The 69,395-nt window shown below is 37.2% G+C and overlaps 3 protein-coding genes across 4 annotated transcripts; all 3 read right to left on the bottom strand.

Annotated features, from left to right (window-relative positions):
• Nucleotides 1–35,856: 35,856 nt before the first annotated feature.
• Nucleotides 35,857–39,115, bottom strand: LOC107587467 (vesicle-associated membrane protein 5-like). Its single transcript, XM_016275256.1, has 3 exons — nt 38,923–39,115; nt 36,675–36,818; nt 35,857–36,185 (listed from the first exon to the last, which is right to left on the bottom strand). The coding sequence occupies exons 1-3, from the start codon at nt 38,923–38,925 to the stop codon at nt 35,994–35,996; spliced, it is 339 nt and encodes a 112-aa protein (XP_016130742.1). The 5' UTR covers nt 38,926–39,115; the 3' UTR covers nt 35,857–35,993.
• A 1,376-nt stretch (nt 39,116–40,491) lies between these two features.
• Nucleotides 40,492–43,805, bottom strand: LOC107587315 (vesicle-associated membrane protein 8-like). The gene is made up of 3 exons (XM_016275033.1): nt 43,642–43,805; nt 42,682–42,846; nt 40,492–42,174 (listed from the first exon to the last, which is right to left on the bottom strand). The coding sequence occupies exons 1-3, from the start codon at nt 43,666–43,668 to the stop codon at nt 41,992–41,994; spliced, it is 375 nt and encodes a 124-aa protein (XP_016130519.1). The 5' UTR covers nt 43,669–43,805; the 3' UTR covers nt 40,492–41,991.
• Nucleotides 43,806–44,510: 705 nt separating this feature from the next.
• Nucleotides 44,511–50,630, bottom strand: LOC107587314 (condensin complex subunit 2-like). Of its 2 annotated transcripts, none has more exons than XM_016275031.1 (18): nt 50,539–50,630; nt 49,892–50,113; nt 49,718–49,808; nt 49,529–49,618; nt 49,325–49,442; nt 49,006–49,151; nt 47,917–48,106; nt 47,659–47,738; nt 47,186–47,391; nt 46,737–46,882; nt 46,515–46,621; nt 46,212–46,331; nt 45,933–46,040; nt 45,719–45,853; nt 45,486–45,596; nt 45,245–45,321; nt 45,026–45,101; nt 44,511–44,790 (listed from the first exon to the last, which is right to left on the bottom strand). In XM_016275031.1, the coding sequence occupies exons 2-18, from the start codon at nt 50,104–50,106 to the stop codon at nt 44,731–44,733; spliced, it is 2,076 nt and encodes a 691-aa protein (XP_016130517.1). In that variant the 5' UTR covers nt 50,107–50,113; nt 50,539–50,630; the 3' UTR covers nt 44,511–44,730. The 2 variants fall into 2 exon arrangements, with proteins under 2 accessions (XP_016130517.1, XP_016130518.1); XM_016275032.1 differs by having other exon boundaries at nt 45,245–45,318.
• Between the last annotated feature and the right edge of the window lie 18,765 nt (nt 50,631–69,395).

The following is a 69,395-nucleotide window of genomic DNA, read 5'->3' as shown; positions in this document are numbered from 1 at the left end:
ATTATTTTCCACATACTGTACATTATTGTTTCTCTATGCCCCGCCTTTCTGAAACGCGTCGATTTTTACAAAGCTCATCGAACTGAAAAGCGAGGTGTGCTCTCATTGGCCAGCTATCCAGTGCGTTGTGATTGGCCGAATACCTCAAGCGTGTGACGGAAATGTTACCTCCTTTACCATACTATGATGCCGTGTCCCGGCGCGACGAGACAAAACCAATAAAACCCGTTATAAACAAGGCATTTGTTGCATCCAATGGGGACATAATTATTGATTATAATGACTTACTGTATACTGTCTTTTTACGTGTTGCATTGCATCGCGCCTCGTAAACATAAAACCATGTCTGCATTTGTGATCAGAGAAACGACAAACAACAAGCGCTACTCTACACTGCTCAAAACTCGTGTTTGACTCGTCAGTGGCAAATCCTTTAAATATGATTGAATATGAAAATATTAAATATTACAGGCTGTGAGTCAGCATTATTTGTCAGCATCATAGACTGTATGCACGCACGCCGAAGGGGAAAAAGGGGAGCTGAATTCACCGGAACACCGGCATTGTAGGCTACTCTCCCAGGAAACAGTCCTCGTCCTCCATAAAATGCGTTGCACACATCTGAATATTTGGTTTGAACTGTTCTGGAACAGTGTTGTAAATACAACTTAACCACTGATTTCTAGTTGTGTAGACCTTTTGGAAGACCAAACAAAGTAGTTTCGCTTTCACACACAGCGTCTCCACAACATGGCGGTGGCGGCAACAATACTACAGCAAGAATCAAAGTTACGCCTTCTTTCTTTGCGTGCACATTTGGGCGGCATTATGCTAATATTTCCACATAGTGACGTAGATATGTGGGGGCGTGTTAGAACGAGCCGTTTTAGGTAGGCGTGGCTGACTCATAACTTTTATAAAGAATATCTCTTTGGGTTTGAGACTTTAGTCTTTGCAACTTTACAGATCTTCTTTATGCACCAAGAGCTTGTAACACTCCAAAGAGAAAGGAAAATTTGAAATCGCATTATATGACCCCTTTAAAGGAATAGTTCACCCAAAAATGAAAATTACCCCATGATTCACTCACCTTCAAGCCATCCTAGGTGTGTATGACATTCTTCTTTCAGACGAATACAGTCGGAGTTATATTAAAGGGGTCATATGATGCGATTTCAAGTTTTCCTTTCTCTTTGGAGTGTTACAAGCTTTGTTACTAGTTTAAGTATTTGTAATTGACTGTTCAAATGCGGAGTTTTGCGCAGCACAGAGTAACGCGTTGTGTGTGTGTGTGTGAGGGGAACAGGGTCACATCACAGGAGAGTGAACTGCCTGTCAAAAATCATAGCACGTCAGCTGTCTTAACCGCGGCTTGTGTACTACATCATCACTGTGTCTGTCAAGCGACTCTGTTGTCCTTTCGGGCTTGAACTGATGGTAAAACTAACGACATTATTAACTGTCTTGATATTTACTTTGAAAGCTTGAAGCTCGCGATTTTCCGATATTTCCGACGCGTGCTTGTGGTTTTCGGCCAATCACAATGCACTGATTCAGCTGGCCAATCAGAGCAGACTGCGCTTGTCAAAGGAGGGGGCTTTGTTGAAAACGACGTGTTTGAGAGAGGCGGGGCATAGAGGACCTACAATAACGTACAGTATTTGAAAAATAATGTGTTTTTTGAACATTAAAGCATGTCAACATATTCTGTTACACCAAATACACAAAATAATGAACTTTAAAATAGCATCATATGACCCCTTTAACTCTGGAGCACGTGCACCTGAACGTGTGACACGTGCAGCAAACAGCCAATCACAGGGAACGTGTGGAGAGCATCAGCAAAGCGTCATTTGGATTCATTTCATGCGAGAGTCAGCATAATTCACTTTTCTGCTGAAGATTAAGAGACGTCGTTATTAAAAATTTTATAAATTTAAATGCATTCACAAGGCAGGAATAAACACTTCTGCTGCAGCAAAAGTTTGGCAGCAGAAAGAAAATATATGTCTATGCATTTTAAAAGTTGGATATATTAAAGCTTATATATATATTAAAGTTAATTGCCACTTCATATAATAATTATATGAATATATTATATGAATTATAAACAATTACAATTAATATAATATAAATATAATAAATAAGTTTATGCAAAAGTCGGGCAATTTTGTCTCTAAAATTCTTTGACTGTAAACTGCATTAATTTGGAGTGAGAAATACGGGGGAGTGGCTTCATTGCATCAGATATATGTCACTTTGCTCACAGCTGATTGGTCCAGTTTGGGTTTGTGATCTCTAACCCAGAATAAAACCTGCTCCGGAGCAGGGTAGCCATGTAGCGTCAGTTACCATGATGATGAAACCCGCTGAAAACCAACCCACCATATTGAGCCCGAAAACTCTGAGTTTGCTCAAACTAAACGTGAACTTACCTGGGTAAAAACTCAAACCGGCTTCGTGCTACAGGCCACTGGAATCATTGGGAATGCAAAATCAGGAACGTTCATCACCTTCCTTATCCTTGTCTTCATCTTCATTGCCATTTTTAGACTTCATAAAAATGCATTGCATATGTATTTAAATTTAGATCGGTGACGATGATGCAAACACTTCACTTCGCTGTAACTTGCAGCCCATACTGCTCTTGCTAAACAGCCTTCAGTGAGGCAAGCGGGCATGTTTTGATTAGACCTGTGGTTTGTAGGGACAGAGAAATTAGTTTCTGTTTTAGAATTGAGACAATTTCAAATTGAGGCCTTTGTTTCAGCACATATTATATATTCAATGCAGCAGATTGCAACAAAACACATGCACACACAGAACGACAGAGAAAACGCTGTAAACAAGCTCTCCTGTGAGAGATGAGGTGTGGTGAGATTTCTCTGCAATAATGCTAATTTATTTATCTCTGTGTCAGAGATGTCTTTGGTTTACTGTTTGCTGAACTGATATGGGTAGAATCCAAAGATAACTTAGTTAAAATGAGAGACCTAAATCGGATTATGGCGCATACTTGTCTAATTTCATCAACAGAATGGAGTATGACTTTTACCATGACCTTCAAGAGCAGAGCATATACACTGCAGGAGACTTTCAGATGCAATATATCTTGGCATGTCAACTTAAAGACTTTCTTATTGAGCAAACACAATTGATTGATATGCATGTCAATAACCATTTCAAGGGTGATCCGTTTGTTTGTATGATCGTAATGATTATGTCCACGTGATTGGCTGGCGAGAAGTGCAAGGCGGGGCAAGCAGAGGAGTGGATCAAGACACCTGAGGAAAAGAGGACAGACAAGAAGTAGACAGATGGACATGGAAAGAGGTGAAGGGAGGAAAAGAGACACTGATGAGACAGGTGGAGGATAAATGAAGAGAGAATGAGGGAAATAATGAGTAGCCTATTAATTGGATTGGAGATACGGTTAATTAAATCACCCTTCTGTCCTGTTCCGGAGATACTGACAGATCAATGACAGCATACATGTACAGTATCTGTCAAAAGTTTGGATACCCCTGAATGAATGTTGCTCATGCCCTTTAGGTCCTTTTGTACTAAAGGCTTATGCTTTACACATATAAATTGTTCTTTTTTTTTTTTTACATTGATCAAAGTGTGAAAAAAATAACCCACACAGGAAACTCATTTAATCCATTTTGCCCATATATGCAGAATGGTCACTGTTTTTTTGGAAAGCAAAAAAACATGGTTAAATTCAGTTTAATACTGGAAACAGTTACAATAGCGAATTGAGGAAATATAAATTGCTCAAAAGATAAACAGCCATATCAAGTAGAGAATGCTTGAGGAATAGGCATCATCACAGCCTCAGTATCCAACCAAATCAAATCATCTTGAATATTTTTTCAAACAACAGTAAACAAGAACCTCATTTTATCTCCCCCAAGATCTTGGTAAAAATATCCTCACTCTAATTTTCACACTCTTTTAGTTGGGACACGACACACTTGATCCCATCAGTTTCCTTTGAGTCATCAAACTGAAATCCCTTGGTATAGCTGGGTGACCTAATATCTCCAGGAGACTGGCAGCATAACAGGTGAGGGAGGAAAAAAAGCCATATGAATGAGATTAAAGCTAGCTAGCAGGGTCTTAGACCTTACGGCCTTCTTGGCTGTTTCAATTGGCCTGTGGATCAGGTGATTATGACAAGGAGGCAGAAATGAAACTGAGATATCATGTGCTCTCAACACGTTTTTGTTTAGAAGTTTTGCTGGTGGAGATCTACAATACCTAAGCTATTCATTTGCAGTCCCATTGATATTGATTGATATGAAAAGAGTTGTTGATGTATTTTTGTAGGTGAACCTGGAGGTTAGCATCATCCTGGTTCCCTCGACAAAAACCAAGTAGAATTTTTCCATTATTGTAGGAAATAAGCTCTGTGACCAATAAAAGTTTATGATTCTTACAAATTTGGTTCATGGTGATAATCTTCACAAATGAACACAACTTTTATTGAATTCTGAAGCTTAAATACATTCGCCAGAAGCAAATAAACTACAATACGGTCGCATGACTTCCATGTCACCACCATTAAGCTTCAAACAACTCTTTTAGGGACAGATTTACTAAACAGGGCAAATTAGTGTGAAACCACAGTCCTATAAAAGAACTGATAGGAGTGTAAAGTTCTGTGGGTGATCTACAGACAGTCTCCATTCATTCATTCATTCAGCTTTTGTATAACTTGAAAAAAAGTCAAACCAGTTTAAATGAGGTTGAGTAAATGATGACAGAATTTTCAGTTTGGGCTTCCAATTCTTTTAGAGGACAAGCAGGCCATCTGCATGTGGTGAAAACTGTGAGAGGAGAACACGAAGATTCTCGAACTTCACATCCCCCACATATTTATCACAGTTCACACACAGACCTGTTGTTACAGGATCACGCTTCTCAGAGATGCTGATGAGAAACAGGACACTGAGAGGTGTTTTAACACCTCCCACTTATCTCAGGGTCGTCGCCCTTGCAGAAGTGGGCCGTGTCTAAACTTGTGAGGCAGTTCTAGTCATGTGATTTTTTTTAATTCCCAACTCGGAAGATGCACAGTTATGACGCAGGTGACGGCAGTTTTAAATACATCCTCATTGTCTGTGATGATTATTCGTTGGAGGACCCTGAATAGAGTCTTTAAACCGTATCTGTCGTCATGTTCAAAATAGTAAGAGCAAGCTGCTCTCTTTGAAACGTATCAGTGGTGAATCCAATTTTGTATTCTAGTTCTTTTGAAACAGTCGCCCTCAGGTTATACCTCCAGCTCTGACTCAGCCACTGAGAGGAAGCTGCTGTTTTATCATTGATAACAGCACTATTAGCTCAGGTCTAGGCATCACAGGATGACTTTAAGGCTGGTGTCGTGAGGATTTTCACATTTCCTGGGCTGTTTTTAGCGGTCTAGGTAATTGGTGACGCACATCAGGAGATTCAACCCCGTCTACCCACCTTCGCACAAAAACATCAGTGCGTATAAATAGCAAGCGTGTCTAGGTGCTATTATTACCTGCGACCTCTTCCCAGAGCTGGAAATGCGGGTTGATCCAGCTATCTCCCCTGAGAAGCAATGGGAGGGCTGCAAGAGGTCAGGCCACTCTTTTTAATTGCATACTGCTCATGTTAGATAGGATACTGATGTAAATGATCAGTTTAAACTGAATAGATCTAATTTGTTGGCATAGACATGATACATTTCTGCATTATTTTAAATGTATTTGCATAAAGAAACTGCATTTAGAATAGAAAAATGCACAACTTAATATAATTATTACGACTATGTAGCGTCTGGACCACTCCAACACACAATATATATTTTGTTAGCTAGATTTCACAAATACTTTGTAACACCCCAGGACGCCGAACAAGACCCTGGTTTCATGGTAACCCGATACATTTACAACCTTGTGGAATGCGAGCCGGTTACATTCCATTGCATAATTTGTATATAGCACATCTGTACAATATACTGTCTTCTGTCTATTGTGTATTGTTTTTACATATTTATTTTTACTCACTTTGTTTTGTTTGTTTGTTTGTTTGTTTCTTGTGACTTGTCAACCTGTCTGTGCACTGGAAGCTTCTGTCACCAAGACAAATTGTAAGCACACTTGGCAATAAAACTCTTTTTGATTCTGGACTCAAATTAAACATACATTATTGTTCAGAATCTTACATTTTTAAAAAAAAATGTTTTTGAAAGAAGTCTCTTAGGCTAAGCAGGACTGCATTTATTTGATCTAAAAACAGTAAAAATGGAAATGTCACAAAATATTGTAACAATTTAAAGAAAATCAATTTTAATCTATTTTAAAGTGTAATTTATTCCTGTGATAGTGAAGCTGAATTTTCAGCAGCCTTCACATGATCCTTTGAATATCATTTTAATATGCTGATTTGGTGCTCAAGAAACATTTCTCAATTTCAGTGTCATGCAATATTTATTTATTTATTTTTCTGGAAAGACCAGAAAAGCAACTCTCAAGAACAAACAAGAACAGCATGTATTTGAAATAGAAATATTTTGTGACTTTACATTTGATCCATTTAAGTAAGATATAGAAGATATAGAAATTAAACAAATTAACAAAACTTTCAACCAGCATTCATTCAAATATGAAAATGGTAGAACAACAATTATAAAGGATTATTTATCTTTATATATATATACTCCAATAAATGTTGATTTCTGAATCTTTCTAAACAAGTAGTCATGATGCCCTACAGTATCATATCTGAAAAATATTACTCACTATTTAAATTATTGATCCATGACACACTATGATTCACTCTCTGCTTCCTTTGAGGCTTCACCCACAATAATCTTGGTTGGCATTTTTTCCCACACCAAAATCATATTTCATACCAAAAACAAATATAGTTGCTGTGTTACTGTGTCTCCTTCAATTTCAAAGTCAGATATTCTCTAGAAGATCTGTGCTGAATTCACCAAACGTAGGATCATGTGACACTAGTTATTTTAAAGGGGTCATATGATGTTGCTAAAAAGAACATTATTATATTAGTGTTTATGTGGTTTAAGGTTAAAAAAACACATTGTTTTCCACATACTGTTCATTATTGTTTCTCCTCTATGCCCCGCCTTTCTGAAATGCGTCAATTTTTACAAAGCTCATCGGTCTGAAAAGCGAGGTGTGCTCTGATTGGCCAGCTATCCAGTGCGTTGTGATTGGCCGAATACCTCAAGCGTGTGATGGAAATGTTATACCCCTTACCATATTGTGATGCCGTGTCCGGGCGGAGCGACGAGACAAACATTAAAACCCATTATAAACGAGGCATTTGTTGCATCCAGTGGGGACATAATTAAGGATTATAATGATTTATACTGTCTTTTTACGAGTTGCGTTGCATCGCACCACTTAAAACCATGTCTGCATTTGTGATCGGAGAAATGACAAACAACAAGTGCTACTCTACACTGCTCAAAACTCACATTTGAATCATCAGTGGCAAATCCTTTAAATATGAAAATGTACTTACAGACTGTGAGTCAGGACAGCCGGCATTGTAGTCTACTCTCCCATTTCACAATGAAACACACAGCGTTACACACGGCGGGCTAGAGTGAGCGGCAGTGGGCGGATTCGACGAAGGAGCGGCCAGCGGGCTTGCAGCAACCACATGTGACGACCCCGGGCTTGACTCCGCTTTGTCTACGGTGAAAGCCGATCCGGCGATCCACAGCGTGAAGTTGATATATTTCCTCAGCGAACAGCACGGATCAGCTCTAGGCATGACGATGCGGATATTGTCCTCTTTTGGAAGGCCAAACAAAGTAGTTTCGCTTTCACAACGAAACACACAGCGTCTCCACGACATGGCGGCAGCGGCAACAGTGAGAATAAAAGTTACGCCTTCTTTCTTTGCGTGAACATTTGGGTGGCGTTATGCAAATATTCCCACATCGTGACGTAGACACATGGGGGTGTGTTAGAACGAGACGTTTTAGGTAGGCATGGTTGACTCTTAACTTTTATAAAGAATATCTCTTTGGATTTGAGACTTTAGTCTCTGCAACTTTACAGATCTTCTTTATGCACCAAGAGCTTGTAACACTCCAAAGAGAAAGGAAAAATTGAAATCACATCATATGACCCCTTTAAATTGTAATAATATTTCACTATTACAGCTTTTATTGTATTTTTATTAAATAAATGCAGCCTTGGTGAGCATAAGAGACTTATACCATTCGACAGTTTTAATGTTTTGATAGAAGCTATGTGGCATTAAATAAAAGATTCAAAGTATTAAGTATAAATAACCAGAGCATAAGTCAGAGCATAATGCAAAAACACGAAGTGCAAATTAGCCTTGAAGGTCCAAGCACAAAAATATTTACCTTAGGTTTCATCTATATAATCTGTAATCTATATAATGGCCTATAAGGATTAATCAAAGCTTCATAGTAAAAACAACTATTATACAATCCTGCCTTAAATTACTTCTTGTAAATGTAATTTAGCAACATGTCATTGCTCTGTAGATTCTGATATGATGATTTATGTAACTCATACACAACCAATCAGGTCAGGACTGTTTGGCTTGGTTTCACAGCTCAGTTGGAGGACCAGCTCCAGTTCCTTGGAGGAAAAGGAGGAGGATGGGGAAAGATTCATAAGGAAAACTCAATTTAGCTGCTCATTTTCACTTTTATCCGCCCTCTGTGCCACCTGTACGTCAGAACGGGGCCCAGTGGTGGGTAAACGCGTCAGACCCAGCTTTCATTTACCCAAGCCTGTCTGCTGTGATCCCTCCATGGGCCACTTTAATTACTCGTCACCTCCTCCTCTGTCCCTGTGCTGCCTTTTCCTCCAACCGGTCTAGTGAGATGGGTCACACAGCAGGTGCTGGTAATTACTCATCCAGAATCCTTCAGTGTGTCCAACAGCATGAAAAAAACCTGGGCCTGTCAGGACCCAGACGACCTGCTTGTTCAACATGGCTGAAATATTTTTGACATTATAAAACTAGAAGCTTTTATTAGCTTTATGTAAATTCTGATGCACAAACAACCACAATTTTGAGGCATTTACATTCAATTTTGAATAAATATAACTTCCATAAATGGCTTGAGACTCTCAACTAGGAGCTTTACGGGAAAACGGGAAGGCCAATAAGAGATACATCATTTTTGGAGGATAAACTGAATTTACATTACAGAGTAGAATTGCTTTTGGCAAGTGTAAAAAAAAACATTTCGTCAGATTGAATAACGAGCTTCAGTTTCTAAAAACTGTTTGCCACCCACAATGTAAATTAAATTGATCCTGATGTAAATTAAGAATAACATAACTTCTCTATGTGTTCTCTATAGTAAAATAGGTCACACACCTTGGTGATAGTTAACAATGTCCCGCAGCTGTTTCTACAATATAACTTATTGATATAGCTCTGAATGTGATTATAATGGTGCTGCGATAAAGATGTTTGGAAAGTGGACCCTCAGGAAGCTGCAAAGGTGTTCTAGGTGTATGGAAAAGAAAATTTAGCATTATTATTGTTCATGATTATTATTATTATTATTATTTTACAGAGTAATATAATTATTCTAATAACCGGGGGGTTCCAATTCTAATAATAATATTCCAATAATAATTCTAATCACAATTATTTTATCGCTATTGACAGCCGTAGTTTTATTTCTATATATCTAACAGTACGCTAATGGTGAGGAATATACAGTATATAGCTATATAGCTGCCTTTATAGAAAGGGGTTCTTTGCAAGGGGGTCATCATATTTGGGGGTCCTAAGCTTCAAAAAGTCTCTATTCTGAACAAATTTGGTGGAAAAAATAGGCAGCCTACTAACACAGACTAATTGTTCATAGGTTTTTTTTTTCTAAATGCATATTCAAGGCAACTGAAGAACCTTGAAATCGTAATCTTACAAATTATTACACTGTGTGATTTCTGCTACTAAATAACATTTACTGCTCATGGTAGTAAAATAGAAAAATGTTGCACAATAAAGCTAATTTATGGACTCAAAAAAAGCAAGAACACTCTTATATATGGATAAAAATGTAATGCATAACATAATTAAAAAGAAAAACACAATAAAAATAAAATAGAGTCACGGTACTGATTAAATAACATGTCATTATGTTTTATTTTAACAACTTTTATTATATCTTACAATCCCAGTACGTGAGCCATATTATAGAATTTACCCTTTTCAGTACGGACATGATAAAAATCAATGAAATTTCAGTTCTGTCTTTTTCTGAACCATTTATTCTATTGATCCTGCATGGGCAATGTGTGCCGTCTTCAGGTGGGGAACTCAAGAGAATAATTGACCCTTGTGCAAGTGTATGGCATTGAGCCGAGACTGGAGATGATCCAACTTTATCTGGGCATTGGCCCAATTACCTGCTCATGCTTTTATTACTTGAAAAAAAGTACAGGCTGGGGAAGGAATAGCTTATATGACCTATTAGATACTGAAGAGGCACCATGAAATGCCCTTGGCTGTGTGCACATAACCCCACTGGAGTCCCAACTCAGTTTATCTTTGACTTTGTGTGTCCCATTTATTCTTTTTATAAAAGTGCAGTTCACACTGTACTGGTCTGATAGCCAATATGTCATGCCCCCTTTTTCCACATTCCCCAGTGCTTAAGCATTTCCTCCTCATTTGGTTCAATCCTCACATCTCTGGTTGATCTGGTCTGTCACGCTTGTGGAATGTATTGATCTGTATCACTCGTGACCTGCTTTTCTCTAAGTGCCTACTTAATCAAGGGTGAACTGCACTACCTCGAAAGATTTCAGTCATGACACACTCGATTCACAGCCAGAGACAGCGACTAGACCCTCTTTTGCTGGCACTGCCAAACTGACGCCCCTGCACAATTATATTTACCCGGCTTAAATTTAGCAAACTTGAAAATATAGAAGCTATCAACAAAATCTGTGCAACTGTTTTTTCCTCACTAATTTGAAAAGAACCCGTTTCTTTGGTGTTCTTTCTCTAATAATTTTTATGTCAGTGTCTCATTTTTGGATTGGTAGACATCAAGTAGCTCCATGCCAAAATGCATCTCGGTAGAGAAAGCAGTTTCTCCTAACTACAGAACTGAAAGTTGTCTTTGGATAAGAAGTAGAAAGAGTTGGAGAGATGTAGAGACATGTAGAATTACAAGTCTTACATCCCAATGGTGAAATTATATCTAAAGAGATAAATGAAATCTCAAGAGAGAAAATTTGCCCTAAAATATATTCTAAGTTCATGATAACATTTAGAACCAACTTAAACCACTTCCATACAAAAATCATTTACTGCCAGTGGCGTTTTTGATTAATTGGTATATAGTCTATTATTAGAAATGCAATAAATAATTGATTCTAGTCTAAATTATAAATTTTTTAACACTAAATAAAACAAAAATGATATGTCAAAATGCAGCCTGCATGGTTATATGCACAGGTGTCAAAAAAGTTTTAAAACTGGCGCCCTCACATTAGGCTGTAATACAATATATGATTGTTTAAATCTGAAGAGATTTTAAAACTTCTAGGCTGTCCCAATTTGAAAGCTTCTTCAAATGTAGTTCACATAGGATGCATTAAGCCTCGAGTTCAAAAACGGACAGACATTGCGCTACAGAATAGAACTGAACTCTATGTATCTTTCAACATGTTTTTTTTTTTTTTTAAAGTTCACATTTCTTTTACCTTAACATGTTGTGTTAAAACTGTTGTGATCAGTGTGAGAGGCTGAGAAGAGAACAATGGGTTCCATTGTATTTTTATTTATGGGATTTTGTGTTCTCTCCAGCTCTTCAAAAATAGTACTTGGTTTGAGGATGTGAGCCACAAATCTCTTCTACCAACAATTATGATGTGTGCAACAGATTTATTTGCCTTTCAAATCTCTACACTTTTGTTGCCAGACAGCTCGATTCTCCAGCCTCTCGTCTCATTGGCTGCAGTTTGCCTGTTCCTGAGCCAACTCCAACTCTTCTTTCTAAAGCTTCAACCTTCCAGTCCACACACAGACTTCTGAGACCTTATCCAGCTTTAGTTTAATCATCCTGCAAGGTTTAAAAGCCATTTTAAAAGGGCTATAAACCATCACCCTGAACTACACCAAATGATGTCTTTAGAGGCATTATTTAAACTGTCCCATTATACCAACTAGGCCCATAACTTCTCTCCTCACTTCAGCATAACTGCTGAACTGTCATTCTCTCAGTTAAAAGGCTTTTGTGAGCTAGCCAGGGTCTTGTATCTGATTAGATTATGACTTTAAGTGGAGCTCTGGGCTGTGACTTTGAATATGTTGCCAGAAGGTAGTTCATCTTGAAGATAGCTGGAGGTGAAAGGGACAAATGAATAAGAGGCGCCTCAATACTAAGCTGAAAAGTCCATCAAAACTGAAGACTCAGCCATGGGGTAAATTTCAAAGTGATGTGAGGCAGATTTTAGAGGATGTGACCTCGGGCCAATAAAGAACCAGTCACTCATGGCAAATAGAAACATTAAAGAACTCAGAAACATAAAAGAATCACAATGGGGATTCATTCAACCATAACATTTTCTCTACTTTGTTGTTACTGTATATTCACTTATAACACTTTTCATGTCTTCCAGACAAACTTCCAGACACATTGTCTTTAGTAAGTCAGTGAATCATTCAGTCAACCAATTCGTTCAAAACACTGAACAAACAAGTTATTAGTAATTTTCTGAATCATTCAAATATTGATTCATTAAGAAAAGAACCATCACCACTTTGTGTTGCTTGGAAACTATTATGGAACTATTATGTTTGCAAAGCAAAAATGGACAGTGGCAGTTGATTAGCAATTATACTTGTCCATAATATTACTTAAAGATTCAATTTAAGTAGACATACTAAGAGAAAGAGAGAGAGAGAGAGAAAGAGAGAGAGAGAGAGAGTCTGTAAATTGGTGCACATTTTCTGCTTGGTGTCTTGTCCAAGGTCCTGAAAATCAACTCATGGAATTTTTGTGGTGTTGAATTTTGAGTAAAGAAAACTAAAGCCTCACAATTATGTTTATACTTTTTTTTATCTGTTCATATCGCTCTTCATAATTATCAGGCAGATAATTATGAAGAGCATATTCACAATTATAAAAATCATAACCCCCCCAGTCCTTTTAATTGGCCACATTGAATAATTTTTATTCACATGCTATTGTGGATATGATAGCTCTAGCTAGCATATTTAATTTACAAGAAACATGTTTCCATTATGCTTTACTGCATTGTACAAATAAAGTTTGAAGTGCATTTCATTCCACATCTGAAAGGAGAGGCTGATTGAGCTAGAGCAAATGATCTTAATGGTATTATGCAATAATCTCTTGTATAAGCACTTAGATTCTTGTACTGTAATTCTATGCACAATTCAACAAGTAAGAGGAACAAGAACAACGATTTTAAAAAAGCAGTGCATCTATAATTTTCATAAAGTGTTCCTCATTTAAAAGATTATACATGGCCAAGAAGTCAAAATGGTTTATCTATTATTTTGACCTTTTAGAGTTGGATTCCATACTGTTTTAATAGGTATAAGACTGGTCATTTGTTTGTATGACTATCTGTCAAGCAGAGCATTTCATACAAGGTTGTGTTTAATAATAAATAATCATTCATATAAATTAGCTGCACTGTAAAAAGTGAAATTGTGCAACCTATTAACTAATATTAATTACTTTAATAATTGTATTAATGTATCTATGTTAACTTGAATAAACCATACAATTTTTGCACATAAAGCACATTTTTAAGTTACCAAATAAAATAATTTTTAAAGTGTGAGTAAAATATCAGCTGTTTCCTAGATTATCTAAACTCCTGAGTACCTCAAGATTCTCCTTTAGAACAGGTATTTCAAAATTTGTCCTTGTAGTAAGAAAAAAAAAGTTTTCTTGGCATTAAGTTTGAATTACTCAATTTTTGCTGATGTAATTGTACATGTAGTCAGCTTCATATTTTTGCATGTGCATGAATAACAGCACCATCAGCATACATTTGACAGACATCAGAGATTTTATTAGCATATATGCTGAACAGCAATATAGAGACCCGTAATTGATCCTGTGTGGGGCTTCATAATCTAAATATCACGTAAAGTTACACTTTTCAAACTGTTCATTGCTGCTTAATTGCAATTTCATGGTGTGCTCAAAGTTAGTGTGCCAGCTTAAGTACAATTCTGTCAATACAGAAATATATTAGCAACAGTGTTTCACATTCTCCAAAGAGAAGCAGCCGGCAGTTATATGCTTCCCCCACCCCACCGTGCCGGTGCCGTGTCTGACAAGGAGGAAAACTACATAAACCACCTCACACTCGTTCTCCAGGTGAAAAGGTGAATGAAGAGCAGGAATAAATGCAGTATGTGAATATGGGTGTATGCGAAATATGATTCTCATTCCTCACCTTCCATGACAGCCTGCTTCACTAGCTCCAATTCTGGACATTATTTTGAAGCATTGGGACAGGTCACCACCTGTGAGAAAGATAATAAGATAATTAGGTCTTTGCCATGGGCTCTGAAGAAGGGTAAGAAGTTGTATGTCACTAAAATTGATTGTACCTCACATAAGAACTTTTGGAGGATTGGTACAAAACTTCAAGCCATTATGCAAAGTCTGTACTGACGAATCTTTCGTTTCTAGAATGCGAGATAAGTCTGTATTGATAGGACATGATAAAAGAATGTGAAATTGCTAAATATTGGCAACACACTTCCATGAGTTGTCCTTGCGGGCTGTACGGGGAAAAAAACAAGTATAGAAAGTTACCAGTGTAGTCACAAGCAAATGAGTGATACATCTCATTTTAGTGTAAAAATGGGAGCAGCCATTTGTAACTTGAATGAACAAGGCTTCCAGTTATTTCAGCTGTATGCTACTTGATATTACAAACTAGTATTTCTTATATTATTTTAATGTATTGTCATAATTGTAAACACAATGGTTTGTAGCACAATTAGTTTTACCATTTACAGCACTTTGTTATTCTTCTAGTTATTTATCAATAGCAGCTAATGAATCAGAAGTCTCGCATATTGACAGGAAATATCTTATGTCCACATTGCAAAATAAGGTGGATAATCCAGTTCTTTTTAATGAATGAAAAACGTAGGCCTATTGCCGAAAGAAATCACACTTATGAGTCACTTCATTCCATGAACAGTTCACAAAGACGCGTTACTGGTCTGAAATAGTCTGAAACACTTCCTTGTATAATTAACACCATTAGTAGAAATAATTTTGTTCATTTGTGAGAAAAATTTACATGCTACCTGAAATATATAAATGAAGCAATTCAAATCAGAATCAATTTGGGGCTACTAATAAAGACAAAAACCTAAACTTTTTTTTTGAGACATGAACTCTCATGGTTCTCGTGATTTTGTGGGATTCATCATGATGTTGGTTTTACACTTCATTGCGGTAGCACACATCAAACAAAGTCTTTCCGTGCAGGTAGACAGCTTCCTAGTCAGCACAGAAAGGCCATTTATACGGCTGAAAGCCAAGAAAACAAGAAGTAATGATGAGATGAAAGGACACTCACAGCAATCTAATCAAATTTGCCAAACACCAGTGGGCCATTTTTTTTACACACAGTAATGGCTGTCTTTTAAGATGCATTAATCATACCAATCTCAATCTTCAGACCTAGTGGACGGTAAGTAAAAAAAAAAGCACATATCCACCTGTCTCATTTATAATTCCATGCAAAACCTTAATCATCTTATGGCCTCAGGGGAGCATGTCAGAGTGGTGATTATGCAGAAACAAAAATGATATGCTTACAGGCAGGATTTATACCACTTGATTTATAAAGCTTGTTTTGAAGCCAAGCAATCTCGGATTTTAATGATCAGTGTACATAATATATTTTTTCTATATACACCGCCATCCATAAAATCGACATGTATAAATGTCACAGGTCAGTGTGAACTGAACACCTCACAGCCTGAAAGTAAGACTTGGCCTTGCATAACCCTGCATTATTAATTCCATATTCAGCTATCAGTATTTCTCTAACCTTCACTCTTTCTGCCAGTGTTTCCATAGCAGCCACCACCCAGACAAAGAGTCTCCATAGTGGGTAAGATCTGTGTCATTCTGGCTTCTCAGAGTCAACATAATCACCACTGAGCCACCCATCGAGTGAACCACAGCTGAAAGCTGAATTTGAGGGAGGAATTATATTCCAGACTCTGCATCATTAAGAAATTATGAAAAAGTTTGGAGTCAGTAATATTTTATTTTACGAAATTAAAGGGGTCATATGATGCGATTAAAATTTTTACTTTCTCTTTGGAGTGTTACAAGCTCTTGGTGCACAAAGAAGATCTGTAAAGTTGCAAAGACTAAAGTCTCAAATCCAAAGAGATATTCTTTATAAAAGTTAAGAGTTAACCATGCCTACCTGTAATGTTTGGAACTCTTAATGAAAGAAATTAAAAGGAGAGAGAATGACTAGTTCACAACATTATCAACACTTCTTTATTCTTCCTTCTCTTCGCTCCTTCTCAACACAGAACATTAACTCTTGCAGCCTCTAGTGGACTGGCACAGTATTGCAATCTATGAACATTAACACAGCACATAACATTCCCCTCTTTCTTTAGGAAAGAAACTCTTAAAAGGGGATTATTCAGCCTAATTTCAATCCATTTTTGAATTCTGCCTTTAAACCATGAATGTACTTCTGGTGTTTTATAACATCAAATTAATAAACATATGAACACATTCAACAAATGTTTTCAGTTACTTTCTCTATTCTTACACTAATGTTTCCTTTATTCTCTCTTCTTTTCTTTTCCCTTACTCTGCTACATAGTCTTTTAACCACACAGGAGGCTGCCTAGCCCGTGTACTCCTAACTGACTCAAGCACAACATTCTCAGTTCCAGGGTTAACCTGAGCATTCTCTAATGCAGTTTGAGTGTTTTCTGGAACCAGAGACAAGTGAGCTGCATTCCATTTCTTTCCATCGCTCAAGACATAAGTGCTTGGTCCTAGTTTCTTATCCACTGACAAAGGAACAGTGAACTTCCTTCCAGCCTTTGGTACATGCATTGGTTTTCTTACACGTACACAATCTCCACACTTGGTTTAGCGCCACGTTTCTGATCTGTATACTGTTTCATCTTTTGTTGAATTCGCTGCACACAGTCACGCATGCCCATTGGCACTTCCTCTCCCTGAGCTGTTGTGGCTGACAGAGTGTTTAACTTTGTGTACATCTTCCTCCCTCTTAACAGTTCAAATGGTGATACCCCTGTGGTTGTGTGCGGGGTAGCTCTGTAAGTCTGTGACTGCTTGTTTCCATGGAAGTTGTTGCATTTCAGCTACTTGGATACAGTTCTTTAAAACACGATTCCATCTTTCCACAGCACCGTTTGCTTGGGACCAGTAAACACTGCAACGAATGTGTTTTATTCCTCTTTCAGCCAGGAAATCAGCGAATGCAGTAGAAGTCATCTGAGGACCATTATCACTGACTAAGGTGAGTGGGTTACCTTCTCTCGCAAACACAGATGCTAGAAACTTTGTAACTGTGTCGGTTGTAACATTTGAGGTAAATGCAACCTCCGGCCACTTGCTATAATAATCCACCATCGTAATAGCAAAACGACAGTCATGTGTGGCTCTCTCAAACGGTCCTACAATGTCTATTGCAACTTTCTGAAATGGGCCGTCTGGCAGGTTCACTGGCTGTAATGGGGCTGGGCATGTCCGGGCAGTTTTGTCACATGACTGACAGGCGGAACAAGAAGCAATAATTGAATGCACATCATAGTCTATATGAGGCCACCAGTACAATTCTCTTAGCCGTTGCTTAGTTCGTACCACGCCCTGGTGTCCTTCGTGTGCTAAGTGAATGAATTTAGAGCGCAAAGCAACTGGCACAACCGATTTCTGTCCTCTCATGATATACTTATCATCCCTAGCTAGTTCATGCCTGACCTGAAAGTACGCCATGATTGTTGTATCCATTTATTTCTGTGTTTTAGGCCAGCCTTTTGTGATTTGGGCATGCAGCTTGGACAACTCTGGACAAGATTTGCACGCCTCAAGGAGTTCCTTCATAGAAATGGCTCTTGAAAGGTCTTTTGAAAGGTCCTTTGAAATCTCCGCGATAAGGCCTAGTTCCTCACCCTGGTCAGCATCTGAATCAGGTAGTGGTAATCTTGATAAACAATCAGCAACAAAATTTGATTTACCTGGTCTGTACTCAGTGTAAACTTCCTGCCCCAAAGGTAAGTCCTCCAACGTTCTACTGTCCAGACACACGCTAATGCTTCTTTCTCAACTGGCGTCAACGGACGAGAAGCAAATGCTATTGGACACTCTGTCTGATCCGGGTGCAGTTGAGTGATGACACCTCCAATGCCATAATCTGAAGCATCGGTGGACACGAATGTTGGTAAGGAGGGGTCGAATAAAGCCAAGGCTGGGCTGTGGACTAACAGCTGCTTTAGCCCACGAAAACTCACATCCGCTGCCTCCGTCCATGTAAATCCATTCTGAGATGATCTGAGTATCTCACGCAGGGGGTCTACTACCATTGCATAGTTCGGGATGAACTTGCTAAACCAAGATGTAAGACCCAAAAAAGACCGTAATGAGAGTAGGTCTGTTGGTACTGGGGCATTTGCAATGGCATCAACTGAGTCGGGGTTAGGATGTAGTCCATCTTTTGAAATGTCATGGCCTAGATATCGAATTCTGCTCTGGCCGAATTTGCTCTTCTCCCTGTTAAGTGTCAGACCAATATTCGTGAGTTTAGTCAGCACTGCTTGTAGATTGGCGTCGTGGGTAGCTTTGTCTTGGCCGTACACGATGAGATCATCTAAGTAGTTCTGTACTCCTGGTAGACCCTCAAGAACTGTTTTCATAATTTTTTGAAAGGCGGAGGGCGCCGAAGCCAACCCGAAAGGAACCTTTGTGAATTTGAAGAATCCATCGTGTGTGATGAATGCAGTCAAGTTTTGACTCTCCTCATGCAAAGGTAGTTGGTGGTATGCACTTTGCAAATCAATTTGGGAGAACACAGTAGCGCCTCTGAGCTCGGTGAAAAGATCCTCCATATGAGGTAGTGGGTAGCAGTCAGTAATTACAGCCCGATTAGGCTCTCCCAAATTTCTCCAGACTTCTTTCTGGTTATGACGATTGATGACACCCATGGCGAAGCATCGATCTTTTCAATTATTCCATCCCTCAGTAAGCGATGAATTTCCTTGGAAACCTCCTCCCGTACACTCAGCGGTAATCTACGTAGTTTGTGCTGCACTGGTTTAACAGACTGATCAATCTGTACTTTGTGCACAAAGCCTTTGACACATCCAAGTGAGCTGGCTGCTGCATTACATATTTCTAACACAGGTGAAGCAGCAGGAGCTGATGAAGTAACAATTTTATCTCCCACAATGTTTAAGGCTTTAATCAAGTCCATGCCCAAAAGTGGTGATCCCGTTTTGACCACATAGAAATTGGCAGTGGTTGCAACACCATCACGAGACACAGAAACAGTGAAACAGCCTAAGGTTGGCAAGTGTTCACGTGAGTAAGTGACTAGCCTCACTTGAGGTTCCTTCAGTTCACAATTTGCGAAGTGTTTCAAGAACAGTGTCTCGGGCAGGATGGACACACTTGATCCTGTATCAACAATCAATTCAACTGGTATTTTATTTCCTTGTGGTGCTTCCAATTTTACTTGGCATCAAATTTTTTCAGGAGACTGATTTACGAGCAGCACAGTCAGTTCAGGCACCATAACTTCTTTCACTTCTTTGACAACTGCCGATTTACATTCCTTTGCAAAATGACCTTTCTTTCCACAGTGATGACATGTGGCTGACGCAGCAGGACAAGTTGGTGCATTGGCCAAGTGAGAATTTGCCACTGACGATTCAAACGCGAGTTTTGAGCAGTGTAGAGTAGCACTTGTTGTTTGTCATTTCTCCGATCACAAATGCAGACATGGTTTTATGGTTTTCCAGGACAAGGCATCACACAGTATGGTGAGGGGCGTAACATTTCCATCACACGCTTGAGGTATTCGGCCAATCACAACGCACTGGATAGCTGGTCAATCAGAGCACACCTTGCTTTTCAGACCGATGAGCTTTGTAAAAATCAACGTGTTTCAGAGAGGCGGGGCATAGAGGAGAAACAATAATGTACAGTATGTGGAAAATAATGTTTTTTGAACCTTAAACTGCATAAACACATTTCATTACACCAAATACACAAAATAATGTTCTTTTTAGCAGCATCATATGACCCCCTTTAAATTATAGTAAGCCTTAAAGTTCTGCATAATTAAGGGCGTGGCCACTTGAGTGACAGGTGGATTGCCGCTGCTGACCATAGACTGAATAAAACTGCTGACACTGCCGTCGAGCCAGGTGCGCGTGGCTTCAGAAAACAGCTCCCGCTTTTTTAGCCCATATTTTTATTTATGCCCATATATCCAGGCAAATATCCTCTACTGACAAGCAAGGATTTATCAGGAATAATTTACACAGTGATATTTTACTGGGACACATGCCCCAGTAAAAATGGCCCAAAGAAGCCCCTGGCCTGAACGTTAGCCAAAGTACTGAGAACGTTTCCTGTTGGGGTATGTAATTTGTGCACATGTGGCAAAATGAGCAGTATTACAGAGCTTTTGGTGTGAAGTACTGTATCTCATAATGCAATGCACTTGACCTGCCATATCTAGTGTAAATGATGAATCATAGTGAAATCAGCCAAGAGGTTTCACATCTCTTTCTTGACTCATCATTTGACCGGACTCCCAAACTTTAAGACATTCAAATAATCTTTTTTATTTCATTTTATGTTCCTCAGTTGGTCTTCTGAGATGTCATCATGTTTACTAACTAATAACACAAACAAAAGAGGGCAAGAGAGCCTATTCATTTCCCCCCAAAAGACTCACTTGAATTGTTGCCATTAAAGTTTAATGCTTGTGGTGCAAGCTATCACAATTTGATGGAATACAGCAAGCCGCTTTGCTGAACGTCTCATCAAAATCTGCTGAATAAAATTAGTATAGTTCTGCTTATTTAATTGTTAGTCACATCACCAAGACTGTTCACCTCCCCAAAAGTGAACTCCTGCTCCTTAAACTTAACATGATGATGCAGTCCTCCTGTCTGATGCAGTGCTGTGTCCAGGTAGTATGAGAAGCCTGAGGATATATCTGATTAATGCACTGAAAAAAAATGTCACCGGTCTAAAGCTTCCACATCTGATGCTGTCATTAGATAGAACAGTGTGTGGCTAGATAAGGCAGCTTAGAGAGTTTATGCTCCCAGTATCCTGTGTGTGTGTATATATATATATGGATTAAGACTAATAAGGTTTGCCTGGTCAGTATGACCTAAATAGGCCCTGCTGTTTGTTGCTGTAACTACGCAATCTTCCTCCACTAAACAAGTGGTTTGAGTTTTTTAAATGCGAGGACACTTTTGTTAATAAGAATAAAACCTAAATGATTGTCAGTGTTTCTCATCTAATATTGATTTGGTTATGTGAGTCTGAGAGGTACATACGAGACATGGAGTCTGAAGACAGATTCTACTTTATAACTTTTTTTTTAACTCTAAAACGTAAACACTTTTACTTAAGTAAAACATCTGATGCATCTTAAATTGACTATTTAATTTATATAGTTTTACCTGGAGCTATAACGGTAAGCGAGTGTTTGTTGGTACTCACTTTAATGAGGAATATATGGCCAGAGTGGCCCCCAGTGGAAGCATTCTGCAAGTACAAGAAACATGAAGAAATAATTATTTCTAAAGCATTAAAATGATTTAACTCATTTAAACATTCATCCATAAGTTAAAGGAGGATGGGCCAATCTCTATTGAAATACCTACACAAAACATTCTGCATTAGTGAGCATTTCCATTAAGTTCAGAGCAGTGTTTTTTTAGCAATATTTATTCATTCATATTTTGAATTGTTTATTTTTGTATTATAATATTTTTTTAAGTTTGAATAATTTAGTTAATTGCTTTGTCCTTTTTAAATATTTCTATTTAGCTTTATATTTATTTTAATTTTAGTATTTTTAGTGCTTCAACTTGAAAGAAAATTTGAAAACTCGACTTTATTCAAATCCAAAAATTCTTACAAAAAGTTGATTAATTTATATTTTATTTTATTTAAATCTCATTTCATTTCACAATAATTTTAGTTTTAGTTAACAACACTGGTTCAAATTACCTACATGAAGAGAGTTAGTCGTGAAAAACAGATTGGGCTGTCAATAATTTTTGGCAGGTTTGAAATAAATATATATTTTTTTTACCAAATTAAGCTAACATTTTGAGATTTTTATACTCATTAACAAATCATAGGAAGTTTCATTAAGTAAAAAAAGTTATCCCTATTTAACATTTGACGTGAAATCAAGCAGAAAACTCAGATCCTTTCTCAAAAACTGAACACAACAGGTCCTAGCAGCAATAATTGGAGTGCTGCCACCTAGTGATGAAACAAAACACCTCAACAACATTACAGGTCTTCTGAAATTGTAATAAACATGTCACAATGTCACAAACAAAACAATCTATTATTGTATTACTTTATTAATCATTTTAAAGTTATTAAAGTTTAAAAACCTCTCATAAATAGTTTATACTATTTATTACACAGTTATACTATCAGTCAGCATTGAGGCATAGATATACTCCCTGCAGCACCTAGTGAGAAATGTGCTTGGTGGTGTTGAGATCAGCCTCAAACACCAGTAGCATTCCTCCTCATAGAGGTGGTGTAGACTGGAGTCCTTAGGGTGTTCTACAAAGTAAATCAAAGATACACATTACAAGTATTTCCAGATGGATATTCCAAGATGTCATGAGCTGAACACCTGATTAAAAAAATAGGGGAAAAAAAAGGAAGCATCTTGCCTGGAGTTTGAAGAGGCGTGCTTCAATGGGAATGATTTTGAGAATGGGTGGATGAGACACTAGAACTCTGGGTTTGCTGCGCACCAGACAGCCCTTTTCAATGTCCCAGTCTGCCCCCTCCAGATACAGGCCTGATACGAAACATCCTAACAGAGAAAAGAAAGAACATGTGTTTTTATCCTGTGCTTGAGTCTCAAAGTCCTCAAGTTCATTTTTGATGTGCTCTCACCCTGTCCAGGTCTCTCTTCGACCTCGTCCTCACTCCTGTAGTGAGTGACCTGTAGTAAAAAAAGTTATCCCTATTTAACATTTGACGTGAAATCAAGCAGAAAACTCAGATCCTTTCTCAAAAACTGAACACAACAGGTCCTAGCAGCAATAATTGGAGTGCTGCCACCTAGTGATGAAACAAAACACCTCAACAACATTACAGGTCTTCTGAAATTGTAATAAACATGTCACAATGTCACAAACAAAACAATCTATTATTGTATTACTTTATTAATCATTTTAAAGTTATTAAAGTTTAAAAACCTCTCATAAATAGTTTATACTATTTATTACACAGTTATACTATCAGTCAGCATTGAGGCATAGATATACTCCCTGCAGCACCTAGTGAGAAATGTGCTTGGTGGTGTTGAGATCAGCCTCAAACACCAGTAGCATTCCTCCTCATAGAGGTGGTGTAGACTGGAGTCCTTAGGGTGTTCTACAAAGTAAATCAAAGATACACATTACAAGTATTTCCAGATGGATATTCCAAGATGTCATGAGCTGAACACCTGATTAAAAAAATAGGGGAAAAAAAAGGAAGCATCTTGCCTGGAGTTTGAAGCGGCGTGCTTCAATGGGAATGATTTTGAGAATGGGTGGATGAGACACTAGAACTCTGGGTTTGCTGCGCACCAGACAGCCCTTTTAAATGTCCCAGTCTGCCCCCTCCAGATACGAAACATCCTAACAGAGAAAAGAAAGAACATGTGTTTTTATCCTGTGCTTGAGTCTCAAAGTCCTCAAGTTCATTTTTGATGTGCTCTCACCCTGTCCAGGTCTCTCTTCGACCTCGTCCTCACTCCTGTAGTGAGTGACCGGTGTGTAGAGAGTAGAGTGATCAAGAGGCCAGCCGTTCTTTCTGCAGGTGGCCTGGACCAGTGCTGTCAGGTATGATTCTGCGATATGCAAGCCTGACAGCCACATCGCACAGGGCTCTCCCTCATCCACCTACATAAATGAAAAACAATATGAGATAAACATCTATTTATTTAGTAGCCCATTTGATACATTTGATTAGCATTTCATTTACAGGAACTGACATAAAATGACCATACAGTGGGGTTCAAAATCCACACTAAAGATTTTGAATGGCAAATTTAATACAACCTGGATACATGATGTTTAAATAAGCATGTAACATAGTTCATAAGTTAATATTTACAAAAAATAACAGAAACTGACAAGGTTTTAAGTAAATCAGACAATAGGGGGCAATAACACCTCTGTTGTTCATCCAAGTGCACAGATGTTCAAAAGTACTGTTCAAATGTGTGGGGTCAGTAAGATTTGATTTAATTTCATTTTTTAAATAAATTAATAGTTTTATTAATTGAAAGTGACTTTTAAATTGTTACCAACATTTCTATTTCAAATAAATGCGTTTTTTTTAAATCCTTATTTATCAAAGAAACCTGAAAACAATTGTATCACAGTTTCCACAAAAATATTACACTGCACAACTGATAATATTAAGAAATATTTCTTGAGCACCAAATTAGCATATTAGAATGATTTCTGAAGGATCATGTGACACTGAAGACTGGAGTAATGGCTGCCGAAAATTCCGCATTTGCAAATAAATTACATTTTAACAAAGAGACATTTTAAATTGCAATAATATTTCACAATATTACGGTTTTAACTGTATTTTTGATCACACAACAACATTGGTGAGAATAAGAATCTTATAAGAAAAGAAAAAAACATTTAAAAAGTCTTACCAACCCCAAACAAAATGGTAGTGTATCAGCCATTGCAGATATTCAGGCAATTATTGGTCTGTCACTACTATAGACAGCTCTATCCTATCCTTGCTGGTACATATTATTTTGTTAAAAAGACAATAAGTAACAAAAAGCTAAGAGGGTGTCTTTCAAGAAAATAATGTTTTATATATGGTGTGATATTTGATTCTCACCCATGAACTGTATTGTTCATGTCGTCTCTTGAAGTGGATCATCCAGTTCCCCAGAGATTTTAGAGTATCTGGTGCCAGTTTCCTCCAGATAACAGGAATCTGCCCGTTAAACAGAGCTCACTGCTCATTCTAACCTCACCAGCCAGGACCTTCAGACAGAAAACACACTAGCATGGTCTCTACTGTGAAACCATACCAATTTTTTTATTTCATATTTAATGAACAATAATGCATCACAAACAGTTGTATTAATTGTAAGCTGGAAGAGTTTTAGATTTTTTTCTATCTCTTTGTCTTCATGTCACTTGCTGTGTGTAGTTAGCCAGAGAACGACTCATCCTGAGGGTGAGTTTGTTAAAACGTTCCAGCTCTCGTAACAGTACCACAGATGTTGGAGAAATCTCCAGCCGCCACTTCTTGCGAATCACGTCCAGGTCGAACACTTCGGGTAGTTTGCTCTGAATGTCCCGTGTCACCTGGCTGATGTACTCATCTCTACTAATGCCACCGCTAGAGTCACCTTTAGATTTTACATGGCAGTAAATATATTTAAAGCATTTAGAAAACAACTGCTATGGACTGATGTGTCAAATATATTAATTGTATATACATTTTAATTTGTATATGGTTAATACTGTATGTAGACACAATGATCATAGTGATCATGTTTGAGTAATATAAAGTAATATAAACTAGGTACCTGTCTGTGGTTGTAGCTCAATAAGATGAGTCCATATGTCTCGGGCAGCCTGTGTGTAGTATCCCATCTCAGCATTAGGGTGCAAACCAAACACCTCTGCTGTGTTAGCAAGAGGCAGTGACTATCTCATCTGCAAAACGTGGAGAGTTTGAGTGTCTGTCACATTCAAACCACAGTCTTTCTTATGCTAGACTGTGGGAAGCAACATACCAACATAAATCTGCTTGGGTCCATCTGGTGGGATCTTGTAGTCCACATCTTTACTGTGAGAAGTGGAAGGGCTGGAAGGTGTCGAAGATGAAGTCACCCAGATACTCATCCATGTAAACTGTGAGGATTCTACGATCAAAGCTATCAATAGCCCTGCCACCATCCATCACCTGAGACAAATGAAACAAATGTTCCTATGTTAATATATTTAAAAATTTTATTTATTCCTATAATGGGAAAAACCATTATTCCAGTCTTCAGTGTCACATGATCCTTCAGAAATCATTCTAATATGCTGATTTAGTGCTCAAGACACATTTCTTATTATCAGTTGAAAACTTTTTTTTTTTTTGTGAAAACCATAATCATTTTTTAGGATTCTTTGATCAATAGAAAGTTGAAAAGAACAATAAAAATATCTTGTAGCATTATAAAGCTTTTTTCTTTATCATTATTAATTTTTCTGCCTATAAAATGACATGATTAACTTAAATGTGATTTTTACCTCGCCAATTAGGTATTTGAGACTTCCCCATGGTATCATGGCATCTCCATGAGTGTGAGCTTTGGTCAGGTAGGTGTCCAAACTTTCCATACACACCTGAGAGACAATGAAACAACATAATTGAAAAGCAGTGAAAAGTGTCTTAAACTAACCTTAAACTACCTGAACATTTCAAAGAGTTTTGGTTTAGAACAGACTTACCAGATAGTCAGACTCCTTGAAATCATAAGGCACATTCCAGCCGATCTTGCCATACTTGTATTTTTCCTGAACCACAGCATGGAAGAAGGCCAGCACATAAACCAGACTGCGAAGGGCTGGGTCAGGACAGGTTTAGCTTCAGCCCATTCGGAGGTTCTGATACAACCTGAAGGTGACATGAGGACAAAATGAGTTAACACGGAAATGAATATTCACACATTAAATGTGTGCTGACCTTGAGGGATTTCTGCAGGATGCCGATGGGAAAGTCTTTAATGGGGTCTGTGGTGAGCCAAAGGCGGAAGGCTGGGTGGGGTTTAGTGATTCTTTCCAGTGCTTTCTCTAGATCTTTCAGCCATTTCACTAACAGGTGACAGTTTTGCAGCATCAGCCACTGGCCTTGTCCAACTGCAGTTTCCAACAGTTGCAATGCAACCTGAAATAGAAATGTCATATTTATACCTTTTAACAGATTTTCTTGTAGAATTCAAGCGTAGTTTTCCTAAATATGTCTGTTATCATATTAGCGGTGCAGTGCACTGTGCTGGTTACACGGATACATTGTTTTTGTTCAAATCAAAGCGTAAACAACTTAGAAAACGTATCCGCGTGGTGCAGCTGACACAGAATAGCATTCAGTGTTTGCGTTTAGTGGATACTCTCCAAATTCGGCACCAGGAGACGAATTGTTGAATAAAGTAGTTATTTTTCTTTTCTTTGCATACAAAAAGTATTCTCTTAGCTTCGTAAAATTACAGTTGAACCCCTGATGTCACATGGATTTTACCGATGTCCTTGCCTTTCTGGACCTTGAGCATGGTAATTACATTACTGTCTATGGGAGGGTCAGAGAGCTCTCAGAATTCATTAAAAATATCTTAATTTGTGTTCCGAAGATGAACGGAGGTCTTACGGGTTTAGAACGGCATGAGGGTGAGTAATTAATGACAGAATTTTCACTTTTGGGTGAATTAACCCTTTAATAAGATGGCATGATCGCAGTTAATTATATAAAAAGAAAGTTTATTAAATGGATTGGACTGGAATCCATTAAACTTCAAGAGATTAACAGGCTCTCCAGTACAGCCATAGTTATAGACATTCTGTGTAAGTGTATCCATGACGTTCTTCAGTCTAGTGGGCAGGATTGCATTGGGCAGAGACTTCAAACACCTCTAAAAAGGAAGCAAGTGAATACTGATACATGCTGTTGACCAGAGCCATCTCAGCCAGCACAAAGAACAAGACAGCTCCTCGCTTGGCAGCCGGACGGTAGCCATCTCTCAGTGTCTCAATATCACTGGCCATCTTTTCTGCCAGCTTCAGTTTTTCGAACAACATTTGGAGTCAAACAATGATTGTTAGATTGTAAACTGCTCATTTCCTGTTTAGTTTAATTAATTGGTATATACACTACTATTCACAAGTTTGTAGACAGTAAGTTTTTTTTAATAAGTTAATACTTTTAAAGTGAGGATGCATTCAACTTAAAAGTCACAGTAAATACTTTTTACATTGCAGGTAAACCAGCAGTTCCGTTCCAGGCTGAGAAACAAATAAGAAAGAAACAGACTAATATTAGTGTATGCCATTCTTCTAACAATGTAGCAAGTACATTGGGTGTTATGGGAAGTGTTCATGGTTCCAGTTGTCTTATTTAATGCAGCCTAAAAATCATTTAACGGATTTGAATATTAGAAATGAGTTAGTGTGTTAGGTGTAAGCCAGGTTAAAGAGATGGGTCTTTAATCTAGATTTAAACTGACAGAATGTGTCTGCCTCCCGAACAATGTTAGGTAGGTTATTCCAGAGTTTGGGCGCTAAATAGGAAAATTATGTTGATTTTGATATTCTAGGCATTATGAAATTTCCAGAGTTTTGAGAACGCAGCAGATGTGGAGGACTATGATGCAATAAGAGCTTGTTCAAATACTGAGGTGCTAAACCACTCAAGGCTTTATAAGTAATGAGCAAGATTTAAAAATCTATACAATGTTTAATAGGGAGCCAGTGCGGTAATGACAGAACCGGGCTAATATGGTCATACTTCCTGGTTCTAGTAAGAACTCTAGCTGCTGCATTTTGGACCAGCTGGAGTTTGTTTATTAAAGGGATAGTTCACCAAAAAAATGAAAATTCTACTCACCCTCATGTCATTCCGACCCTTTCATCTTCGGAACCCAAATTAAGATATTTTTGATGCATTCTGACAGCTCTCTGACCCTCCCATAGACAGCAAGGGTCCTTACATGATCAACGTCCAGAAAAGTAGCAAGGAGATCGGTAAAATAATCCATGTGACATCAGGGTTTCAACTGTAATTTTACAAAGCTACGAGAATACTTTTTGAGCGCAAAAGGAAAAAAAATAATGACTTTATTCAAAAATATCTGTATGTGAGGCAATTTGATGCATTTCTTTATTACAGTAGCATAGTGCAACAGTGTATGCACTCTAAAGTTACTGTACAGAGAAGTCTTACTGCAGGTACACCTACCTGTTTTCCTCCCTGAAGGTTCTGATGATGGAGGCGACGGTGAAGCGACTCAAATTTGGCTGTACTCGTTGCCCAGCCTCCCTCATAGTCATACCATGGACAAGGACATGGTCAACTAAAGTGGCTCAAATTTCACCTGAGACTGCTTGTCTCCTTGCCCTTCTTCTCCCTCCTCCTCCTCCTTCACCACGTCCTCCTCCTCTCCCTCCTCCTTCACCACATCCTCTTCCTCCTCCTTCATCACGTCCACGTCCACGTCCACGTCCACGTCCACGTCCATGTCCATGTCCATGTCCATGTCCATGTCCTCCTCCTCCTCCTCCTCCTCCTTTAAGTGATGTATCGGTACTTTTACTCCGCTATTTTCCTCCGTTTGTGGTCGTTACATGTTTATTTTAATGTTATTTTTATCCATCAACGTGATTGGATAGAGAGTAATAGGTCTCGTGACTTTAGTCAAATCAAATTGTGCATAGAAAACTTTAACCGCCAACTGTTTATCATGGCTGCTGGAAGCGCATTCTTCAAGCATCAATTCTGTCGCATCTTCCTCTAACTTAATATGTTAAGGTAAATTTCGGATTTCTGCTTACTAAATGATTTGTATATATATGCTTGCCTATCTACACGGCCTGAAATTTGGTGTGAGGTTGCGGGTATTGCATACAAAATGTATAAATTGCGGTGTACAGCGTTTATTATGAGGGGGTAGAATCCACAGCTCAGTACTCACTACTCAATACTCATGAGTAGTTTTAAATAGGCTACTCTTTTACTCTTACTCAAGTAGCTTTTTTGGACAAGTACTTTTACTCTACTCACACTACATTTTTTGGAAGGTAATGGTACTATTTTTTCAGTACTCTTTCCACCACTGGTTACAAAATATTATTACTTGCCTATAAGGCCCTTAATGGGTTAGCGCCTGCGTACCTTACTAGTCTTCTACCACGCTACAATCCATCACGCTCCCTAAGGTCGCAAAACTTTTTCGCATTTGGCTCCCAAACTCTGGAATAGCCTTCCTGATAACGTTCTGGGTTCAGACACGCTCTCTGTTTAAATCTAAATCTCTTTGGCCAAGCATTCAAATAATTCATCTCATAATCTTGGACTGCAGTTATATCTGATCAAATGCACATTATTATTCTTTAGCTTGGAATAAAAACAAATCAATATTGCTTGGTTGGAACAGCAGCTACGCTAATTATGTCTCTATTTGTTTCTCTGTTTCTGCGTAACTAGGATTTACACAAGCTTCACTCTGAGTCCAGAACACCTGAGAAGAGATGATGCCAACTCCTCAGAGGACCTCAGATGAAGCCAACCCTGAAACAACATATAGAACTACCAAATTTTGCTATAAATTTGATTGCATAATATAATAATTGCTGTTAATAGTGTTCATCGTCTGATTACGTCTTTAAATGATTTTTCCGTACATTTCTGCCATATCTACATTAACTGACAGTCACCACTGATAAGCTACTACTAAATATTGTAGAAACTTAATTTGCAGTAAAGTTGCTTTGCAACGATTTGTATTGTGAAAAGCACTATACAAATAACTTAAATTGAATTTAATTGAATTAACTAGTTCTTTGGATCAAGTTGTGTTTTTTTTATGAGAGGCTTAATAACAGCCAGTTTGAAGGTTTTGGGGACATATCCTAATGACAATGACAAATTAATAATAGTCAGAAGAGGATCTATGACTTCTGGAAGCACCTCTTTTAGGAGCTTAGAAGGAATAGGGTCTAACATACATGTTGTTGGTTTAGATGATTTAACAAGTTTATACAATTCTTCCTGTCCTAAGGCAGAGAATGAGTGGAATTGTTCCTCAGGGGATCTGATGTGATACATTTTCTGATAAGAAGTGTGCGCTGCAAACGTGAGCATTTTTGACGATCCTTTCTGTCCAGTCTGCTCGTTTGATCGTGTTTAACCACAGCTGTAGTCGGTTTTTTTGTCTGGCAGTGGCAGCAGATATGCGATCAAATTTCTAATTTGAGGCTGTATTACGTCGATTCTGGAACCCAACATCACAACAAGATGATATTTTAAGCTCATGTAGCCGAATCTGCGCTGGTTTGAATGGGCCGCCTCCAGTTGCCCCTTTGTTTTGCTGCCTCCAGCTAGCGCTGTGATAAAAGCGTTCTGCAACATGCATTTACCTGCTGAAGCTGCTGCTTTGTGGCAAACCCAAGGCTGCGTGTGGCAAACCCGTGAGTCCCTCAGAAAACAACAGGCCAATCAGAAGAGAGGCTCATGAATATTAATTAGACAGGCCAAACTCGACCTCTTCTCAGCAGAGCTCCTGAGAGAGGAGCTGTAAAAATATATTGAGATGGTTTTGGTACTTATACCGCAAATATATATTCTTAAGGACATCAAAACCTAAAATAAAACTCCAGAAAGGTGTACAATATGGGACCTTTAAGCATAAAGGTGCAATCTAAAATGCTAGAAAAGAGAGAGTCCATAGTTTCTGTTACATCATCAAGTTGTTCTGAGCTATTGGATATGCTAAGGAATTTAGATAAATCAGGAATATTACTTACAAAGCAGTCTTTTGTGGTAGAAGTGATGGTTTAGACAAGACTAGATAATGATCTGAGATATCATCGCTTGGCTGCATAATTTCAACACCATCAACATCAATTCCATATGACAGTATTAAATCTAATCTAGAGTATGATTTCGACAATGAGAAATCTAGACCTGTTGTCTAATAGACCTGTTGTCTAACCCAAATAGAGTTCAAAATGTCTATGAATGCTGACATCGTGTTTTCTTTATGATGATGTAGGCCTATCTTTTTCATTATCAACATGGATATTAAAATCACCAACAATTAAAACTTTATCTGAATCAGGAATATTACTTACAAAGCAGTCTTTTGTGGTAGAAGTGATGGTTTAGACAAGACTAGATAATGATCTGAGATATCATCGCTTGGCTGCATAATTTCAACACCATCAACATCAATTCCATGTGACAGTATTAAATCTAATCTAGAGTATGATTTCGACAATGAGAAATCTAGACCTGTTGTCTAATAGACCTGTTGTCTAACCCAAATAGAGTTCAAAATGTCTATGAATGCTGACATCGTGTTTTCTTTATGATGATGTATCTTTTTCATTATCAACATGGATATTAAAATCACCAACAATTAAAACTTTATCTGCAGCCAGCACTAACGCGGATAGAAAATCAGCAAATTCTTTAATAAAGTCTGTATGGTGCCCTGGTGGCCTGTATACAGTAGCCAGTACAATATATGAAGCACCATTACTTCAAACGAGTTATACTTGAAACCAGACCTCTGAGAAATACTGAAAATATTGTTATAAATTGTAGTAACACCTCCCCTTTACCTTTTGGACGTGGATCATGTTTATAACAGTAATCTTGATGGGTAGACTCATTTAAAATAATGTAATCATCACGTTTTATTCAGGTTTCTGTCAAACAGAGCACATCTAGGTTATGATCAGTGATCATATCATTTACAAAACTTGCTTTAGAAAGGGACCTGATATTCAATAAGCCAAGCTTTATCATTTGTTTATCTGTATTACATCCGTTTTTTTATTTGTTGAACATCAATTAAATTGTTACTCTTAAATTGGTTTGGACGTTTTTTGTATTTTCTAGTTCGGGGAACAGACACAGCGATATCTGAAAGGGTCTCTATGCAGTAGGCTATGCGCTGAGAATGAACTGATTTCTGTAACGTGAGGCAGCTAGCATATGGAGGATGAAACCTGCAAAAACAATAAATAAATAAATGCACAAATAAATAAATGTGTGCATAAATACACGTATTCTTGTTTAAATACATAAATAAATAATTATACATGTGATGAAAGTAGGCAAATAAATAATATAAATTGGTGGGCAAATGGAAAATGTTTAAGGAAATGCTAAACTCATTTCTGAATGTAGTTCCACTTTTTTCCCCCTCTGCGCAACATGCTAATGAGAGGGTGTCAATTATGCAAGAGTAGGCGGATCATGTGTGATGCGCTTGAGCGTTTGCCTGCGCATGCGTATTAACTTCATCAGTCAAGGTGACTGATTATTATCTTACACTTTTTCATAGGGTTAGTTTTGTAGTTATAATCATGAGAGAGCTAAATCATAAAAGATTTTAAGTGGCCAATGTAAAATAGTAATGCTTACATAGCTCTTAATTGCAATACTGAACCGTTATTTGCTTAATAAACATACTTTTGTCACCTGTATTTTCTGTTCTGATAACTAATGGTAAAAAACTGTCTGTTCCTCGATTAAACCACTTCATACATCTCACGGTGACCATGGGATACTGATATTATTTGTCTATAGCTGGAGACTCAATCGGGTTACAAAAATGACGTCAGGAAACGACACTGGCCATTTCTTTAGGTTGTTTGTAAAGTCACAGATACTGTACGGACAATACAGCTCAGTTTTTTATGTATCTTGCTCTGTTAAACAGAAAAAGTGACTTTACATAGGTCATACTGGATTAACACCATGCATTTCCCGTAAGAGGGAAAGCCACGCCCCCAGCTATGGCATGGCCCCGACCAAGTCCATGGTTGACACCCTCTCATTAGCATGTTGTGCAGAGGAAAAATAAATGTGGAACTACATTCAGAAATAAATGAGTGATCAAAGGAAAATAACTTTAATTAATGGTCACGTGACAAATCTGTTCAAATATAAAATTAATGAAATGTGCACTGTTTTTATTTTATTTTATTTACATGATTCCCAATTATTTATATTCACGATTTCTAATATTTGTACAGTCTTTACATTTTTATTTCAATGTAGTAATTAGCAATTCATTTAATTTGATAAAGTTTCTTAAGGGCCAAGATCATGTTATCTGCATCTCCTGCGCTCCACCAAGCCACTCCCATAATATCTGTCATCACTCAAATGAATGCACGACTCTACATTATCTGTATAGCATGTGTGTAAGACTCGAATACAACTATGAATTAATAATTTTATGACAAATAAATCTTTCAGTGAGTAAAGCTGGCTGTGTCTGTAGTATTAAAGACTATACAACATTATTATATTATCTTTAAATTAATTTTTAAATGATTATTATTTTTAAATTATTGTCCCTGGATTATTAGTAGGGTACTCTTGTAATAAAGTAGCGGTGGTAGAGGACAGATTTTAAGTATCAATTCTGCTTAAAAAGATGCCATCTAATCCTGTTTACATGAAATAAACCTGCTCCCCAGCATGTTTAAATTGACGGACCTGTTGCTATGACAGCAACTCCAGGATGAGCTTCGAAGAACCAAATAACCCAAGATCATGCCAAATCGTCAACAATCAAATCCAGCTAACTGAGTTAGGGACGTACGAAGAACGGGGGGCATTGCACAAAAGCAAGATAAGGAATTTAGCCCTGACTCAGTTGCATGAAAGCAGGCTAAATTAAGCTAAATTTTGTTGCTATGGAGATTTATTCTTTGCAGCTAGCCTGCTCCAGAGCAGGCTAACAACCAGGCTAAGATTAATCCTAGTGATTCATCTGTTAGTTCCGCTGTCAATCCTACTAGAAATGAATGTTTTACAGTCACCAAAATCATAATAAACTTAATTTCATTACATTGTACTCATAACTTGATTCTGTCTTGCATAACACCTTGCATGACACATGTCACTGTGAACTCACTAAGTAATTATAAAAACTTTGGCATAATAAAAAAGCATAATAAAAGGGAACACATATAATCCAGAGATAAATAAAAGACACATAGACGAAAGAAAAAATGTCAGATACAGTATATTTACATAAGGGACATTTATACACGCACACACACATAGAAAGCTGTTTTTAGCAGCACATTTTGGATTGTTTATCTCATATGATATTGGAAAAATTTACAGAAATAGTCCCCTGACAAATATGAATTCTGAGGGAATATGCCCTCCTCAATTTCTATGGTTGTTAATAATACTACTACATTTCAAAACCTTTAGACAAGTTGTAGCACAAACCTGCCAAAGTCACAGAATGTGTCCCAAATCAGGTTCGGGATTACTCCCAATAATGCACATTTTGTATGTCTCCATAATCAAACACGTCTGATTAAAGTCATCAGCTCATTAGTAGAGACTCCAAGACCTGAAATGGGTCTGTCATATAAGGAAGACATCCAAAATGTGTACTGCTATGGGTACCAAGGCTGGGAAACAGGCTTTTATTCTTCTATAACTAATATGAGAAAAACCGTACACATAGGAAATTCTTGAGATCATCACACACTTTTCACTGATGAAAAACAGAATGAAGAAAGCTTTTTTTTTCTTTGAAAAACAAGATTAATAAACAATGCTCTACTCCCTGACAAAGTCTATGCAGTCTAACATATTTTCCCTGCTACACTTTAACCCGCATTTGGCACCGAATTATCTAATTTATGGCTAAAATACATTTAGTCCAACAAGAATGCATGTAAACTGTTACCATTAATGCAGATCCAGATCCAACTCCTCCCACCTTACATATACCTAAACCTACCCATCTCCACCCCCTGATCCCTAAACCCACCCATCTCCACCCCCTAGATGTGGATCCAACCCCACCCCCTGGATCTTTGTTCTGCAGTGAGGGGGCTACTGTGTATTCTGAGGAATTTCAAACACAACTTATGTTCACTCATCTTCTTCCCTGCCTGCTTATCTTCTAGCCATCTCCTGGTACTGATGTGACTTCAGGTGTGTTTTTACTGTCCTCTCTGCTTAAGCTCACAGCAACAGCCACAATAATGCCGAGCAACACTGCAGCTACAACTGCTGCTATTATCACTTTGTACTTAATATTCTCCCAGCGCTTCTTCTGTTTCACCTTAATCGAGGTCTTTGAGAATTGTTTGCTCTGAAAAGAAATAAAGTACAATCATTAAAAATTTAATATTACATGTGATAAAACATGAAACCAAAGTGAACTTGTTGCCTGATCACATGGCATGTATTGCACAAACAGCCTGCTATACTATTACACAAGTTTTGTTCATTTCATAACAAAAGGAAATGGCTTTCTAAAATTAACAAGGTAAACTAAACTCAGGATACAAATTGTACACTTTTTTTCCCCGTACACCCCACCAAGACACCATTTATAGACTTTGACATGCTTTCCCTAGAAACACTTACAATTCTAAACCCAGTTTATGTTCATCAGAAAACTCAACAAACCATAAAACAAGATCATAGGACCATAGAACGCATAAATAAGTGGGCATGCTTTTTGTCAAGCAGTTTTAAATGCATAAAATAAATAATGTATTAAATGATCATATAGTTTATATTGTTATATAGTATAGTATTATATATCAAGAAAAAGCAGATGTCACAAAAGTTCCACCTTTACAAGTAGTTTATCAGCTCTCTCCTCAAGCTCCCCGAGTTTTCCTGCACGCTCGTCAGCCTTGTTTCTGTTATCCAGCATGATAACTTTGATATCCTCCACATCCTGCTGGGCCTGACGGAGGCTGCTTTGCCCATTCTCCTAGAGACAGATGACATGGATATATTGGGAAAAACAGAATGACTGACAAACATCCTTTACACAACATACATTATCATCAATACATTTCTGCAATAACAATTTTCCCTAAGAGGGACTAAATTGTCCTATTAGATGTTTAACAAGAGAAATGCAATCAATGACTCATTAAAAACAAAAAAATGGCAATGAAGACTTCCTGGACACTTCCCATGATACTGGGCTTAGAGTTCTGTTTACAATAAGCACTGGGAATGGAATTCTGGAACAGTGCCACTGCTCTCTCACAGTTTAACAAGGATCAGCACAGGGGAGAGACAGAGAAACTGTGCATTTCAACAAGCTATTGCATCAAAACCCACAATGAGGCCTTTGTGAAAACAACATGGCTGAGATCCACGAAATCCATGAGATCGTCACCTCCCCGACAGTAGCATCGTGTATATCAGCGGAGTCAGAATGTTAATTCCTCTCTTTGTGCTCAGAAGGATGCAAGTGACTTGAGGTCAAGGTTTAGTTGATGAGTGGCCCATCATACATAGGAAACGGTCACACAAAGATCAATGAAATTATTCATTTTACAGGAAATACCACTTATTATTCATGCCATCTCACGTAAGAGCTTTACACAATAGAACAGTGGTTGTCAACCGGTGTCATGGCCTAAAAGTAGGTCACAAGTCTGTTTTAATTGAATAGCAAGGATAAAAACAATGCTAAATACAAATAGTAAATTGCAACTAACATTATAATTGTGTTTGGAATATCAAAATAAATAAGTTTGTTTTACAAGGAAGGAGAAAGCCATATATTGTTTTGTAGACACTGAATGCTTCACATGAATTTAAACTCTACAGTAGCGCAGTGAGCATTTTTATTTTAAAATATGAACAGCATGAAATTAAGAGACATTTATCATCTAATAATAGACCAATTAATTGTTTTTAATGTTTGATTAAGAATTTTTGTTTACATTTGTACAAGAAACAAAATGTATATAATTTCATGTCTGTGTCTATAAATAAATACATTTTCAAAAAAGAAAAAAGAAAACAACTTCAGAAAACAAGAATGTCGTAAAATACAAACATAAAATGGACCAAACACACACACATTACAGATAAATAAATATTGGTGTATAAATAAATACGTAAATATCTGTGCTAAAGCAAAATTGTGATATAGATCTTATGGATTGGAGTAAAGAAGTTTGGGAGGCAAGATTTTAGTAAAATACAACCATGAAATGGGCCACACATTGCATAAATAAAGAAATATGTAAATAAACACAATTGTAATATGTTGAGATCTAGTATAGAAATCTTCCCCTTTAAAATAGTAAAAAAGCACAAAGTATCAAACAAAAGCTCATAACACAAGAGCATGTTTTTCATCACTCTTTGCATATTATGAACAAAACTACAGGATACACATATCTTTTTACATCCTTTCTTTGCCTCCTTCCTTCCGCTCTCATTTTGACTGCTATAATGAATATGGAATTTCCTTGAGGCTATAAACCCCCTTGTGTGTGTTTCAACTAAACACTTCTTATGTTGTCATTTCAAGCCACCTGAGATGAACCAACAATAAGGGTTAATGACCTTCTGGATGACATTCAAATGACTTTTAATATGGGGGGGTCCAGACAACTCGTAAAAAACTAAAGTAAATGTTGTCTGACTTAAGCAATCAATGCTAATCAACTAGTCCCTATGTACTGTATCATATCCCTCAAATTACGTTTGAGTGAAAGCTGCTATTCTATATATAGACTGTCAAAACAATAATCGTCTAGTCATCAAAATCAAAGTCAGTGTATAATTTCACTTTCATATTGCAAAGTGACAGATGGTATAATATAGATGATGAAACTAACTAAACCTGTTTGGACCACAGCATTTAAAAATAAATAAATGCAATTGTTTGCGGTGTTTACATCGAGTTAAAAGCTGCTTTTAAGTTTGTCTAAAACGTTAAAAGCCTTTAAAAGTTCTTCTGCCCTCACATGTCCACATTTTTATTTGAATAACTAATGACAGCGTAAGGATCACCAGCACAAAACGAAACAAAAAGAACGTAAAGCTTCAAAGACAAAACAACTCACCATTGTTTTAATCTGTCGCTGTTAATACACCAGAAACTGTCACCAAATATACTGCATCTGAAAGAGACACCAGCGGCTGACAAGAGAAAATAATACAAGCTCGGTATCTTGAAACTTCACGCGCGTCGTTACACAACTATTCCCAAGCTTTGATCGTCTGCTCTGCTGCTGCTGGGAGGAAGCGCCTCCCTTTAACTGCTGGGCGGAACTCTCACTTTACGCCCATCAGTGTTGCCAATTGGTCTACTTTAACACTGTTGCCGCGGATTGTTTTTCATGTCCGCGGGTTTAAGCGACCCCAATAACGTGATATTTATCCCCTTCCTCGCAACTCGATTGGGCTAGTTTTGAGTAGCAATTGGGCGGTTTTTGTTGTGAAAACCTGGCAACCTTGACGCCCATCTCCTGCCTCTGTAACGTATGCTATTGTTCTTGGCCGTGTACCAAAATGTGCACTTTAAAGTGAGTACATAACATTATTTGTTATATATTCACAAAAAGCAAATCAAGCGGGCTCAAAAGGGCAGTGTCCGATTTGCGAATACTATTAGCCTAATCATTGCTCCGGGTGTGTGTTCACTGCTGTGTGTGTGCACTTAGGATGGGATAAATGCAGAGCACTAATTCCTAGTATGGGTCACCATACTTGGCCACATGTCACTTCACTTCACTCACTTCACTTTATGAACCGATTCACAATTTTTTTAAAGGAGAACTGAACTGGAAAGACGTTAAAGCAGCACTATGTAACTTTTGGCGCTCTAGCGGTTAACAAACAGAACTGCACACATCCCGCGGAAGAACATTCCAACCGGGGCTACTTCTCTAAGTTTATGTCTATGGCGATTCACGCAGGTATGTGTTACTCCGCAGCGGTGACGACCCGACCAGGCTACAATAATCCAAATATAAGTACTTATAAAAGTACCGTAGCGATTCGGAATAAGACAAAAACGCGGTTTGGAAGATGAATTCATGATGTACTCGCTCATTATATACATTTAGCAAATTTTGAACACAGAAAAAGTTACATAGTGCTGCTTTAAGTATTAAGGAACAAGTTAATGGGCTGCAGGTGACAGAAATTCAACTTTTTGGAGGCCAACTGCCATTAAACACCAAGAAAGAAGAAGTTTCACAAAGTGTGCAAATAGAAAACATACCGCAAATATCTGGAGGGGAAAGTTTGTTGCAGGTGGCGTGGGTTAAAACAAGATAAATCACAGCTGGGGGAAAACATGTGCTGAGGCCTGGCTGTACTTGCTTTTCTCTAACCATGGAGAGATGTGTATAAGAATCGAGAGTACACAATCCTCTAACCATAAAAACACATTATTTTCCTATTGCTGTTTACACCACTTAAGTTTACGTTTGGCTTTCGTATCAGCTAAGGTCAAAACTTGCTTTTTGTCCCTCTCTAGAGATGTACTGCTAATTGGTGGATATACTAAATTAATACAATCCCATGCAATAATGTTAGAAAATTGTTTACCATTAGTGCAATAACATAACATCAAACGAGAGGAAGAAAACATGTCATACTCTGTTTTACTGCGAGATCACATATTTATTTACAAAATATTAGGTTTCCCAGATCTTACAGGTTGTTTATGCTAGTAAGACTCAAATTCAAGGCACTTAAAGGGTTTTTTAATTATTTGTAGATGATTAAAAAAATTATTCAATGTCTTGATCAATTTTTTTTCTTTGATTAAATGGTTTGTTTATAATAACAGAAATGCTTAAAAACCTCCTATTTTTACATACAGTAAATTGTTAATGGAAGCAACAAGAGATACAGCATAAGACTCAGCATAATATAGACATTCAAACAGTCAAGTCATTCTGACTACATATAGACATTCAATGCCTTGACCTCTCCAAAGCAAACTGCATAAAGCTACCCAGCAGACTAATTTAAGATCAGCCAACAAGAACATTCAGAGAAGTGATTTCATTGGCTGAATTGAGACAGGTAAAAAGTGTTAGCATTTTTCAATAAAAACTGCAAACTGAAAATTACAGTAGACTCTAAAACAGTCCTCCTCTGTTTTCGAAACAGGAACAAGTTATGCGTCTTGGGTTTCATTAAGCTCCTACAGTGCAAGGCCAAACTTTTGATGCCATACACTCAAATTCTTATTACAGTACTAACTGTATGCGGTACAGTGCAAGTGTTACACTGCATGTCAAATATAATGCAGTGATTTATGAGGACACAGAAAATATCCATCATTCCTATCTAAATTTCACTATCTAAATGACCTTGTTCAGCTGCTCTTGTTCCATTAAAAAAATGTTAATTCATTCTACAGGACGAAAATCTGTCTCGGTTTTGAAGTTTGGGGCATTGCCAATTTTCAGTAAAGATTTAAGACAGAAAAATGAACCCAAACATCTTACAATTTTATAATTTCCTCAATGAAATGGTGTGCTTGGGTAATGCAACAGTTGTAAGAACACATTCTTGTTTGACCTTATACAAATAACAATTGTAGGCAAAAGCACAAAGACAGTGACCCATCAAATACAAAATAGAGACACTTGAAGATCTAAAAGTATTCCATAATTACAAGTAACATCTTATGTAATCTAATATAACAGTCTTAAATATACTTCATAATTCAATAGATAGAACTTTCACCCATTACCTCCGCTGGATCAATGCCAGTATATGACTATTTCAAGGGTCCCTTCATTTATGAACAATATTGCAAGTACTTTTACAGTTGTGGCATTTTATCAGGCTTTAGAGAACCATAAAGACAGCTGAAGTGGCCACTAGATTGACCTTTCAGGAGGAGAGAAGTATGAAAATAGACAGCAATCTGTCTATAGACTTTTTAAAATCCTCCACTTCAAGGGTTCGAAGCTGTCATTATGGAAGCTACTCATTATAAGGTGGTGTGATACCATGAGATATGAAGGTACATGAGCAAAATGTGCAAATAAAAGGTATGTGTGTGTATGATGTGTGTGAATTCCTGGAGTTATGAATTGTGTTGGTGTGTGGACATGGTTGCATATATCTGTATGTGTATGTGTGAGTGTTTGTAACTGATAGAAATCTTATGGTGGTCTCACAGTGGGAGGTTTGGGTGCAGGTGCACTGGTCGGGATCACACCAGTAGCAAGGAATATGACAATCAGTACAATGATGAGGACTATCACAACAATAACCACAATCAGCTTCACGTTCTTCCACCAGTAGGCACGAGCAACCTTCTGAGAGGTGTGCTTGAAGTTCTGGGCCTAAGAAGCAGGAAAAAAGACCAGTACAATGTCAACTAGTGTGGGACTCACTATGGCTGCATACATTACCCTATCAGTTAAAAGTTTGGGGAAAGTAACATTCAGCAAGTTAAATTGATCACAACATACAGTAAAGTATAATGTTACAAAAGATTTCAAATAAATGCTGTTCTTTTGAACTTTCTATTCATTATAAATGGAAGCGCAACTATTTTTAACAATGATAAGTATCCTAATGTTTTCTCGAGCACCAAATCAGCATATTAGAATGATTTCTGAAGGATCATGTGACACTGAAGACTGGAGTAATGAATGCTGAAAATTCAGCTTTGCCATTCAATAATTATTTACTTTATAAAATATATATTACAATAGAAAACATTTGTTTTATCAAATAAATGCAGCTTTGGTGAACACAAGAGTTTTACCAAAACAGTGTGCTGGGATTACAGCTGTAATATGAATATAGTAATATTAGAATCAATGTTTTTGTACTGAAAGACACACCCCAGCTTGCAGGTCTTCAGATTTGCCCATCAGATCATCCAGTCTTTCTCCACGGGCCAGGATCCGATCTACATTCTGGGTCATAATATCCTTGACCCCATCCACTTGAGACTGCAGAGATTTAACTGGATCCACATCCTGTGAAGACTCTCCTTCTCTTGGCTCCTGCATTGAGAGGAATTCAAAATCAAAATGGCTCCAAGCATACATAGTTATGAACATCTGGAAAGTTAGTAAAAAGTTCTGTTGTGCAAAAGCCCATAAACATAAGTTATAAACTGCATAAAATTACTTACCCCTTTATATCCATCCTAATACCAAAGTTCAAACATTTTTTGATATTTATTTATCTAGGGAATCCAGAGATTTCTAATACACTGGTTTTGTTGAGGTTGATCAATAAAACTAAGACTGGTTCTCAAATAAGTAATGAACGATTTTATTGACAGCAGTGGTTCTTGAGGCAAAGTTGTTCGGTATGATGAGGAGTTCTAAAATATGATATAAATAATGCGTGTATGTGTGAAACACTGCATAATATACACTCATTAACATACACATAAAAACGTGTGCATTAACATCAAAACCTTGTCTTTGTATGATTTTTACATGCATATGAATATACGGAGAGCTAAATTTAATCATTCTGATATAAGAAAATTAATGATTTATGCAGCGACGTTAACACTCAACAGGAAAGCAGAAACTAAGTAGGCTATAACTTGAAAAACGAGCTTCGCCCTGTTTTGAGTACGCCAACCCACATCAACCGGTAAAACTCAAATGTAAAAAATATCAACCTGCTCGAGCGTAAACATTTCTACAACTAAAAAATAATATGATATACATAGACACAGATAGGAACTGGATTTACACAGCAGGTTAGTTAGTTTTAAATTCAATAAGCGATGCAACAACAATAAGCACCTGCTGCTGGCTATCGTTAATTTCGTAACTTACCGTACTATCTGGATCAGCCAGCCCCATGATTTCACTGTTTGGTGGTTTAATTTACTCCACGGGGGTGAAAAATGTTACGCTTTATCCTTTAAAGTTAAAATGTTTGTAACTGTTTCTTCGAATGACCGACAGATGTAAACCGCGTCAACACTTCCTGGTCTCTTAACTCAGTCTTTTCCTCCAGCGAAGGAGTTGGCTACTTGGCTTTGGTCCACCTCTGTAGCGCAATTTCTCATAACATCCTCAAGAGGGCGCTGGATTGGTGACGCATAAACACCTGTAAGGTGAGAGCGCAGACTCTTACCAAGCATCAACATTTCTGCACTGCAGGTATGACAAGATTGTTCTCGTAAGGCCAGACAGGCCAGTGAGTCACTGACTTTTCTAAAAATGCTAATGTGATTTTTTTTTTCTCAGTGTTCTTTGTCATGAAAGTTTGTTTTCAAAGTAGTGTAGTCTTAACATTATTAGGGTAAAACGATTAGACTCCTATGAACGAAACTAAACTCTTTTCTACCGCCAGTAATAATTGGCTCCACCCAAATGCCTCAAGCATTACATGTATTTATCTCGAGCACCATACCATTCCAAAATGACAACACTACACATAAAACAATACATATACAGATAAAGAATTATACAATACTTTGATAACTTTTATTTTTCAAAATCACGTCAAACATACATCTAAAAGAAACCTCAAATTATAATATGAAGTTTTATAATTTAAATTTAAAAAAAATTCAAAATGGACACTGACAACAGTAACTTCATATTTACTATTACTGAAGCAGCTAAAACAAGTTATTAAAACAGGCCAATCTTCAAAGCAATCATTATTCATGCTGCACCCTGCGGTTTTTTTCTTTCTTTCCTGGTACATGCTTTTGACAACTTTCAGTTTCACTCAGAAAAACAATTCTGTGCTAGTTCCCTGTACACCTTTTTTAACATGATCCTGACATAATTCTTCTCTTGACTATACTGTATTGGCCACACATAGGTATTTTACATGACATAAAGAACATAAGAATCTGCATTTTCATTTTGATACAAAAAGATTTTTGTATGAAAGTTCTGTATCAGTTTTCAGTGGCCTTGTTTAATGATGATATCGGTCATGCAGTCAATCTTGTGCAGCTCCAAGTTCTGTTGATGGAAAGAAGAGCTTTTAGATTTACAGCAATCAAATGTTGTGATAATTCAGGAGATCACAAATACATAAAACATGTTTCCTCATGTAAGCTACAAAACATTCAATGCATAATGCAAGACACATAATTATAAACAATAGACAACATGCTAATATTAAATCAACACTGAAATTTAAACAGACCTCCATCTACATTAGTTTTTGAAATCATATATAGCAGAAAGTACCCACTTTCTCATTAGCCAAGTGAAGAAGTGCCACAAAAGCCAAAGGAACTGAGAGATTGGTAGCCATGGTGGAGGGAAGCCTGGGGAAAAAAAAAAAAAAAAAGGAGAAAAGAGAAATGTATGAACAGAACACGGAAGAAAAATGTAGATCCTTAAGATAGTATTTCTTCCACGAGCAGGAACAGTGAAAAGATACATAGTGGCAAGTTTTGAAAAACTGTACCTTTGTACAAGATTCCTGACAGACTGGCTGAATGATTTTTCTCCAGGTACTTCCGTCGTGTCCTCACTGTCCACCTGCTAGAAATGGTCATTTAAGTATGTCATTTAAAAATATATATATAAATCAACTAGTCACAAGAAATGTGCAATAATTAAGAAAAAATGGTAACTTCTAAACTTAACTAAAAACACACTGAAAAATAAAAGAGCTTTACTAAGCTCAGAAAGGTACAATTACAAACCTTTGCTGGTTTTTCAGGACTCTCTGTTAGGAGACCCCACATAGTGGTCTTCAGCTTCTTCATGTCCATCTTCTTGGCCATCTTGGCATAGTTTATCTCAATTGTGTTTACCTAGAGCAAATAACAAATACAATTCGTTCATGCATTATCCACCCAAAACAACTGAAGTAAAAACTAATAATAACAACTGTGTAGTGTAGTGTAGTAGCCCAACATCTCTACTCTCATCTTACCTTGTGAGGCTCCGGCACGAGACAGTCCTCTCCGTATGTAGAGATGTCACCTGTGTCCAGGGAGAAAGGGGTCGGTTGGTCTGTTTGGGATTCATCAGATCCTCCAAAGCCTTCAGCATCCTCACTGTCCCCTTCCTGTTCACAGAAAACACTAACTGTTAAAGAGACCATCTTCATGACTACCTATGACATTTAACAGTACTGTGTGGTGTACCTGAAGACCAGGACAGAAGTTGGCGGTGTCATTGGCGTTGTTGTAATCATACTCTCCTATGTCCTCACCCAGCTCTCCCGATAATCTCTTCTTTCCTTCTGCACTTAGCTGGAGTAAGAAAATAATCATAGCCATATTTGAAAGATGAATAAAATGAACCAATCTGGCAGTCAATCTCCTGTGCAGCATTCTTCTAATGTTGTTTTAGATTTGCCACAACTGATATTCTGAAGTGTACACAGCAATGCAGACAGGAATATTAAACATTCATGAACTTACTGTGTTGGAGGGTTTGAGGCTGAGCTGTGACAGATTACTGGGTGGATATTGGAAGTCTGCTGGAAGCATGGTTTTCTTATTGCTGCTGTTCAAAGCTGATTTACTAATAGTGGTAGCTGCCTGGAAATAACAAGCATAACATTGTCAGTTTGTCGCCAAGTAATCTGCTGCTTACTTTTAAAAGCTTTAACAGATTTTGCTAGAGGGATTAAATAGCATTGTATGAATCGCTGTTACAAAGCTTTTGTCTATTAGGGAAGTCATGAAAATACATAATATGAGAATTAGCAAATGCAAACGTACTCTAGTTGTCCGAAAGTAATTATGAAAGTTGATATCTCCTTTAAAGTCAATTACGAGAGGATTCTTTGGTGCTCGCTTCCGAGGTTCTTTGTTTGGTTTGTAATCCTCTAGACAGGATAAATTAGAAATTGGGTCAAAAATGGCACAAAGAAAGCAAGAAATTAAGAAAGTGATAAAATCAACACTAGGATTTATACACTCATAGGCTAATCTATGACTTACGCCTATGTCCAGGTTTGAAGAGCCAGTAACCAGGCCCGACCCAGGTGGCCATGGTCCTGGGACTGAAGTACGAATACTCTCTGGGCTGATCAGACAACTGCTGACACATAGTGGCAATATCCACCTTGCCAATAGGAATAACGCCTCTGTTAATAGCACAAATACACCTCACAGTGAATAGACATGACATAAAACAGCACAGAGGAAATTCTGATGCAAATAAATGGGTTATTCTGAATAGTCAGAGATATGAAATACTACATGACAATGTAGCAGCTAAGGTCAGGTCAAGCTTAGGTTTGACAGTCTTCGGAATGATGTCTAAATAAGTGAAAATGTACAATATTGAGCCGCAACTATTCACTCATTGTGAACAGAGTGTGAAACAGTCTGTTTGCAATGCAAAAATTAGCAAACACTTTGGTGCAAAACATGTTGCAAGTACTAACCCTTTCTGAGGGCTCTTTGAATAAGTTTCTCTGTGTTCCTTAAACTCCTCACAGTCTCCCTGTCTGCCCTCTTCCACGTCTACATCTGCATCAAAATTATCCCCAAAATCTGGACCCTCATCCTCATCTGGCTCAATGTCTGCATTGACATCGAATGCATGCTCTCCCTGCTTCATCTTCTCAAGCAGCTGGTTGAGGTTTGTGGTCTATATTGACAATATGAAAGAGAGAATCACATCAATATAAAACACTTGATATCACACTTACACTACTTAAAGAATTTAATACTTTTTTCAGCAAGGATGCATTAAATTGATCAAAAGTGAGAGTAAAGACATTCATAATGTTACAAAAGATTTCTAAAAAAAAAAAAATTGCTGTTTTTTTTTTTATTTCAAAGAATTCTGAAGAAAAAAAAAACAAGTCTCAAAGTATCAAAACAAACAAAAAAAAAAGATTCTAAAGGGTTTCACCTGCTCAGGAGTCCATCTAGTAAAGGAGAAATCCTTTAAGGATGGACAAATTGGCCTGTCCTCTAGTGTCTTTAGATGACCTGGAAGAATCAAAAAGGCATGATTCCATTCCCTCATGTTGTCAAACAACTCGGTGTGGTTGTAGCTCACAACACGTGCAGAAACATTTAGGCTATGAATACAGAATATTACTTAGTAAACCCAAAAGTAAACTGTCCCATGACTTTGAACAGAGTGTGACGTGCAAAGCTGATTTACCTATAAACGGTGAGGCAGGAACATGTTGATGGGGCACCTGCACAGGTGGTGGCTGTGACTTCAGCAAGGTCATATGTGAAGGAAAGCGCAGCTCACAGCGACTGTCTTCACTGAACAGCACGGAGAGGAACACTCCTGCTGTACTATTCTCATCGAAGGAAGCAGCCATGCGCTGGAACATGGGGTCAACCTGCACAAAGAATGTTTTAGGGATTGCTGTAGATTATGCCACCTTCAAAAATGCTTGGGGTCCTCAACATAAAATAATTTAAAGACATTAAAGAAACACACCCAAGAAAGTTACACTTTTCAGTATATGTACAGTACAGGAATTCTCAACTACTTGATTGTTTTCTACCTTCTTTTTAACGCAAGAGTGGGAGCAGCCATTTGTAACCTGAATGTGCGAGGCATCCGCTTTTAGTTATTTTTAGCTGTACAAAACAGCAGGTTATGCTGCTCGATATTGCAAATTGTTATTTCTTATGTTATTTTAATGTACTCAAACACAATGGATTATAGCGCAATTGTAGCTAATGAATTACAAGTTTCAAACATTCACAGAAAACAGCTTACGTCCATGTTGCAAAATAAGGATATCGTCAAAAAAAAGTAAGCTTTATTATCGCAAAGTAATACATTAAGTTTGGTATAGATTAGCTAAATAGTTTGATATATATATATATTATATCCAACTTTATCCGCATACATGCAGTAAAACAATATATACACTATATAGCAAATCTCAACTACCTGATTTTTATTTAGCTGCAAAATGTAACTACATTATCACCAAGCTTTTATATAAAGTTTGATACACACAAGTATGTCCAACTTTATTTGAATGCATACAGTATATACTCACATTGGGCGATATGTACTATGCGGCACATCTCAAATATTTGATTGCTTGTAAACTATATTATCAACCAGCTCTAATGTGCCGAATGCAATTATGTGGTATATAAGATATTAAGATATCATAAACATTAATATCACAATTTTCTATAAAGCTGCTTTGAAACCATGTGTATTGTGAGAAGTGCCATACAAATAAATTTGACTTGTCTTATCAGTCATATTATTCACCTCACACTTCATCTCTGATTCAGAGAGATTGATGTTACTGAGGTTCTGCTCCACTGTCTTCTTCTGAGGTCTTTTCTTAATCCGTTTAGCGGCCACCTGCTCGCTCTGGCCATCCTCAGCTACCTCAGCCTCCTCACCATCTTGACCTGGAATGAGATGAGAATTTAGTAATACTGTGCAGGGTCCTAGGACAGAGTATGACACCATTCATCCACCAGGAAGACAATGATCACCTCTCCGACCTAAAGCAAAAATAAAACTTGTGTTTTCTACGTTCTCGTAATATTCAAGCAAACCCATGACATGAACAAATACTCACTCTCTTTTGGTTTGGTCTCAGATCCCAAGCCTCCCAGGACTCTGTAAGCATCAGCGTGGACCGCATCCACCCTCACCGCATAGATTTTTGTGCTGGCATCCAGGGTCCCCGCTGCCACCTAGATAAACCCACAAATACAGCTGCGATACCGTTTCCAATAAAGCATGTAAACTGGTGCTCAATACAAATTCAACGAGTTTCTACCTTGAAGTTGAGCTCGGAGTCTTTCTGCTTGAGAATGTCTGCCATGTAATCAATGAGGTGTAGACCAAATGCATTCTTTGTGGTAATTTTCTGCAAAGGTAAGGCGACAAGTCATAGTCCTGCTGCATTTCAGATGCACACGAAACAGGAAAACCCAGTAAAGTGCAGCATACATAAATATCAACTCACATTTTCAGTGGAAAGCTTGATGCACGTTGAATAATGCTCAGATATCTGTGCGGATGACAGCTTAGGGACAGCAGCAGGTGTGCCTGTAAAACTATGGTAAAGAAGAAAAAAAACAAGTTTGTACTCTGTGGTCTTATTTTCATTTTGCAGCTGAACACCGGGATTTCAACCTACCTGTGGCTAACGGCCTCGTTAATGGAGGAGTCGGCCACTCCGTGAAGGTCGATGACCCTGGATCTGCGTCTTTGACGTCTCTCCTGGTCATCATCGTTTCCCTGGATATTGTCCAGCAGAGGTGTGCTGGTGGCTGACAGAGCGCCTTTGTGTCCTATTGCCGGGGAGGACCACTGTCGTGGCCGTGATGTAGCCGGGGTACTGAATGCGCTCATAACGAAACTATTAAACAATATTAGTTTGTTATACATCCATACAACACCACGGAGCGTTTTCATCAAGTGCAGTCTGCTAAATCGTACATTTGATTTAACGTTAAGTCAACACGGGTTAATCCGGAGACCTCGCCATGTAAACAACGTCTAGTAACATTTATTGAGCTGCTTCAGATGAGAACGAATAGCTAACAAACATATCCACAATAGGAACGTTATATAAAATCATACGTTTATAATCCTAGAGCTAATTTCCAAAATCGAAATTCATACAAGCAAACACTTCAGTTTCAGGATTCAGTACAGCGTTTTATGAGCCCTTGTTAGCTAAATTAGCGCTAAGCACGCTTCGGAAACCTAAACAGACTGAAATTATAAACTGGCTTTGAAAACGCACCCCAGGGGAAGTACAAACAATAAAAGTTAAGTTACCTGCGATTATCTGACGATTTTAAGCAGTGCTACTGATCCAAAGGTTCTCTGTTCCGTCTGTTGTTGAGACAACCATTTGAAAATTAGCGCCGAACGGTCTGGAGGCACTTCTTCAAATACATCATTAATCATAATGTTAAATAATAAAGGGCTTATCACACTCCCTTGAGGTGTCCCATTCTCCACACTCACTATCTGTGACAATTCATTTCCCACCCGAACCTGAATTGTTCTATCTAATAAAAAACTTAAAACCCAGTTATAAATTCTTCCTTCAATTCCAATTTTTCCCAATTTTAGTAGTAAACCTTCTTTCCACAACATGTCATATGCCTTTTCAATATCAAAATACGCCGAACGGTTACACGCGTTATCAGTGATGTCATACGTACAGGCGTAAAACAAAGTACAGTCTTTGCGTGAACGTGAGATTGCACGCAAAATACTTCATACTTTCATTTTATTCCACAACGACGGTCAATACAATACATATTTTATCTGATAACATACATTTGCTTATAGATTATTTTTGTTTTCTTTAATTAGTATGCGTTAAAAATGTAAACATGTGAATTATAAACATATCTAAAGTAATGCCATTGAACAATGAACTTTATTTTATTTCTATAGATTTCAAGAAGGTAATATTGGAATTCAGTAGTAAATGCAATATGAGATAGCAGCATCCCACCAACCTCTGTACTGTAGTATTGTATTGTTGACCGGTGTAAACTACAAAACTGGTGGATTTCTCGTTGTTCGCTAGATGGCAGTAAAATCGCAGAAAATGTCAAAAAATTCGCGTTTCTGTCCATTATTCCTAGTATTTCAACCTAATGATTAGAGTGTCAAAAAAAAAAAAACATTCCAATCTGACAGTCTGGTTCTGAAGGTCAGGTAGTTTCTTTGCTGAAAACATCACTATTACTCATAGAGAGTAGCCTAAGTTTTAGAGAGAAACGCATATATATTTGTTTGATGCACCTAAATATTCAAACGACATTTTATTCTTTTGATCTTTAGATTATTCATATTAGGCTACATTATAGGGTAGCCTACGATGGGGGAAGAAATCCCAGTAAAAAGAGATTCATCTGAAAGGTAAATTTATTCTATAACTTATATATAGGCATGTGAATATTCACTTCTTTAATTGCCCGTTTATTAATTGAAGATATGTCATAATAGCAACACTATGAATGCCTATAGGTTTTAATGAAAGCAAATATATATAATAACCCCATTATTTACAATAAGTATTAAATTGAAAAATAATAACACTAGTAACAACATGCCACTTGAGACCTTCTGTGCAATTCTGGGGGACATCTAACCCCAAGGGTCTATATATATATATGTATGTATGTATTTATTGTTTGTATATTAAAATAAAAACTAAAATGTTTTTCTCCACAAATGTACAAATGTGTCCACAACTCCTTAATTAGCAAAACACCTGTAGACACAAAAACCTGTAATATTCAGCATGATACAATATCATATAGATCCCTATTTTCCAGACAAACAAAATTAGGTCAATTAACCTCAAAACTGTTTTGACTGACTAAATCTCACAAATGTTGACATTCAGATGAAATGGCAAAATAGCCATTTATCAGAAGTGTTGAGATTAGATTTTGTGCCGTCTACGGTCATAGGGAAAAAAATCTTACATTTTGCATCTTACCACGTCTTACCCTATTATATTATATTATATTATATTATATTATATTATATTATATTATATTATATTATATTATATTATATTATATTATGAATCTTGTAAAAAGATCATGAAGTTTTAGCCTTTAATTTTCAATTAATGATGGTTATTGGTGTGATAGAGACCTTCTGAAGGATGACCACAAGGATTTAATTTAAAAGAACAGTTGTGTTAAGGTGATAAATATGAAATGGGATTTTCATCTAAACCTTTTTATTGGATTGGAGTCATGGATAAAAGCAAAACTCCTTCGTTTACCTCTATTTAACAGCACAGTAGATAAAAGAGCTTTATCTGCTATATTGCACCTTGAGGTCTGCATTGGTAACCTGCCTGGATAAGAGGCAAATACCTGCAGTGCGGTTACTGTGATATATTTTAAATGGATTGCTGGAGGATTCAATCGAACTATCAAGAGAATTTCTTCCTCCAAAACTGGAAAACCAAATAGGCAAGAGAGGGAACAAGTGTGCACATGGCCAGTGTATATCATTAACTATGGCATTTACCCACATTAAATGTCAGTAAGGCTAGCTGGCAGGATTGATCGTGAATGAATTTGCTGATGATATAGATATAGCTTAACACAGAACCATATAATCTCATACGTACTCTTTTTCCTGTGAGATATAGTGGCTTAAGGAGCTTATTTTAACCTTCAAATTAACTGGTGTGTACTAAAGCAAAGTATGAGCCTGCTAACATTGACTCTGGTGGCAACACCGCTTCACGCCACAGAGACTCAACCTCTGCAGTCCTGCAGATAAAGATACACATTGATTTTATTTGGACTGTGAATAGCTTGAGGAGGGAATGTGCCTGAAGGTCTTTCCTTTCTGAGTCAACTGGTGACCTCTGGTCAGTCTTGTGATTGACATATTCATTATATACAGCATATGTTGCTACAGCAAATCTCTAAGGATCCACACTGCTAATCTATTAATGCAGGAGCTGATAATGAGACCTCAGAAGATTTACAGGGTGAATCAAGACCGACAAGGTTTTTCGCAGTGTTAAAATAGCCACTTTAGAGTGACAGAAACAAAAGTAAAGCCAGTCACAGCAGGTAGGTGGAGAAGATGAAGGCCTTGAACTCCCAAGTAACAGCAGACAGATTTTTTTTTTTACACAAATCTAGTGGAGTAAGCCTGTGGTTAAAGGTGAGAACATCATGAAAGACATTTCAGAATTGTTTATGATTGGCATCGTCCTCTTCTGACACTGCCTTCAGTTAGTCCAGGAAGAGAGCGAGATGGCCTTGAATTTGGTATTTGATGTATTTTGGTATTTGAAGTCTTAATCAAATGAAATGTCTTGACATCCAGTGTTTAACCTGCCATAAATATCTTAATACCCCTTGCTTAACTCTTGGCATGGTGCCAATTTATATTTAAAAACACTGACACACTGTTCTATTTATGTAGAGTTGTTGCCAAAAAGTTTGAAAATACGATGGAACATTCTAAAACTCGCTGCAAACCTTATATCAATTACATAATACATAATTATTATATTGTTGTTGTTTTTATTCTGGCTTCAGTAATTTCCTAATTTCCAGTTTGGTCATGTACTCTCTTTCTAGAGCTGTGTTCGATACATCGATACGACTATGTATCGTCACAGAGATTTGACGATATGATTATCGATACAGCTGTCTCTGTATCGATATTGTGGCACGTGTGCAGCAGTGGACCGCGCTTAATTTGAACACAAGAACACCGTTTAAAACAGAGTAGAAAAGTGCGAGGTTTCTAAAAAATAATGAACAGAGCACAATATATAGGCTACAACAAGGTTTAATTTGTATTGAAGAGGAACACAACTGGGGTTGCCTGATACAAAGAGACGTAATCCCTGAAACAGAGCTCCCCACTTGCGCAATATTTGAAGGCTCAGGGAACCTTTGCAGGTGTTTTGAGTTGATTAGCTGATTGGCATGTCACCATATTCTAATTTGTTGAGATAGTGAATTTATGTTTTTTTGTTAAAAATCATCACAATTAAAAGAACCAAAGACTTAAACTACTTCAGTCTGTGTGCATTGAATTTATTTAATACACAAGTTTCACAATTTGAGTTGAATTACTGAAATAATTGAACTTTTCCACGACATTCTAATTTATTGAGATGCACCTGTATAGGGCCTACTAAGTGTGTTGTTTTTGTCAACCTGGCAACCATGTGCACGCGTTCTCTCTCCACTGTGGATAAACGCGCTTGCTTTCCGAAAACACCGGTTAGCTTGCAGTTTAGCGTTCTCACCTTCAATATTCTATTCTCAGAAAAGTGTAATTCATCAAGTGTTCACTTACGAGAGAGAGAGATAGAGAGGATGTGTATGTATGAATTACACAGTGGCTTTAATTGCTTTAGAAACGACGATGTTACCAGCTTCTTGTTGAGAAAGATAATGTAGCTCTTCAGCGATAAAGCAACTTTACTGATAAAATTGCGGGGCAGCGCTATAAAGTTTGTCTGAGCGATAAAAGAATGTCTGTATGCGCGCGCACTCGCGCAGCATGATCTGCGTGACTAAACGTGACTAAACGTGTGTGCGTGAGATACTGTGAAGACCGCGTTAGTTTAGAACTCTTTTCTCATTTTTATTTTTATTTTGTAAACGTAGAGAGTGAGAGTGTGTTGATTTGTGCAATGATAACCTTCCAGCAATGTTAAGATGATTTTAATATATTAGAATGAGTATATTACAATGTAAATTTATTAGAACAAGTAGCCTACATTATTATTTATTGGCTTAAAAACAAGATGCAAACAATCAGAATATTGTACCTGGTGGGTAGTGCACAATGTAAACATGAAACATGCCAATACATATTGTGTACAGTTATGGAGGCCCATATCGTGCTGGCGATACACAGCCCTATCTTTTCCCCCTGAAGAGTTTCTGAGGGAAAAAAACACTTAATAGGAGGAATAGGCTGGACTGAATTACTATGAATAAATTATCATATACAGTTGTTGTTTCATGAGCTATATCAATACATATACCTAAATAAAAAGTGTAGCGGACAGACTTTATTCTTATATCTCAGTAAACCATTTACTGTCATTTTTTCCCCTTATTCATTATAGTCTCATCTGACAACATTTTCTTTTTAGATATGTTAATTTTGATCGGCATGACTTTGTCGAAGTCTTTACCGAGATAAAGAATACAACAGCCTATTCATTGCAAAAGCTCTGGAGGTTTCTCATCAGTGATTTTCCTCTCAGGTGAGGGGTTACATCTTGATTTCAACAGGTTCTTCTACTGTGTGCAGAGTTAATTAAGGGGGAGTCTGAAAGAAAGAAATGTCATTGTGCTCCTTGTGTCCCCACCAGCAAGATGAAGTTTATATCTGACAATTTGGTCATCTCAGCTTGATATTATTGGACCATATTATGACATTGAATAGTTTTTGTAGCTTTATTTTTTTATATGAAATATACTTGCTGCCAGATTTTATTTTTAAGTAGTGTTTTTGAATGACTGTGATTTACTGTGAGAAAACCTTAGAAAAATCTTAGAAATGCTTCACCATAATTGTCAGTCATTTCCGTTGGCTTTTGTAAGTTTTGGGTGGGCAGTAATTCAGGTTCATTCAGCTGTCATCTTGCTCCCATTTTTACTTTATTCAAAGGAAATTGCATTCAGTTTTAAGTAATAGAAATCCAGTTTGAGGGAGGATCTCGCTGCACAATGTCTTCTTGACTTATGAAGGTTGAGGGAATGGGTTGTGCTTTTTGGGATGGAATGACATATGCAGACATATACTGTATAAGCACATGTGCATTTTCTGTTTCTTAGCCTTTTTCATTTCTTTTCATATTTCTATTCATATAAGGCTAAGTTAGTCTATAAGAAATGTCCTTTTTGTCCAGACACACTTCTCTTAATCTCCTGTTCTCACTTTCCTCTTTGCTGCAATCACTTCATCTGCTGTCATCCGCCCCATCTTTTGCATTTTGTCCCCACACCTCTGCCGTTCTCCTCTTTGTCCCTTTTTATCAGATAAAAAGCTATTTTTTACAATACTATTATTAATTGTAATTTTCTTCCACCACGTTTTACCTCTTTGAATATCATTCTATCATTTTTACGTGCTATTCAGCTTTTCTTTTCCATAAAGGCTTGAAGATTTTATAAATAATGCAACTTTTACGCCTACACACCAGATGTATTTTATTAATTTTCCTGGTACAGTTAACAAATACCTTAAAAGAAATTAAAGGATGTGAAATAGTCTCTCTAAACATTGTGTTTTTATTGATTACATATTCATATTTCACAGGTTTTTAGAAGTTTATAGGTATGTAATATCTGTAGATTTTGGCTTGTACGCACGCACACATTGGCTTTTCATGTTTTATCTGGACATTCCATAGATGTAATGGTTTTTATCCTGTACAAACTGTATTTTCTATCCCTTTAGCCTAAACCGACCCCTCACACTAAACTTTCTGCTATTTTAGATTTTCAAAAAACTTAATTCTGTATAATTTATAAGCTTGTTTCCTCATGGGGACCAAAAAAAAAAAAAAAAAGGTACTATTACTATCTTTGTGGTGACATTCGGTCCCCATAATGTAGGGAATACCAAGACCACACACACACACACACACACACACACACACACACAAAGAGTTTCTTGAGTGTCTTATGTCACCGAGGCTTTCATTACTACAATTATCTCATGTCCTTTATATTTTAGGGTAATTTTAATAATTAATGTGCCCATGGTGAAAGCAATTATGTAATTCTAGCAACTAATTGCATGTAAGGGTTAGAGATTAGAGGAATGCATTACTCGAGACTCACTGAGAGGATGCACTATATCATAGGTGTTGGGATCACTCCATCCCGCTCCTGCCTTGACTGATAGCTCAGTAAGTGTTTTGCAGAAGCCCAGAGCAGATGAATACTGATGGATGGCAAGTACGTTGTGAGGAGACACGCTAAGCTTTTTGGGAATCACAGACACACTGCCACCTTATATCTGCCAAACACTGGCAAAATCCAAAAGCAAGCTCCCCCCAAAAAAATCACCTAGGCAACAGGACCAGCCTAAGCATCCTAATTTTCCATCCTGAAATTGTCATTTGGAGTCTCTTTGATTTTGCAGTAAGAGCTTCTCTGTTGCACTTTAACACACATGCTTCTTGTTTTAGCTCAGGTTTGGATGCGATCGATCCACTCCTTCATGTGAAGGAGCCTTTGAAAGTATTTATTGCATCCCATCATCCACCAAAACCTGCTCGCCAAAGTAAAATCTAAACAAATCAGTCCTGCTTAGTCTATTGATTAATGCGATAACATGTCAAGGTGGATCTGGGGTTTCTCATGACTTTTAGTGTGATCTTTTAAATGCAGGCAAATATGGAAAGCCAAATAATCATAATTCAGTTTTAGACTTTTTACAAACATAAATGTAAATGTGAACATTATGAAGACTGCAGACGTCAATCAAGCCCTACGAGACAAGATCTTTTAAGATAAACATCAACATTTATGGCTTGTTTTTAGAGATAATATTTGGTTGCTATGATTCCTTGTTTAATTTTATGTTTCTCTTTCTCTCTTTGATTTCCAGCCTCTTGGAAATCATCACAGTTAAAACACAAGGTTTATAAAACTGTTTCTTTAAACACTGCAGTGTTTTTAGCATGATATATCAGTGCTTTATCTTTAATATTTTATCAATACAGAAAAGACAGCTGGTAAACATCTCAATAAATTAGTAAATACCTGCGTTAAATAATAATCAGTGTTGCTTTACTGGCTGTTTTTGAAAAGCTTTGAATATGGGCTTTAAAAAAAATCATCTTTTTTGATGCCATTGTGGGTTTTAATAAATTTTGTTCGGTCTTTATCACCAGTTGAGTCTGTGCTGTCTCTTAATCTTTCATGCAGATATAATAGCACATTATGTTTGTGCGTGCACAGATGAAGAACTTCATCTTCAAGACTTTTGATACGTTTTGTTATCTTCATTCTCCTCAGAAAGCAATAAATCTTTCAGCACAATAATACGTGCGCATTAAAAGTTCTCATGCTGCATTCACAACAGGCTGATGTGCACATGCATTTCGGTTTCGGTTAAATCTACATTTTATCATAAACTTAAAAATAAATAAAAATAAATTTTAGTACATATTGAAGAGCATGATTTCAACATGAAAACAGTTGTATGCAGATTTTACGCAGTATAGACTATTATACACCTACACCAATGAATGAGACCCAATGTTTTAAGCAAACAAGTATGGCACAAAGAGACAGGTTTGAATTGGTATCTGATTAAGCAGTTACAATCAGCTGGAGTGAAATGGAAAATAAGAAAGTAGGGATTTGGCTTTTGTAGTCAAATAAACAAAGGGAGCAAAGAAAGTAAAAGAGAAAGAGAGAGAGGGATGAATGGGGACTTTTGTGGAGTTACAGTAAAATTTCTGTCTGTGCAGCACTTAGAGAGAACACCTGCTGCATTCATACATCCAACCATGATGCTGTCTTTTTGTTCACTCCAGTTGCTCCTTCTATTCTCTTGCTGGTTTCCTCTGAACATGTACTGTTTTCCCCCCCAAAACGTCCTCTTTGTGTTTTTTCTAAAAAAAAATTTGTAGGAGTAATGTCACAGAGATCTGAGAGTGTGTGCAGTCCTTTATTACTCCACCACATGACACACTCAGTAGTCCGTATAATAGCATGATGCCCATGACAATCTAGACATGACGACTTTGCCTGAAAAGCCCCTAGAGAGGCAGATGATTAACCTCTATGCAGATAATTCTATTTGAAAAACAGAGAAGGCTGGATGCAACCTTAGTGCAAATGGTGTTAAGGAATTATACAGACTCATGAAAGGACTTGAATCCTGATGACAAAAGTAAAGTGAAGTGAAGTGACGTCTGGCCAAGTATGGTGTGTCCCATACTCTGAATTTGTGCTCTGCATTTAACCCGTCCATGTGCACTCACACAGCAGTGAGTAGTGTACACACACACACACACACACACACACACACACACACACACACACACCCGGCGCAGAGCACCCTCTTTTTCGGCGCGGCCCGTGGAGCAGTCGGGGGTTCAGTGACACACACCCACCCGGAGCAGTGGGCAGCCATTTTTGCTGCGGTGCCCGGGAGCAGTTTGGAGTTCGGTGCCTTGTTCAAGGGTCTCACCTCAGTCATGGTATTGAGGGTGGAAATAAGTAAACGGTGAGATTGAGTACATTTACATGAACACCAATACACTGATAACTACCAAATACTCGTTTATTGCAGTGATGATTCCAAAAGAAAATGTATAACCATCCATGTATTCCACTCAGAGAATTCTATTTATTATGTGAGTTTTGATGTTAAATAAGGCATTAAAAACCCAAAGTTTTCCAAGATGTTAGTGGGAAACTTGTATAGACTCATATTCTTCTCTCAAGCTTGAAGTTTCTACTACTGTATTACTTATCCTATGGCTGCATGAGATGAGAACACATTTTTTATAGTGTACAATATATTTCCTCCTTCCCTGCAGTGAAACGCTCACTCTGGTTGAATGCGCTTCAAGAAATAATTCACCCAAAAATGGCAATCTGCTGAAAATCTCATACTCATTAATTAGGCCATCCAAGACATACAGTAGATGAGTTTGTTTCTTCATCAGAACAGATTTGGAGAAATTTAGTATTAACCTATGTCAGTGGACAACAGTGGATGGACTTTTTTCAACTGGAGGAAGTGTTATTAAAGATATGAAGTTACATTTAAAGTTAAAACACCTTAATGATGCATTTGTTTCTTACAAACACGCAACTTTTCACTTCTCAAGATGTTAATTGATGGATATGTGATAGCCTCGTGGATTATTGTGATTCTTTTATCAGCTGTTTGAACTCTCCTTCTGACGACATACAGTAGATGAGTTTGTTTCTTCATCAGAACAGATTTGGAGAAATTTAGTATTAACCTATGTCAGTGGACAACAGTGGATGGACTTTTTTCAACTGGAGGAAGTGTTATTAAGGATTATGGACTCGTATTGTGGCCAGAAGTTACATTTAAAGTTAAAACACCTTAATGATGCATTTGTTTCTTACAAACACGCAACTTTTCACTTCTCAAGATGTTAATTGATGGATATGTGATAGCCTCGTGGATTATTGTGATTCTTTTATCAGCTGTTTGAACTCTCCTTCTGATGGCACCCATTCATTGCAGAGGATCGACTAAGTCAGTGGATCCCAACCCTGGTCCTGGAGGCACCCCAACACTGCACATCTTGCATGTCTCCTTTCTCTGACACACCAATTTCAGGTCTTGAAGTCTCTACTAATGAGCTGATGACCTGAATCAGGTGTGTTTGATTAAGGAGACATGCAAAACATGCAGTGTTGGGTGCCTCCAGGACCAGGGTTGGGAACCACTGGACTAAGTAATGTATTCTTCATTGAATAATATGCCTTTCCAGGCATATTATTCAAGGTTTCCAGGTTTTCATTTTAAAATACTTATATAATTTCACAGCTTTTTCCAAGTGTTTTCAGTTTTCAGAAGATTCTATTAACTAACGGCTTTGCTTTTTCATTACTAATGCATATTCTCCCATTTCTTCCTTGGCCCCAAGATCCTCATTAGCTATGGAAGGTCTGCCGTATCCAGCCTACCTGACCCCGGACCACCTGCTCTGTAGCTTGCTATGACAGCTCATCTGTGAGTTTCCCACCAAGCCTGTCGTCATCGTAGGTACGTAGACTCCCCATGATAGACTCTGGTTGACCTCAATTGTCACCAGATCACACTGTGCACTGAAGCTACTTTGAAAATGTAACCTTCCAAGATACAAGGTGCTCATAAAATGAATTTTTAATGACCGAGTTAAACTTGACAAGATAATTACTTGCTTGAAGAGATAATTGAACAGAATTACTCAAAATACACTTACAAAAAAGAATACACTTTTAGTCAAAAACATAGTCTTGGACAGCAGCATTTAACTAAAAGTTTCACTTTAAATAAAATCTAAAATACTCAAATTATGAAAACCTATTCATTTTTTGAACTGGCTTAATGAACCGCCAGAACTAACAGTTTAGAAGAGTGATTTTAATTATTATTGTCTATAATGCCACTACAACAGTGAAGTGTTTTGCTGTACACCTTCTAACTGAAAATGGCTTTCCAGTCTACTCCTTCCCAGTCCCATAATTTAAACTCCTTATAAGGTTGCCTCCTTACTCGGAGAAGTTTTTAAGCCACTGCCAGTGTTGATTGGAGGTCCAGAATTCATTTAAAAAAAAGCTTAGATATAAATACAACTGCAAAAATAATGTGATGCAGTGACTTAACTTAAGTAAATAAATGCACAGGGAGAGAGAAACCATGAGCACATGTTCAAGTGCAAAAATAGGTGTGAATGTGGAATCAGAAGAATGCCAGCGGTTCCTCACACATTTGTGTGTGTGTGTGTGTGTGTGTGTGTGCGCGCGTCACTGAGAAATCATGCCTTTGGTCTAAATTTAGTTAGGGAAAGTAAACAAGCTCTCACTTTGTTGCAGTGGGTGGAAGGTGTTGATTTTATTCCACTACATTAAACTCTATTTTGACAAAGTCAAAGACAGCTAGTGGTTAAAGAGGTATAGATATACTTTAATGAACATGCTCCATTAAGCAAACAAAAAAAAGAGAAGCTTTGAACTTAGCAAACATTTAAAACACTCTGTTCATGAATATATACAGAAGGAGAAAGAGCAAGATGATGTGATGAATACCATCACCAATAAATATCAAAGTGCCATTTATTATTACGTGCCCATGACTTATAAAACATTAATTGTTGCATGGATTTGAACTTCTATTAATATTAGCAACACAATTAACATTTACACTGAGGTAAAATTGTTTAAAGAAAAATATAATTCTGTAATGCAAATAGCAGCTTTTTGACTGCTGTGCATTGCACTCTCAACATATTTAAATAAAAAAACATTTTTGGAATAGGAATCATTTGGAACCAGAAAGCCAGAAATCAGATTCTGTGAGTTAACTTAGTGTTTAAACTTGGTGCTTAGGGCCTCTGGCCAGCCTTCCAAGCTTGTTTGGTATGGTGGTTGTATCTAATTGTATTTTTCACAGATTTTATTATCTCAGGATCTAACAACATTGTCATGAGTTCAACTCCTGCGGTACCTCCCGCTCACCACCAGTACCCTGAATTTTAACCCCTGTTCATGGACTCCATTTCCCACAAGCCCACGTACCTGGAACTCGTTACCCTCTCACCTGTTGCCCAGCACCGGGACTATTTAAGTGGTGCATTTTAGCTTGTTTATTGTGAAGTCTTGTTCTTGCCACGGCTGACAACTCTGAGTGTTCTTTATTTGGTTTGCCTTTCTCGTGTATGATCCTGGACTGTTTTCTCACTATTGATTCTGTGCTGCCTGCCTATTTTTTTTGCCTGGACATTGTTTGTGACTGTTGAGCTGCCTGGCCCGTCCTATTGCCTGTCTACTGACTTTGAAACAGTTTTCCCTTATATATTGTTTTGCTGGAGATTGACCCTGCCTGTGTGCACGCTGATTAACCTTTTTAATAAAGCTGCAAATGGATCTGACGGCTCATTACAAACATCTTGCAATTATCTTATTGTGATCCTTTAAGTAGGTTTTGCCTCTCAAATAATTTTTCTTAATGTACACTATGGTTCAAAAGGTTGGCGGTAAGTACGATTTTTTTTCTCCCCAAAAATGCGTACTTTTATTCAGCAAGGATGCCTCACATTGAGTAGCGTAAATACTTCTTAACAAACATCTACTTTTAGTAAACACTGTTCTTTTGAACTTTCTATTCATCAAAGAATCGTGAAAAAGTATTGGTTTCTACAAAAATATTAAGCAGCACAACTGTTTTTAACACTGAAAATGAGCACCAAATCAGCATATTAGAACAATTTCTGAAGCATCATGTTACACTGAAGACTGGAGTAATGTCTGCTGAAAATTCAACTTTGCCATTGCAAAAATAAATGACATTTATTTTAAAACAAATGCATTAAAAAAAATACAATAATGTTTCTCAGTATTGCTGTTTTTACTGTATTTTGATCAAATAAATTCCGCCTTGGTGAGCATTAGAGATTTCTTTTTAAAAGTTCCTTTCAAACTTTTGTAGGTTAGTAGGAGTGAAATAAGCAGAAATCATTCAGAGAATAAAACAATAAACAGCAGACAAATGTATTATAATTGAGTCGCATTGAAAAGATTTATTTTTCAGTGTAATGTGAAAACAGTGCCTCGAGCAAAAAGGCCTTAATGTTTCCATACATATTTGTGTATGCATGCATGTGCATGCGTATATCTTCGTGAATGTCAAAGTTGTTTTCTGTATGCTGCGTCCAGCTGGCTGGGATCTAGCAATAGTCTTTTAATTCCATTAGTGAAGGAAGGGTGAAATGCACACAGAGAAAGGCCCTCCATCAATGTGTCATATCTGTCATATTAACAACCATTGGCTCCCTACATGCGCAATAGGACTCCAGCTGTCTTCAAGACCATAGATTTAATCAGAGGAAACCACTCACTCAAGACAACAGTTTATCCTCGCCTTCACATTTGCTGTTAGATCATGTCTTATATTATGGCACTTACTGTATTATATTCTCGATTTATACTCTAATAGTGGCGGAGATGCAAATGTACTACACTAGTAATTCATCAGGCATGTACTGAAATGGCAGTGCTAATGATAGGGTTTATGCAGTATTTGCAGCTTTTAGTTTCCATTACAACAGAGCATTTCAATGCGTAAAAGGTACTTGATGCAGTCAATATGGTGTTTATATCTACAGCTGTGGAACAGGACATAATGCACCTGCACCCATCATTGTGGTAGTTAACACCATTACAGGCTCTCACCATGTTTCAAGTAATGTATTGAAACAGAGGCTGGTGTATAATGCATAAGTTTTGGTTTCAAAATGCTTCTAAAAAACACAGTTTTTTTTTTCTCCAGGCAAACCTCTAGCGTGGAATCCACCATACTGCCTCGCTGGGAGATTTTGACATGGTGGTTTCACCGTGTTGAGAAATTATAATTGGCAGGGGAAGCAGGATGAGGCTAATGCAGGCATTTCTCATCCTGTGCCCCTCTACTAAGGGTCATGGTTCTCGGTGGGTGTTATCCCACCCTCCTCCATGCTGGAATGTCAACATCCCCTCCTGCAGAGCAAACGAGAGATAGATAGAAGGTGACAGAAGGAGGATGAATGAGAGGAGAGAATGTCAGCCCCTTACTGCGTCCCATTAGACTGAATAGAGAAGAAGGAGAGACCTTTAGTCTTTGTCATGAGCAGGTGAAATCTGTCACTGGCTGAGGCCGCCACATTCACTCAAGTCTCAAATGAGATTGGACACAAATAAGTGGTTATTTTCCAAAACATAGTAAGCACAACATTTTGGTTAAAATAGTCTATATACACTACACTTTAAAAGTCTGGAGTCGGTAAGATTTTTTTTAATGCTCTTATGTTTCTTATGCTCACCCAGGCTGCATTCATTTAATAAAAAATACAGAAGAATAGCAATACTGTGAAATATTATTATAACACATTTCAATATGTAATTTATTCAGATGATGACAAAGCAGAATTTTCAGTAGCCTTTACTCAAGTCTTCAGTGTCACATGATCCATCAGATATCTTTCAAATATACTGATTTGGTGCTCAAATAAATTTCTTATTACAGTAGTAAACTGCTTATTACAGTTTTTTCCAGGATTCTTTGATGAATAGAAAGTTCAAACGAACAGCATTTATTTGTAACAAAATGTTTTTTGCTGAATATTTCTTTTTTTTACGTATATACGAACGAACAATAAAAAAACGTATATATACGTATGCATATATAATTACGTATGTGTGTACAGTGTATATATATATATGTATGTATATGTATGTATAAATGTGTATGTGTGTGTGTGTATATATATATATATTATTTTTTTTTTTTTTTTACTTATACATTAGATATAAATATCTATCTATCAGACAAACATAATATTTTATTAAATATATTTGTATTTCTTATATTTCATAAATCCATATATTTATAATTAGCATTATTTTCAGTTTTTAATGCATTAACGCATTGCATTTTGGGATTGCCTTGTTTTCCGAAGAATACATGCCCTGCTTCCTTAGATTTTGGCCAAACAAGCTGTCTGAGGGTAGATTACCATTCGGAACAGTCTTTTTGTCGTTGCAGTGTACAGTATACGATGCCTATGGATGCAGCTCATTAACTGTTCTGGAACATAAGTATGTGTGAAACTAGCTTTGATCTTCAGCAGCTCCATGCTTTGGGATCGTCACATAATTTTACAACAAACCTTCTAAGTCTAAATCTAAAATTAGGCTGAATCTGGATCCATTCTGAGGATGAAAAAATTATTGTTTCATTTCTTTTCTAATGATGAGATTGATTAGCAAGCTGCTGTTTGTTGCAGAATTTCAGCTTGACCTTTAAGTTTCCCCACAACACGATGTTAGCATTAGATTAAGGATAGAAATGCTGTTTGAATCCAGATGAGTGAGAGATTAACGGTGCAATACCAAGGACAGTGCAATGTGGGACATGAAATCTACTACAAATGCGAAAGAAGGATAGAGAGGATAGAGAAACAAATCCACAATATAAAACAGAGAAACAGCTATTCTTACATGTCTACAATAGAAAAATCACCAGCACACTCCTCCTTATTCCACATGCCCTGTCAACGAGAGGCAATCTAATTTGTCATATCCAATGTGTTTGCTGCAGGCCAAACACATTGTTGTTGTTATTATTTAATCACGTGTGGAGAGCTTGATGGGAAACTGCAGAAAAAGGCTGTCAGGAAGGAGGAACCAGAGGGGCACCCGGGCAGCTCGAGTCTTTTTTGTTTTTTCTCCCTCTTGCTATTTCACTTCTGACAAACCTGGTGTCCGGAGGGTTTGAACCACAACTTAGAAGGTTGCTCTAGCTCTGCTCTCTGTTTTGGATTTATTTAGATAATGGTAGCATATGAGATATAATAACTCAAATGCATGTTAAATATTTTGGATCAACGAGGGCTATTATGAGTTAGTGGTTCAATATTCATTATATATGTTTAAACTGCAATTGCTCAGTGTTTGGACAGTCTTATGCGCGTTTCTATGCCTGATGCATGTTCATTCCTGAAATTGACATGGTCACTGGAACCTCTAGCGTCAGCACTGATTCAGCCTGCCTTGATTTGTGAGAAGGAGAAGAGACAGAAGAGAAAAATGTCAGTATATGAACAGAAAAAACACAGCACACACTCATTCGTCTGATATTCGTTTCTAGGCATAACAAACTAAAAGAGGATGGTTTTATGATGACCAGTTTGGATCTCACTGCTCAGCACACTCTCAAATGCAGTTGAGACTGCTACTTTTGATTTAAAAACAAAACAAAACAATTAATAGGGGGTTTTGTTTATTCTTTGAATGCAGGTAACATATTTATACTTTGACTTACAATATAATTTCACTCTGCCTTAACTAAACACCTTAAAGGGACATACGCGACTGGATTTCCAATACAAACATTTTAAAATGGCACACCGAGGGAAATAATAACATTATTGTTCAGTGATGGATTTGTAACACCTTTTAAATTGAACAACTACACATTTCACAATTTAACAACTAGACAGGCTTTAGAAAGACAATTTGTATTCAGGCACTGATTTGAAAGTGTGAGTTCACAAATGTTTTAAGAGGTCTATTGTTTTCACTTTATTTTGATGGTCCCTTTAACACATTGTGTTGACTATAAGTAATGTTGCACCTATGTCTAACTCTCATTAGAGTATTAGTTGAGTATTAGTAGACTGGTAGGGTTAGGGTTAGAATAAGTTGATATGCTTGCAAAGTTACTTATATTCAGTAGAATGCCTGTTGTGAGACCATGACAATAAAGAGTTAGCAGATATTAAGCAAACAGTCTACTAATACTCTGATGATAGTTAGTAGACATGTAGGTGCAACATTACTTATTATCAACAGAATGTTCCATCAAAATAAAGTGTTACCTTTATTTTATTTTATTTTAATTTAATTTTTTTATCTTGAAAGATGTTGACATGTCTAGACCTGTTCTGCTTAGGTTTAAGATCCATATTTTTTTCAGTTTAGCATCTACAAGGCTGTGAGAGTTGGATAGAGGCACTGACTCCAAAACTCTAGTGGAAGACCACCGTCCTCCGCTCTTGCTATTCCACAAAAGGATCAGGTAAAAGAATGTAAACACTGTTAGAATTCAGAACCATCCTTGAAGTGGCAACCTCAATAAATTCCAAGAAAAATCCTCATATAAAGTCCCTGACTTGCTTCAAGATCCTCTGAACTCTTTTGAGTTCATTATTATTAGCAGAACATCCCATGTATCATCTTGTAGTCTAGCTGTCAATCATACCCTCTGTACTTTTACTGCTTCCATGAGTGGTAAAGACCAGACATAATTAGACTTCATCTTTGTAAAGCCCCAAGAGATCTCTGTTTCTATTTTATCTTTCTCCCTCATTCACTCCATTGATCATGATTCGGTCCATTGATAGTTTTATTTAGTCCGTTTTTACCTGTCTATCAAGTCTGAGCTATTTATTTTGTTTTGGTTTTCTCATTCTCATTGCTTTTCCTCACATGCTAAAACTTTTTTTTTTACTCAACTCAAGAATTAAACGTCTGTCGTCCCTAATAATTTCGAAGAAGTTCTTAGATTAATGCATAAAATTAGTATGGATGCACTGATATTAAAATTCTAGTAAAGAAAAGCTAATGATTATTTTTATGTTAAATGGCTCAAATCTGATAAATGGCAGATGCTAGAAGCATTTTTTTTCTCACAACATTATAATATATAATATGAAAAATCAATATTCATTTTGAGGTTTTCTAAAGATTACATTAGATTTTTTTTTAATTAAATTATTAGTATTTTTAAAAGTGAGCATTAGATGAAATGTAAATATACTGTGCATCCCTAAAAACTGAATTAGAAATGTGATTTTTAATTCAATAAACATGTAGAAACCATTTATTTGAAAATAATAAAAATATAATACTAAATAAAAAATTTATATTTAAAATGAATAATTTTAGCGGAACACAAAGTCAACTACAGCACTGAATATATAACAATGAATTCTTCAGAGATTCGCCACAAAAAGTTCTTAAAGGGGTGGTTCACTGGTTTTTTTCTAGGCTTGATTGTGTTTATGGGGTGCAGTCTTACATGTGTTAATGCTTCTTTTTTTTAAAAACGCATTATATTTCACATAATTTACCTTTATTCCACACCTCTTTGTCCCTTCTCTCAGAAACACCCTGATCATTTCCTTCTTTTATGAAGCCCCTCCCTCAGAAATCGGCGATGGGCTCTGATTGGTTAGCTAGCCCAGTGTGTTGTGATTGGCTAAACCACCTCTAGTGTGCGTCTAAACGTCCCGCCCCTCACCTCAGCGGCATGTGCTCCGATTGTATTGTAAACAACAGCGTCTTTAATATCGCTTATCAGTTTGAGCCCGATTGAGAAGCAGAGGATATTATTGAAGAGGATCGTGCAGAACCTGTGCAAGCATGGCTTTTAATGGTAGGCCTATGTTTTTTGTTTGTTGTTGTCTCATACTTTTAGATACGGTGTTATTTGTAAATGCTACTGCTCATGTTAGCTTTTAATATACAGTTTTATCCTGATTAACGCTTTAATACAGTACGGCAACTGTACGCGTGTCCATGTTTAACGCTTCTCATAGCTATGTGAAAATAAGTGTAAAATTGGAACAGTTGAGCTGAATGAGAGAAAGAGAGAGAGAGAGAGAGATGCAGAGCATGTGCAGAGCAGGGGGACGCGAGGAACAGTATTAAGAACCGCTGCTTTAAAACATTGATTTTGAAACTTGTGAATCCATTAGAATCATTAGAAGACAGAATCACGATTCATATATGAATAGATTTTTACGTGCACCTCTAGTTTTCTCTTCCTCTTCTCTAAAGCAGTGCAGTATGGCCTCGCCCACTTTGCTGCCTTTTCCCGAGGGCGTGGTTTATCTGGGTTTGTGATGTCACAAACCC

This window comes from Sinocyclocheilus grahami, unplaced genomic scaffold, assembly GCF_001515645.1.
Source record: "Sinocyclocheilus grahami isolate Dianchi unplaced genomic scaffold, SAMN03320097.WGS_v1.1 scaffold92.1, whole genome shotgun sequence".
Taxonomy (NCBI): domain Eukaryota; kingdom Metazoa; phylum Chordata; class Actinopteri; order Cypriniformes; family Cyprinidae; genus Sinocyclocheilus; species Sinocyclocheilus grahami.
The sequence above is the reverse complement of the archived record's forward strand: the minus strand, read 5'-3'. Positions and strand labels throughout refer to the sequence as shown.

Coding starts and splice junctions, on each gene's coding strand:
- LOC107587467 (XM_016275256.1), bottom strand. Junction 36,186..36,674: donor CTGATAAACTACTTGTAAAG/GTGGAACTTTTG, acceptor ATTTCTTTTCAG/AGCAAACAATTCTCAAAGAC.
- LOC107587315 (XM_016275033.1), bottom strand. CDS start 43,668: ATGGGGCTGGCTGATCCAGATAGTACG. Junction 42,847..43,641: donor TGGCTGATCCAGATAGTACG/GTAAGTTACGAA, acceptor CTCTCAATGCAG/GAGCCAAGAGAAGGAGAGTC. Junction 42,175..42,681: donor CTGAAGACCTGCAAGCTGGG/GTGTGTCTTTCA, acceptor CCTGCTTCTTAG/GCCCAGAACTTCAAGCACAC.
- LOC107587314 (XM_016275031.1), bottom strand. CDS start 50,106: ATGAGCGCATTCAGTACCCCGGCTACATCACGGCCACGACAGTGGTCC. Junction 48,107..49,005: donor AATCAGAGATGAAGTGTGAG/GTGAATAATATG, acceptor TTCTTTGTGCAG/GTTGACCCCATGTTCCAGCG. Junction 44,791..45,025: donor TTCACTTGGCTAATGAGAAA/GTGGGTACTTTC, acceptor TTCCATCAACAG/AACTTGGAGCTGCACAAGAT.